Genomic DNA, 72,089 nt, shown 5'->3' with positions numbered 1-72,089 from the left:
GAGCTAGTTCAAATATTAGAATCATCTACAGTGCTTTGTACATGCATCTCATTAGCTTGCTAAGTCAGAAATCAACTGAGAATTTATCTTTTAATTAGAAGGCTAGACTAAGAGATGTCTGTTCATTTCCTAGAACTACTCTCTGTAGTGGCTTTGCCTGAGTAATTGCATTTTCTCTATTTTTCTTTTCTAGGTGTGAAATGTGAGCAATAATTACTTCCTGCACTGCAAAGCTATTGAGAAGTTTCAAGGCATACAGTTCTGGGTGACGAGAAGCAAAACTGAATGAGTAGAAGAAATGTGATCAGAAAAACAATAAGAGCACGCCTTGATCTGTTTGAAGGAAAAGGAAGAGAGGTACGTAGATTTTGAAGTTTTTTAAAAAAGTAATTAAAATAATTTATATTTGCATCTGAATTGTTTCTAGTCTACATTTTTTCAGGTAATGTTGAGAGGAAAAAAGTTGGTACTGATCTGTATTTATATTTAAAAAGAGAAAACCTTTCACTTTCAAAGTATATTGTAATTCACATTTTCTCTTCTCGGATAAATATGCCTGCTAAAGATAAATGGACCCATTATAGGAATCAGAGTGGAAAACTAAGGTTGTGCTATGTTAATGCATGCTAATGTACATATGTGCTATCATGTAAACTTCCTTGAGAAACAGAATTCCCTATTCATAGAATTTATCTTCTGTTTGTTTTTCTGTCCCTTCTTTTTATCACCAGATCAGAGAGGAGTATGACTTGATGAGTCAGGTGAAGTTAGGACCTATCAAGATGGTGTACTGAAAGGCGTATTTAGGAGCTGTAAGAAGCTGGACTTAATCTTACAGGTTTCCAAGTATCCTTGCTGAGCTTCTGAGTATTCCTAATTTATATAGATATCAGAGGAAACAGAGCATATTAACAATATAAGCTAAATGATGCGCAGATTTTTAAGTCTTTCAGAGAACAAGCAGCTCATGCTGTAAAGTTCTTAGATCTTCTATTGAAGACAGATATTTAAAAGCATTGATTAACGAGAAAATAATAATTGCTCTAGATGAAAACATGAAATATTTAACACCATCCAGGCAGATCACACTCAATGTATTTCTTGTAAACAAAACAATCACATTTTGAAAGTAAATAGAAGCATTCTCTCAGGCAAAGCCATAGAAGTAACCGAATAAATACAGCATAAGAAATAAGCAATTGATTTTTCAAACTATATTTTGTAACATTTTAGACCCATATTCCATTAGGAGAATGATAAACATTCTTTGAAGGTACTACTATACCTTCATTACAGTTGTAATGTATTACATTTTATAAAATATAGTATCTTTTTACCCTTTGATTTTAGTCCACAAAGAGTTTCATAGAAATATAGTGATAGAAAATGACTCAACTACTTTTCTTTGTATAATTCTAATATTGCCTAGAACTGGATAGAAAATAATACTTTATTTCTTGGGTGATTTTGGCACTTAAAAGTGTGCTTTTTTTTCCAGTAATCAAAAAAAAAAAAAAAAAGATTTTTGCAGTGTGAAATTCCAGAATACTTATATGTGGAAATATCGAAGTTAACTTTTAGAAAACATTGGCATATTTATTTTTGGGATACTAAAAATAAGTTATGTAAACTATTTTATTTGGGTATTGAACAGAGTTTTCCTGCCTGTTGCTCATTTTTGCCCCCCTCCCCCCCCCTTTTTTTTTTCCAAGACAAATGTAGCAAAATGTAAAACCAGATGTTCTACTGCCATTTTGTTGCATAAAAATACAACTAACTGAAGTTTTTATAGCAAATCTTTTGCTTTTCTAGGAAACTGAAAATACCAAAAGAAGCCTTGTCCAGTCATTATGACATGAGATTCTGGTAGACTTATTGATGACATCTGCTGAGAAACGTGTATTTATTCTTTTAAAGCCTCTGTCAAGAGACAGAAGAAAATATATTATAGAATTCCATATCATGGATATATTTGGTCAGCAAATTCAAAACTTTACTTCAGAAATGATATATGTGTGCTTGCACACATATTCAGTATAAGCATTGAGCTTTCAAAAGACTTCAAATGAATTTCCAAATCCAATGAAAATTTTGTCTGATATTCAACATGCTTAAAAATTGTGAAGGTTTAAAAAAAAGAAAAGAACTAATTAAAAACTTTTACCAAAAGGCTGTTTTAGAAGAGAACTTTGGCAATCTAAAGATGGTATTAGTAAGTAAATTCACATATCAGCATTCTGCAATAGCTAAGCAGAGGAAAAATAAAGATAAAATTATATCCAATGTGAGTGTAAAGTAGCAACCAGATTGTGAGCTGACATCACAGAGATACATAAAAAAGGCCTAAACATTCTGAATTTAATTCCAGCTATCACAAATTAGGCTATGCCAGAGTTGTACCAAGAGAGAGAAAAATATTTTTTCTACACCCCGCCTTTTATTTCGAAGATTCTGCAATCTAAGTCCCAGATAAACAATATAAATATAATAAACCTAAATATTCAGTCCTCAAGTTGTGTTCACTCTTTTTTTATTTTTTTTATTTGCATTATAAACATGGTGACTTGCTGTGCTTGATGGAAGAAATGTATAATAAAGTGTTGAATTAAGAGTAAGAAGAAATTTGCATGAATAGCAGAAGGAAAAAAGATGCTGAGATGACAGGTAGCTGTTCCATATGCACTAGGATTAGGTATCGTCAATTCTACTTGTGTCCACTCATTAATGGAATTAAAACAAGAAGCAATGGAAGAGAACGTTGGGCACAACTTGAAACAAACTGATGTATCTGTACTATCTTTATTTTCTGATAAGGACTGGAAAAACAAGATATGGCCATAAATCACACCTGAGTGATTACAGAATATATACTTCAAAGTGTGCAGGAACTAAAAATACTTTATAGTGACACCAGAACATGTCACAGTGCATGAAAGGGACAAATGTAGACCTAGCCTCCTGAATAGAAACTAATCATATGGAGAGCAGATAAAAGAAATAAGATCTATAACTAATTTCAACATGAGGAATGATCTTTCTAGTTCAGTTATCTGAATGCACAAGAATGCACACCTACTTATTGACAGCTGTGATGCAGTGTGTTTCTTGTGGTGTTTTTGACAGTTGTGGAGGATTTTTAACTGTGGTCTATATATGCTTTTCTGAATATATATAGGTATGTCTATACACATGTTTTCTTGAAGACTCTGTATCAACTGTAATAGTATTTTGCATACATTTAGAGGAAATAAACATTCCCATGCTGTAATTAATATTATTGGACAAAGCAGAAGGCTCTAATAACAGCAGAAAAGGCCTGTGTGATGAGATCCTCCTAAAAAGAGATAATCATTGCAGAGTTTAAAAGCTATATTAACATTGTAATTAAACCTTCAAATGGGGATGCTTTTCTAACTAAAGACAGTTAATTAAAATAATCATATGGTAATATCTCTTTAAACTTTTGAAAGATTCCAAAAGGTAGGTGTGAGAAAGAATCAATACGAGACAAAAAATTTCTCATAGTATTTACAATAGGTGGTAGCATTGGCTGAGCAATGTGTAAAACCAGTTATGTTTTCCTTATTCTTATCTGCCAAGTGGTTGACTGAACATGAGCTTCATACTCTCATATGGATGGATGCGATAGAAAGGAATACTGACTCATTCCTCTTTTCTTTTTCCTTTTATAAGAATGGCTGTTTAAAATAACAGAGAGTAAAATCTTGAGAAACTAACACGAAGTTTGACAAAGGGGCCTAGTATTGAAGATCAATCTATCTCGTGAAAAATACTGGGTGGATCTTGATGGTTGGGAGTTGAACTTTTAGTCCCAAACCTATACATGGCATGCCTGCAAACATGCAGATTGAATATACATTTGATGTAGCTGAAGTGAAAAACAATAGAACTTTTTGTAGTTCCAGGCTGCAATTATTTTGTTTTCCCTTCCTTTCTGTGCATATGGTTGCTTGTTCTAGCTATGCCATTTAATTTTGCTGTGATAGGAAACAGAAGAAAAACCACTCGCATCTTGAGTCATGATTTCAGCTGGAAAGCAGACACCAACAGCTCTTAGACTACTGTGAGACATCCTCCTTGCCTGAGTAATGCCCGACTGTGACAGAGCTCCTTCTTGACTTTGTGTCAATGCAACATTCAAGCCTAAGCTTCCAGCTGTTTGCTCTCAATGGAGTTGTGGAGGGTCTTATGTAAGCAGACTTTCTTGCTTAGCTATTAAATTGACACCTTCTGTAATAAATATTCCTGAACACTGATAGGCATAGGCTATCAGCCAACTCTCCAGGAAGCTTGTTTCAGTGTTTGACCACTCTCATGGTAAAGAATTTTTTCCTATTGTCCAGACTGAAACTTCTCTGGCACAGCTTTGTGCCATTCCTGTGTGTCCTGTCACTGGTTACCAGGGAGCAGAGACCATCACCTCCCTCTCCACTTCCCCTCCTCAGAAAGCTGTAGAGAGCAATGAGGTCACCTCTCAGCCTTCTTTTCTCCAGACTAGACAACCCAAGTGTCCTCAGCCTCTCCACACAGGACATGCCTTCCAGATATGTAGAATAACTTTTTAGGATAGAACATTTAGGCAATAGTAAAAAATAAATTTTTAGGTGTTGTTTGAAATTCACTTTGGCAGAAACATTTAACCTTTTAAAAATGATAGTGTTCCAAAACAGCTGTGAGGAAGTCCTAATTGAAAATTTCAAGATAGAAAACTATTTCTTTTCTGAGATTGACATTTTTCCTTTGGAAAATTGGCATCTAATCTTGTGTATGTGTGTGGTTGTGTGTGAGCATGCTCATGTGTGCATATACATCCTTACTTTTTGAAATATGAAATAAGAAGAAATGAGAAAAGACCTTTAAGCAACAAAACACAGAAATACAAAGCAAATTAAGTAATCCAGACATTTTCTGAAAAATGCTTTCTATACTTGTAGTATTCTGAAATCTAGATATTGATCCCAGTTATTCCCAAATGTACTTCTAGACTAATTTCACTAACACTGGAGCTCTTCTGTCTTTATTTTTAATGAGAATGGGACCAAATTTTGTCTCTATACTATTTATCCAAAGTTAGTCATTTCTAGAACTAAAGATGTGTGACATTTAGCACTACTCAGAAATTACCGTGAGGTGGTTTCTGAGCATCTTTATCATTATTCATTGGTATTTGTCTTTTGCATTTTCTTGCATTCAGCATGTTTTTATGTTTCTAGTTTCCTGACTACTTGTGAAATTTTAATTGAATATATTATCCAGCATTCATCAATTTGTTAATCCCATGTCCTGTTGTTATTGGAAATGAGCAATCTCTAATGCCACCTTCTTGCATATTCATATAGGTTATATTTGTAATCGAGGTCAGAATTTACACAAACAGCTACTGTCAGGAAGTAAATTTTTAAATACTAATGAATGTAATATAGTCTGAATACTGATACACTGGAACAAAACTGAATGCCTTCACTTCTGTAGTTTCCCTTCATTTCTCTAATGTTAATATCATTATATTCCTGCCAGCTTGTTTTATGAAGGAATTGAAGTTGAAAAAAAAAACACAAACACAACAACGCCGAAACAGTGCATTAGCTAACTTTACTGCCTGGACACATGGTAATTCATAGGATCATTAGGAATAACACATTAGCCTCAATGATGTTTTCTGAAGGCTTATATGGATTTCATCTCTTGTTCCATGTTAAAAATACACATATTGTTTCATGTCACCTTACAGACTACGCTGAGTCTACAAGTAACTCATTTACCCAAGTTTTATTCATCTGGAAACCTACACAGAGCAGCTGCACACCATAAGCAGATCATTTCTGTCAGAAGTTTCTTGATTTGTCCATCAGCATGTCCCCTTCCATTAGCAAAGGCTGTTCATCCACTTTGAAACCAGGGAGTCTGACTGTGCTCATAACTATCCATAAGGTGTTTCCATAATGAGATTTATTTGTATGAATAGATATTCATAGGGAATATTAGGTTACCACATAGCAGTCATTCCAAAGAAACAATGTCAGGATTGAGTAGTTTAATAGTATTCACTACCCTATCCATTAGATTGGGCAGCAACTTTGCTGTTTGTCTGACTGACTGGTATTGCCATTGAGATAACCGAGCTCCCTGGAGCAGTTTGGCCATGGCAGCACAGGCTAGATGAGCTCTGTAAAATTCTGTGTTACTGAAGTTTTTTTATGGATAGTTCAGATACTTTTCTGCTACACTGAGATCTGTAGTGCCAATACATCCTAGGTGTAACAGTTTGAAACCCTAAAAATGGGTTCTAATATCTAAGGAGGAAATATGTGAAGTAGTTAAACAAGAATGCAATTTATATAAAGAACCAATGTGGGAAAGAGAAAAAAAATGGAGACTGGGGACAGGTAAGAAAGAGCCAGGGAGGGACAGTTCCCACCATAGACCATTATTCCCTTGGACTAATCCGTAAATTTATTCCTATATGGTCTTCAGTTGTCAACTTATGTTTATTAGCAGCAAGGTATATATGTGCATATTTCTTTCTGACAAAGACAGTGTGAGATGTCATCAGTTTTGGCTATTCTTTCTTACATCTCTCTCCCTGGCTTTGACTTGCTATACAGTATTTTTTATATACAAACACTTATATGTGTGTATGTATATACTGTGGTATGTAACACTGCAGGTAGCAGTACTTAGAGAACAGATCTGGTGGCGAACTGATGCAGGGTGTTGTGGGAGTTGCAAGGTTGACTGATTTGCATCATGGACTTCTTAAAACAGCTTCACTACCATGAAAAGCCAGATGGAACTGCAGTCCAGTTCTGAGTATCTCATCACGAGCTGGTCCACAGAGCTAACTTAGTAGCCCAGTTGTGGCAAATAAGGCCAGGTGAACAGAATACAGGTAAGATGGAAAACAGAAAAAAACAAAACAAAACTATTGTTTGTAACTAATTAAATTGATGAATATCTGTCATTAGGTTTAAACCTACAATAAATATGTAATTCTGCCAATGCATTTATGAATTTGAAACTGCAATTTCAGTAAATGCAATACTTTCCTTAGTAGTTCTTAGCATTTCTTCTATAGAAACATGAAACTTGTGCTCATGCTCATGGGGTATGAACTAGAGAGTGATGTGAGGTATAAACTCTTCTGGTTTATGAAACATTTCAGATTGTTTCCCTGAGATGTTTTCTTCATGAATTATTTACCAAAAGCTGAGAGATGATACCAGGTATTCTCCCTGATAGCTGGCATCCCATTTGAAAAGACTTTTCCAAAAAAATCCCTGATTGTTTTTAGTGTATGTTGAAAATTAGTATGCTGAAGTTTGGCTAATAGAATATAAATAAAATAATGAAACATTTAGATTTTAAGTTGAGCGTGTAATTTAAGTTTTTCTTCCATTTTGAATTCACTAGATGAGCTAATATCTGTGTATACACAGAAGTATCAATTAGATCTAAAGAACTACATAAGTGGATGTTGACTGTGAAGATCAAAATAATTATTAGGCAGGACAACACTTTTCAGTGATTCATTGCACTTCTGAAATCTGTGGACAGCTTTCTATTAACTTTAATGGAACTTGAATCAGGCCCTTGTAATGTTAACTAAAAAGCCTATTATTCACTATTTGGAACTCCCAAGAAACCTATGTTCTTCACCAGCTGTTTCACTGATCACTTGACTGCACAGAGGTGTTTTCACACTGCTTGTGTATTAAAGAATTGCACAAACTTTTGAGGTGGCCATATTAAGAAAGTGAGGAATAATAGCACGTCATGTAACAATTTCAGTTCATCCACAGAAATGTAGATTGTAATGTTTATTCGAAACCACCCACATCTTGCATAATGTCCTTGTGATTAGAGTGTTAACTTAGGAAGCAGAACCTGGCTTCTTAATCAGTCCTTCATCCTGCAAGGTTTCGATTCATCATTGAACAGGACTGAGGGCCACAGTGTTTATATGTGTGTATGAGAAGGAGTGTCTCTATTTCTCCAGCTGAACTGGAGATTTGCACCCTACCAGTAGACATGCAGAGATCACTGGACTGTACAGTACAAAATGAATACCATTTTTAGCAGATTGTTTCCCTGAACAAGTGTAGGAGCAATTCTCATGCAAAGTACCTATTAATTTCCCCTTTCTCTGACTTTATGGGAAGCCTGGACATCTACTTCAGGCAGCCCAGTTTGATGTTCTGGTGCTAGATACCTGACCTCTAGATGCTGTCATGACTAAATAAGATTTTTTGGTCTTGCTTTAGTTCATTTTAAGACACTTCTCATTTTAGCAGCTATCAAATCTTACTGCTCCTGAAGGTAGATATGAATATTGGATTAATGTCTTTTAACATGTTTCTATGTCAATAAATCTGAATAGAAATGCACAGTCTGACACAGGGTTCCATTCTGCCATTTGTTTTTTATTTGCATTATCAAACACTGGTTGTCACCATCTTAGTTGAGGCATGCTTACATCTATTTAGCATCTATATAATGACAAATAAATACGTAGGCCGTTGTAAACAGTTTCTTATTTCTCACTTAAATTTAGATTGTCTAATGAACAAAACCTTGGAGTTTTATATGTCACATTAGTTTGATTAGTTTGATAAGTTAGATGATTAGTTTGATTAGTGTTTTTTTTTTTTTTTTTTCTTTTTTAAAGGACTGGCTCCAGTTTCAAAGTTCAAAGTGTAAAAAGAAATTGCCCTGGGGAAAGTTGCTTCCAGTTTGTGAGATTATAGTTGTTCAGTAATTATTATAACTCGTTAACCTGTTTTGAAAACATTTGGTCTCCTATTGCTCACTTGGTGTAAGTAGCTATAAAGTCTTCTTCCAGTAACAATATTTTGAGCTAATAATTTTCTTGGATTCAGTAGAGGATCATGTCAAAGCTTTCATAACAATTAATATTACATCCCAAGCTTATGCGTATACATGTATTGGGATTTTGGCATTGCTAATGGCTGCATTTCTTTCATGACAGTTGTAATTAATGGGTACAAACTGAATTTGTGAGAGAATGAAAGTTGAAACTTCAGCTAAATGAGTTCTAATAGGCCTAAGCAGAACAACATGAAAATATTCTACAATGTAATTAAGAATTACAGTTGCTTGGCTGGTTCTAGGTGATTGTTTTTTCCCCAGGCTGAAGTATGCAAAGCTTTCTCATTTTCAAAGAAAATTATATTTGAGAACTCCTTTTCTCACTACTGTTTAACTTTTTATTTCAAGACATTGGCCGTTTCTTCCCAAATATCTACTACCCATAAGATTAACATTTTGTAAGGTTTCCTAGCTTTTTTTTTTTTTTTTTCCAAAATGTTACTGAACCAAAGTGGTTCTGAAATACTTTGTAAAAGATGAGAGGAAATATAGTATTCCTACTTGAAATGCAGTAAGATTCCTAACAAGATTCAGTAAATGCTTTATTGGAGTTCCTTAAAAACAAAACATTTTTTTTCTGGGTTGAAGAGCATATGAAATAGACTCTATGGCACTTGTTTTATTTGTTCAAATAGCTTTCTCTTTTATGATACAAGAAATGTTCTTCATTGCTTGAGTAGAATGATGGTGGAATATAATATAAATGAGAAAAGGTAATATATAATATATATTACATCAGATGTGTTCCAGAATGCGCATGACTGGGTTTGAGTCTTTCCAACTAATGAAACTTGATGTGCATTACAAGTACATTACTCTCTGAAGCTCTTTATTTCATTGTCTAAAAGTCAGAGGAGTTAATTCCAAATGCCCAGTGAATAAAAGTAAACAGAAGTTATCTGCTCAAATGGTCACTGAAGTTAATTCTTGTCATTACTGGTTGGTCATGAACCCAGTAATGAAATTTCAGTCTTAATACCCAGTAGAATTGTCAGTGACCCGTAGCTTGTGAACTTATTTATGACCATGTTTACCAGTAATTATTTAGATCTACACTGCAAATGTATAAGTAACCATTTTGCAGAAATGTGGTAAAGACAGCTTCCACTGCAGTTTTGGCATGCCCACAAGACTGAGTTTCTTCTGGTTACATGGTACTTGTAATGGTATATTTAATTACAGCTTTAAAAACCTTGAAAATTTTGGAACAGTAAAATATTATGAACCAGGCAAGTGTCAGTAGGCATTCATACTGTGATTGCTTTTCTGGTGCGAAACTTGTTGGGTCTGAAGGTTTCTGGGATTAATTTATAATTTTATCAGGTTATTCTTTGAAGCTTTTCACCACCTTACACTGCCTGTAGTTTGAAAAGTGGACAATTAGAATAGAATCATTCAGTTGGAAGAGATCTTCAAAGATCATCTTTTCCAACTGCCTGACCACTTAAGGGCTAACCAAAAGTTAAAACATATTAACAAGGGTGTTATCCAAATTCCTCTTGAATATTGACAATCATGGGGCATCAACCACCTCCGTAGAAATCTTGTTTCAGTGTTTACCTCTCTCACAGTAAAGATTTTTTTTTTTCTAATGTCCAGTCTGAAATTACTCTGGCACAGCTTTTTGCCATTCTTGTGTCCTGTCATTGGTTACCAGGAAGAAGAGATTGGTATTTCCTTCTCCGCTTCCCCTCCTCAGGAAGTTGTGGATAGCAATGAGATCACCTCTCAGCCTTCTTTTCTCCAGACCAGACTAGACAACCCAAGTATCCTCAGCCTCTCCTCATAGGACATGACTTCATGCCCTTTTACCAGCTTTATTGCCTTCCTCTGGATGCTTTCAAGGACCCTAACATCCCTTCTGTGTTGTGGAGAGCAGAAATGCATGCAATATTCAAGGTGTAGCCACACCAATGCTAAATATGGCAGGAGAATTGCCTCTTTTACCTGGCTGGCTATGCTGGTTTAATGCTTCTTAAAATACAGATTGACCTCTTGGCTGCTGTACACTGCTTATTCATGTTGAGCCTGTTGTCAACCAGCACCCCCAGATCCCTTTCTGTTACTCTCTAGCTGCTTGTCTGTACCTGTGTCCAGCATTATTCCATCCCAGGTACAGAACCTGGCATTTTTCTTTGTTGGACTTCATGCCATTGTTAATTGCCCAGTGCTCAAGTCTACCTAGATCCTTCTGCAAGCCTCTTGTCTATTCAGGGAGTCAATGGCACCTCCCAGTTTAGTATCATCAGCAAACTTTCTGAGGATGCCCTCCACTCCTGCATCCAGGTCATTGATGAAAATGTCAAACAGGAGCGGACCTAGTACTGAGGCCTGCGGAACCCCACTGGTGACTGTCAGGCAAATCATGTCTGACCAATCTATTAGCCTTCTATGATGGAGTGACTACATCAATTGTAAAGGGAAGAGCAACTGATGTCATCTACCTTGACTTCTGTAAGGCCTTTGACATAGTCCTACACAATGATCTTGTCTCTAAATTGGAGAGCAATGGATTTGATAGATGGACTATTCAGTGGATAAAGAATTGTCTGGATGGCCTCATCCAGGGAGTTGTAGTCAACAGCACTATGTCTAGGTGGAGTTCAATGATGAGTGGTGTTCTTCAGGGGTCTGTATTGGGACCAGTACTGTTTTTGTAATATATAAATATAAATATATATATATATAATATTTTATAATAATATATATCTTTATTAATTACATAGATAGTGGGATTTAGGGTACTCTCAGCAAGTCTGTGGATGACACCAAGCTGAGTGGTGCAGCTGATATCACAGAAGGAAGGGATGCTATCCAGAGGGACAGGGACCTGGACAGGCTTGAGAAGTGGGCCCATGCAAACCTCATGAAGTTCAACAAGGCCAAGTGCAAGGTGCTGTACCTGGGTTGGGGCAATCCCAAACACCAGTACACACTAGGGGTTTGAGAGTGGTAATGTGGAGAAGGGCTTGGGGGTACCGGTCAATGAAAAATTGGATATGAGCCAGCAGTGCACACTTCAGCCCAGAAAGCCAATTATATCCTGGGCCGAAACAAAAGAAGTGTAAACAGCGAGTTGAGGGAGGTGAAATATCTACCCTTTTGAGACCCTACCTTGTGTACTGTATCTAGCTCAGGTGTCCCTGCCGGTGGCAGGGGGGTTCGAACTAAGTGGTTTGTAAGGTCCCTTCCAACACAAATTATTCTATGACTCTGTGAGTGACTGGATGGTATCATATTCCTTCCTACTCCATAACGTAGTCATATCTGTGCTTTATACTGTACAACCAGCAGAGACCACTTCCATTACACAGTTTAAAGATGAACTTGTTCATCATGTTCTCTAAAAATATTCAGATTCCTTTGAAAGTTGACAATGACCAATGGAGATATTTAGTGATTTTATTTATTTATTTATTTTAAATTTAAGGATATTTGGGCCCAAACTGTCCATTGCTAAGATGCACCTTCCTGAAAAATCTTTTTATTTTTTCATACATAGACAGTTATACAAGTGTGTGGAGTTGAAACCATAAATCTTATTTTGTTCCATATGTTTCAGGTGATCAACATTTTTCCCTCAAGGGTAAGGCACTTACCAGTATTCTGGGGGACGATGGTGTTTGTGTAAGGGATTCTTGTAGTTGAGCCTTAACTGGTAAACAGTTTAGATTAACCTGCATGGGCAAGTTAGTTTTCTCCTGTGTCAAACTGAGAAGACAGCTCAAGGAGGCAGGTATTAGCTAATGACCATGACCTACCTTTAGCCAATGGCACATTAAATCCTGCTCTTGGAAGAAGATGAGAAAGGGCAGAGAAAATATATCTCCCATGAATATATATATATATATATACATGTTAAGTTTGGAAAGATATAATTTGAATACAGCATGAAATGTTTAAACTGCTTTCAGAATGAAAATAAAAATAACTATGCTTGCAGAAAAAAAAAAAGAGGATTTGTGGGAACAATGTAGAAACAGGTATTTAGAACTATGATTAGAAATTTTTGTGGTTTGTCACAATTATGGAAAGAAGGGAAAGGATATGAAAGGGAAAGGAATTAAGTTCTGAGACTAGAAGACTTGTAATGAATGTGGGTAGGATCCAGAATTATTCATGTATATTTCTGTCCCCTGTGTTATTCTGCATCGAGTTCTACAATTGCCTGTGTTTTATTGTCTCTCTCTAATGTTTTGTACTTTCTGTGTTGAGATACTGTAGTGTGTTCATGTGTGATCCCCACTTTTTGGGAATCACCTTCATTTCTTCCCCTGCACTCTCCCCTAGAGGTTTATGTTTCCCTCTGCTGCCTCAGCATACCTAGGTCTTGGAAGAACCTTTCATTACGTTGAAATAAAAGTGACTTCCTCCTTTTTTTTTTTTAATAAGTGAATTTGTTGCATTCTTGTCTTTCTATAGGTATATGGCTCAGCCTTTCTATTGCAATTCCATTGGTGCTTAAACCATCCAGAACACTAGTGCTGTCATGGTACTATCCTCCTGTCTCCCTGCCATTTATTCTTACCTTTTGTCTTCGAGATCCCATAAGCTAGGACTGATGAATGAGCTTGTTCAGGGAGTAACCCGCCTAAATATAAATGCCACAGAAATGTGATTAGCACCTGGCAAGCTCCATGCAATATTTTTGCATGATTACTTGGCCACCAATAGTTAGCTCATTGGGTTAAGTTTGAGTCAACATGTCATTTAGGTTGTTGTAAAAGATGTTGGTAGTTTTGCTTAATATAGGCTTCTGATCCAAGAATGGTTTATTTTTGCCAATATAAATCTAGACATCAGAAAAGAGCTTCAGATAATAAGGAAAAACCTGATGTGCCAGTAGTCCCAGAATGCTGATGAACTGATGGAGAAAAGGAGATGAATTCAGGATAGCTGGGGTACGTTTCGTGTTGTGAAACATGCCTGGCAATAGTAAAAAGGAAGAAGAAAAGGAGAAAAACTGTTAGGCTTTTTGTTCATTTTGTTTGTTTTGAAGTGACTGCACTGTAGTACAACTGTGAAAATTTGAAGGCATGCCTTTGCTTTCACTTATGGACATCTATACAAATTCATGGCCCCGAAAGCATTCCAGCACAGTGATTCTGTGAAAAACAAGGCATATTTTATTAGAATTAACTTTATATAACTGCAGGAACATCTCAACAGCAGACTTTTGTGTTAACAGCATTGTTTATGTGAGGACATACCCTACAAGAAGCCATTATCTTTCCTTAAACAATCAACTTAAACAAACAAACAAAAACAGTGATCTGAATACTAATGTGCAGCTAGGCTCATCTGATTATAAATGGTCTCATGTCAAAACATGAAGTTCACAGAAACTCAGACTTATGAAAATCAGTAAATGATGTACTGAGAGGCTTCAAGGCAGTGATCAATTAATAAAAAGTTGCCATTTTAATTAATACTAAATTACTATAAAGATCTAACATATAGAAAATATTACAAGATAGGTAATGATTTGTGTAGATTCAGACTGGGTAGAAGGGATTGTATTTGGCTGGGACTAATGCATATCAGTCATTTCTGTCTGCGGAGAAAGCTTAGATGAACTTGGCTGGACTTAACGGTTCTACTGACAGGTGATAAAAGCTCATGATAAAAAGAGACAAAAAAAAGACATATGAAATAAAGGACACAGAGTTTGGAAATTATCTCAGGAATTTATCACACCCAAGATTAATGCAAGACCTTGCTTATCACAGTTAGTTTGGTAATAAGCTTCCAAATTTTCAGCGCAATTTGACATGTCTCACTTCTGATAGGTTTCTTTAACTGTTATTCTTTCTTCAAGAGCATTTGTAAAAGGATGCTTAGAAGAGTGTACCTTCATCCTATTTGTCCAGTTTCCAATTTTCAGCACAGGGGACCTTGAGATGTTTTTCATTTCTCAGTGATTTTTTCCCCATGAATTTTCCTGTAGACTTCATTCAGATATCCAGCACACATAACCTTTGGCAACAAGTCTCCCAGTCTTCCTCTCTTTAATTTCTTCCTTGAATTTCTAATTATTATTAATATTTTTATTCTTATTTTTATTTGTATCTGATTCCTTCATTCTATTCTTCAAAGTTTTGGCATTGTAAAACACAGAGAAAAATTAATACCTACTCAGTCAGTTCATGACACTCAGATACTCTACTCTGTACTCTATTCATTCTTTACAATAATTAATCTCTTTTCCAGACTGAAAAGTTCCAGTCCACTTAGTTATTTGTTATAAAGAAGCTGAACTACATCACTGAGCTTTGTTAGCTGAACCTTTTACATATCTGCCATCACACAGAATGTCTTTGTCAGTCATGTCAGAGGTATTTTAATCCGTGTACAAATTCTGACAAACTTTTAATGAAAACCACATTTTTTTGCTCAAGCTGTGTTGACCTACTGATATTCTGAAATACTGAAGAATTCTTCCTTCAAGAAACCACAAAACATCATTTGGGGAAGTTAAAGTATAAAGTTCTTCTCTAAATTAATCAGAGACTCTACCTGAATGAATATAATCATATACCAAATTTGTTAATTTTTAAAAGGAAAATTTTTTCTTCAGCTCCAGATTCTTCCAACCACCATTTGTAGTCCTGATTAAAATATTATCCTACAGTGATTTAAATTAGGTGCACCCCATTGACTTCAATGTATTGTAGTAGGCCCACTGATTTCAAATTATACAAAGATCTGGGCTTTTATTCAAAATACATGCCACAAATCTGATATTTTAAAAGGCACAATATTTAAAATACACAACAGGAATTAGTGTTGTTATGTTTAGTAAACATTAAACATATTTATGTTTAGTGTTTTAAATGTGTAAATCAACCAATGCTTGAGTAAGTGTTGCAACACTTCATTATGATGTTCGTTTTTTTTTTTTTTTTTTTTTTTTTTTGTGGACATGTTTGTTCTGACGATATGACCAGTTCATGCAGACTTCTGATTTGTAATGGTAATTTAATGTATGTGTTATACTAAAAATATTCAGTACAGATGAATTAACAGATATTAAAAATTTAACCAATTTCTAAAAGAGGAAATGTTACCTTTTGTAAAGAATCAGTTTTAACACAGCAAAATACAGAGTGTGGAAAGGATAACTTAACACTGGAGGATAGGAAAAAGTTTTATTAAAGTCATTAAAGTTCCATCTCCTCTTACTGCAGTAGAAAGAATCAAAACCACAACCTCCTTTTGTCTAGAAAAAAAAAAAAGTAAAGAAAGACTGAAAACCATGCTTGGATCTATGGAATAGAGGGTTGATGGACAGGTAAAAGAGGAGCTGGAAAGCTAAAAGAAAAGAATATATTAAGTACTGAGAGACTTCAGGGAAGAGTGTGAAGGACATACTGAGGAGGAAATGTTCCTGTGCCAATATTTTGTGATTGTAACAAAAATAGATATCTGACTTTTAATAAAGAAAAACTCACCAAAATTAGTTTGTTTTCCTTATATGTTTGAAAGGTGTAATTATATATTTCTATTTCCTGAGTTTTCTTAGATTTGCCTGCCTGTGGAGGAAGTAACCATTGTATAAGCCAGAATGGCATATAATGAGTAACATAACCTTAGGAATTTGTAATCTTCAAATCCCTAAAAGAAATTATGTAAAATGCCTGAGATTTCCAAAAGAGAAGGAAGGAACATGCTCAATTTACAAGTGTGGATTTTTTTTTTCACCTTGTTCTCTCTGGAAGGTTGCTTTTCCATAGTATTCAGCATGCTGAACAGCTCATTTATTCATTTATTTTCACTAATTAATGACTTTTTTTTTTTAAACCTATGACTTACATAACACATTTTCTTACAAGCAAACCCATTTTAAATGATTTAACATCTGCAAAATAAAGCAGATCAAATTTATTAAGCCTGTGAAGGGAAGCACTTGTAGGTACATTTTTGTGAGCAGCACAGACAAGCTGATTGTTTGACAGGCTCATCTAATATACCACTGTAACCTGTGCTAGGGTACTCATTCCGGAATAAAGTGAACTAAAGTGGAAATGTCAAGATAGGTTTATATGAGTAAAAAGGAGATCACTTCTTCATAACATGTTTTTCTTTAATTTCATCACAATAACTCTTTTCTTTAGTGTGAGTTCATAAATACTTTGCACTATATAATAGAGTATGTGACGGGTCCTATTCAAACACATCTGGAAGCTTTATTATTATTATTATTATTATTATTGCCCAAGCTTGATTCTGGATTCAGAATAGTCACTGCAGCCACTGGTATCATGCCAGACTGAACGTGAAGAAACTGAGTGAGATTTAGTTCGTGATTTTGTAAGGGAGTAAGTCCAGTGCTCTCAGAAAGTACACAAAATTTACCTTTGAAAGGAGGGAAGAAAGGAAGGACACAAAGTAGGAAGTTATACAGCTAAAATTGGCTAATGATAGGAGATAGCAAATCTCCAGCCTTTATCAAATGGGTTAAACCTCTTTCCTAATAGTACTTAGGGCTTTAAAGTGACCCCTCTGTCTTAAGAGCAAAATTTTGAATGCACTGAGTGGGAGGACTGTGTTTAAAGTCAAGGAGCTACTTGACAACCTGATGAAATTCTGCCAAGTCTTTATTATTGAGTCCTGAGCATAGATGAAAGAGAAGTATTGTTTCCTTTGCAGGAATGGATTTGGAGGATTTAGTTTATACTGCATTAAAAACATTTTTAACCCCTGTTCTTTCCCTTCTGCCCCTCCACCCTGATATGTAAAAGCAAGAAAAATCAAAGATATATTTTCACCTTAAGCATTTTCAAAACTTCTACAATTATAGAGTTCAACCAATTGAACTCCGATGGTTGATTTCTTTTGAAAGAGAAGTCACAATTCCAGAAGCTTTTTCAAAAATGACAAACTAAGATTATTATTATTATTATTTTTTGTAGGTCATAGTGGAACAATAAGTGGAATAAAAAAGAAAATCCCAAGAATGCCAGATGTAAGGGATAAAAAAAATGTGGAAACGTGTTTATTGTGGTAAAGACTGTTGTTATGTCAATTTGCAGTAGATGGTGCTGATGGGCTGGAAGGCATAAATTAATGCTGTAGGGCCATATTCTGATGAGGCTGCTTTATGGAAGTGCATATATAAATAAGGTTTTATTTGGTGCAACTATTAATACATTCTATTTACTGTTCACACATTATCATTAATATATTTGGTATTTGGATTTTAGCTGATTCAGCTGGTATTAAAGCGGATGTCATACTACTCATCCTATCCTGAAAGATAAGGGAAGAACGCAGGGGAAGATATCAGTGGGAAAATTATTAATATTATGAACAATAACAAATGGAAACAGGAAAAGAGTCTTTTATACATGGAAGAAGCATGCTGTAGATTTGATGAGAAAACTGAAAAGCATGTTGATAGTAGCAATAGCTCTGTTGGTGCTGTGTGTATGCTTATTGCTGTTCTTTGGAGCATGCAGTTGATTTGGTCTGATAGGAAAAGATCTCTTCCATGTTTACTATGCTATAAAAAGGCTGAAAAAATACTGCTGAGGTAGCTAGTTAGCAATAGCATTAGTGGGTATCTGCTACAGTCCCATCATATTAGTTGCATCTTCTTTCCTCAGAAGATAAAGAGGGAAAAAATTATTTCCAAAATCTAATCATTAGGCTGGAGCCTTATATTTACAGCTCAGTGAAACGACATCCAATCTAAATGCAGAAATTGCTTCCTGAAACATGCAAAAAAAGAAAGCAATTAGTAAAATGTGCCTTAGCAACTATGAATACATATATAGTATTTGTTCTGATAGATAATGAATATAAGTTACTGCATAAGTAAGAAAATTACAACATCAGGTTTCAAACATTAATCTTTCAAACACAGATCTTAATCTTAAAGTTCTAGGATGGGGTTTTCATCTGTGCAACTTTTTGCACTTTAGGTAAGGCACTTTAGGTAAAGTTTTCCACTACTTTGCATGAACTCTGACAAGCAATCACCCAGGCGTTACTTAGGTGGGAATTGAAATATACAAATGATTACTCTTTTTCCCACTGCTCATCGGTCAGATTTTGACCAAAATGTGATAAGGTTTTATTTCAAGTGACTTAGTGTGTTACTTCAGACTTTGTTTTGTTTTGTTTTGTTTTGTTTTGTTTTCCTTGAAGGAAGCAATGTCCAAATATGCAGACTGGACTAGGGCTCTGTAGATCTGCTCCTCACCTGCTGGGACATTTCTCTAAATCCCCAATCTCTCTGCACTTCACCTTTGCTAACTGTTCTAGTGTTGATGACAGTCATTCTGTTATTTTGTAAGGAGTTTCAAATCTATGCATGAAAAGCACTAAATACATCTGTGATAGCAGTAAAGATCTATTGTTAGATTCACTTACTGCCTTACTAAGACACCCATATGCCTTAGGTACGTGCATATTTGCCAAACAGTACCTTAACTATTAAGGACTATAAAGCTGAATGTCTCCTGTATATTATATGAATATATTATATTATATTATACTTCATCAACACTTTCCTTCGGAGAGTGATAACGGCTATTAACTTTGTGTGTGAATGTCATTTAAATTTTGCATTCCTTTCCCTCCTCCCAGTGATCAGCAGTAAATTAAAGTACTTCCCAGCTTGTTTTTACAGATGAAGAGAGAATTAAAAGTGGTGCATGAGGGAGTTTTTATTCCTTAAGACCCCATATAAAACAATTTAGGTTGAATGAACTTTCTAAAAGAAAAGTAACAGAACATTTAAAATTTATTCCTCCACAACTCTCTTATAGTTTCTTAAGCTGTTTTTAGAAGTATGTTATTACTTTTGTACACATATGAGAATAACTGGTTCAAAAATACTTAGATTTTGCTTTTCCCTCTACTCAGTTAGCTGTATTATATTTTAATTAATTAAATGCAGTGGCAGCCACTGAGCCTGTGTGTGATACTGAGTCTTTGTCAGCAGTTTACTTATGGCTTTCCTGTTTAATTAAGTGGGAAGCAATGAGTGGTTCATGCACTGTTATGTATGGTATGTAGGACAAACTACACCTGCCACTCTGAATAAAATCTTCGTAATGCACATGATGAAAGTGCACATGCATAAAGCATATGTGTATATGCATAGATATTGTGAAGAGTTAATTCCTTGACAAGGTATTTGTAGCTCTTCTTACTTTTTGAACACTCTAACTCCTTATCTTGCATTTTCTTCAGTTTATTTACAGAATTTTAGTCTGCTTGCTGTGGTTTAAGAATCTCCTGAGCAAGCAGACTGAAAATTCAGTAAACAAGCTGAAGAAAACTTGAGATAAGGAGCTGAAATATCCAAAAGAAACAAGAGCCTTAGAGCTCAGAAGGCAGAACTAAACTTTCAACATCATGGATTTTACGCAGTGTGCAAAACATTTCTCCTTATACTGTAAACAAGTTATACTACTCAGCTGTTATTTTCTTAACCTTTATTTTAACAAAATAACAATGCTAAAATGTTGGTATCCACAAAGTGTTGACCTCCTCACTGGACATCACTCATTGTATGCTGTATATACATTTTCACTTTACATATCATATTTTCTGCCATTAAGTTTACCATTGTAAGCTACAGCATTTTACTATTTCTGTTGCATTTCAGGGCCTACAGCTCAGTTTACTTTTGTCCTGAAAAACAAATAAAAGTGATAACATAATGCATTGGTATTTTGTGGTTCAATGTCCAATTTCAGATTTCTATTACCTTCTCTTCCTGAAGAGAAGCAAAAGTGTTTTTTCTCCCTGTTCTCCCAACATGTTCCCCCCCCCCCCAAAAAAAAGGCTGAAGCTCTTCTGTAAAAGTAAACAACTAACAACAAAATGGTTTGTTTTGTATATGTGCTGCTAAGCATATACATCAATGTACATCCTCAAGTCCAGCATTGGTCAAGGCCTGAAATGGCTTCTGAATAATGCATTTATCTCTCCGGGTACACCATTTTACTTTCAGATCAGAAGAAGCAACGTGAACTTATCACACTGCCCCTTCCTTCACATTCGTTTTGCTGCTTGACATGTCCCTAGGCAGATTGTGTGAGACAGACCTTTCCTCTGTAAGATCCTGCCATTTTCGGCAGCCTTCTGACATACTGTCTCTTCATTGTCTGCACTTAATTCTGGATCTCAGCTGAACCCTGAATTTTGTTATTACCTTCCTCATCCTGTTCTCACCCAGTTCTGTAATGTTACCTTGTGTAATAAAATAGTCTCAGTTGTGAAAAAGGATGGTGTGTGAGGGAGCAGAAATAGATTTTCCTTTAAATCTTTTCATAACTCACTTGCATAAGAGCTTGGGGGAAGAGGTGCAAACACGTGCCCTGTGGGTGATATTCAAGCCTCCAGGCTGGAATAATAAGGACATTTAGACAGCCTGCTTGACAGACTGGTTCCACAAGTCTGCTTGAAGGTAAGTAAAGCTTTTGAATCAACCTACATTTTTTTTTCTCCCTGATTGCCCTCAGTATTTAAATATTTAATGTTGACCACTCTGTCCTGCATTCTTTCCCCAGGTTTTGTCTGAGCACTCTGTCCTTGTGTCCTTCGGCACTGAAAATGAATGTGTGCAGAAGGCTTTGCCTTGACCTTCTTGATAATTTTTACACTTCTAAACAAACAAACAAACAAACAAAACCCAACTTCTTATTTAACGTTATACACGTTTCTGCACAGCTTTTAGCCCTAGTGATAAAAAGCAGGGGGGTTGAAACTAAGTGATCTTTAAAGGTCCCTTCCAACCCAAAACATTCTCTGATTCTATGACTGTGAAAGTCAAAAGGAACAAAGACTCCCAAGTATATTGGAGTTCAAGAAAGGATTAAACAAATTTTGGGAGGATTGGTAGATAGGAAACAAAATTATCTAAGTATAGATTCTGATTCAGAAAATACTAAGACCTTGATTGATCACTAGAACAGAGGTACTCCAAGGGCAGTTCACTATGTGATATCCACTGCTACCTTTTTGATTTGATAGCTTAATAGAAAATATTATATTTTTCATGATGAAATGTTTGCTTAAGCCTATCCAACTGAAGTTATCCTTCCTGCGTAAAGAAAGTGTGAAACTTAATTTATAAAGATGATGTAGTAACCAGAGGTTTAACAATTTTAGGCCATATTTCAAGCATTTTACATTACTATTCAAACTATCAGTGCCACTTGTTTTGCTTAAGGTATTGAAACTCAGTTGAATAAAATTTAAAACTGAACAGGCTGTTCATAGGTGTAGACATATATTTGGGGCTATAAAGGCCACATAAATGGATACATTGTGCATATAAAAATAGACTTGTTTTCCCATTACTCATTATAAGCCAGTGCTGTCTAATGGGAATAAACCCGGTTAGCAAACTGCTTTTTCAGCATTTACCTTCACAGCTGAATCCAGCTGTAACAATAAGATAAATCATACACAAACATGTTCAGATAGCAAAATTACAGGCAAATTAGTTTTGTTCTCCTTTAAAATTGTATATCACATTTGTAAAACCTTTCATCTACTTCGTAATGTTCTGTTGTGACTCCTTTTGTTATAAATTACTGCAACCTAAGTGGCTTGCTAGCAAAAAGTACACATAGAGGACATTTCTCCTCTGGAAATTGAATTAGCAATTGGACCTTGTTTTATTTGTCTTTCTTTTTTATAACAAGTTTTTAGTATGGTCATCTAATTAAACCTAGGGATCATGACCTACATAATTACTTGTATTTTCAAAACAGTAGCAGAAAAATTCAAACTCAATCTATTATTTGTATAATGTGTATAAAAATGGAGTTTTAAAATGTGCTTACAAGGATAACTGAAAAAAAAATCTTAAAATATTTTGAAAATGAGGTAATAGTTCATGAAAACTTTCTATTTATGAAAACTATACTATAGTGTATAAAAGTCATGTCATTCTTACTGAAGACCTTTGATTAATTTTAGGCTTCTAATTATTGAGTATATACATTTGAAATAAAATCCTAAGGTATTTTTGAGACACAGACGCTTATATACCTGAAGGATAATTTATGGGCTAATTAGAAGACCAGAGGCATCACCACTATCTCCACTACCTTGGTAGTGGAGAGACATGGAGAGACACTTAGACAAGGAAAGGCATGAAACAGATACCCTACCCTTCAACAGGTTCCCTACCCTTAAAACTCATGTGGCTCGTGTTACAATTATTGCAATAAATGTCCCACTTGCTCTCTAAACAGGGTCACCGTCATACTGGGAAAATCTTTCCCTGCTAGGAACAGTCTGTGCTATTCCCTGAACCACACTTTGGAATTTTTTTGAAGATTGCTATTTTTTGTCCATATGAGCAGTAGGAACAGCCTGTCCTATGGCCTGTGTCTGACACTCAATCAATTTTTAATGGAGCTGCTGTCTAAAAAACCACCCTAGCTCTTTGGCCATAAAATATAGTTGTGAAATTAGAAACCTTCTACTCTGAGTGTTTGGCATTCCTGGAAGACAAAGACTCCTGGAAGACTTGTACATTTTGTCTACTGATTCTTAATGTAAAGGATAAATAAATAAGCTGTCCCCAAAGTGCAAAAAAACTTGTTTCCCCTTGCTGTCTGAGAATAACTTAAAGTCTGGCAACATCCAATTTTTCTTGTACACCCACTGACTGCTTAGACTGTAACTTATGCATTATTTTTAAATGCTGACCCAGTCTTAGATGTACACACTGAGAAAGATCCTTTCCCCTCTGCCATATGAATTACCTGCTGTTCAACAAAGACCATAATCTTGCAGGACAGGATGACATTCTTGACCTGATGTTTTGAGACCCCTCTGAAACTGAAAAGGCCCAGAATACATGTTATTTACACCCTGGGGAGCATCTAAAAGTAAAAGAAATTAATTGCACAGTATATGTTCTGGCCACTACCAGGATGGGCTTCTAAATGACAGTAATTCTGGACTGTGAACTTAACTAAGTCCAGACAGTGTCAGGGTATCAGTCATACCTTTTCTTTCTGTATATGCTGAGACCTGGCTTAGGTGTCTAACTAACCTAACCTACTGAACCAGCTTTTAGATGTTGTATTTAAGCATGGACAATTCTTCCCATTCAAGTGCTTTAGCGATTTAGATGGTCATTTAGATCACCAAATCTTCTATTCCTGAAAGCTGTTACATAGCATTATCCATGGGAACATTTGGACCTTCTGCTAAATATTAAAGGTTTACTCATATTTTAATATTTCATATCTCTTTAAGATTGTTCACAATACTAAAATCTAGTCTTCTACTTAATTCTCTCAGGCCTGAGTCATTCTTATACACAGAGCTACTGCAAACTGGAAACAGCCACTGTCAGCAAAAACAATATATCTGAAATTTTACAAAGCTTCACAAGTCTTAACAGCTTAACAGACTACTACAGAACAGAGGTTTAAAGTTTACTGAAGTTCAGTTGATTAGAGTCATATGCCAATCTTAGCTGAAAAGCAAAGGAAAGGGACATTTATAAATGTTTGGAAGGTCTTTCAAGTAGTTGGTGAGCACAGCTCCCTTGAAGATATCCCTGTCTTTGTCATATTGGGACAGATCTGTAAGTAATTTAATATAGCACAGATCCGTCTTTTTCAAAAGTACATCTGGGCTTGCAAAAGCTAAGACTCTCACTCTGTAAATTTCAGAGCACAGCAGGGGCTCATTTCGTATCCATAAAATACTGCGGAGTTAAAGTTATTGCTTAACAATCATACATTTTTTGACTAGAGTGGTATGAATCTTTTGGCTTGAGGTAGCAAATTTGTCTGGAATATATTTAGCAAAACCTCAGGGAAAACTGACCAGTTGGGAAAGATATCTTGATTTAAGTAGAGCAATAGACCTTTCTGGAGCTATGAAATATCACAAGTCCAGATAAAATTCATAGCAGCCAGGGACAAGTGTACAGGAAAGAGGCATTTCTCAAAACTCCCAAGTAAGTAGGAAAGTTCTCAGGGTCAAATGCAAGAATTTCACTACTTCCAACCACTATTCAATCACAAGTTGTATTTATATATTTAAATAAAACAGCTGGCTTAAGTATTCTTTCCTCTGTGGATGGAAAGGTGCAAACCAACAGAGGAAAAACTTTCATAGTGACACGCTGGTTTTTATCCAGCTCAGGATATCTAGCTGAATGTGGGGGCTGCAGCAGGAGAAAAAAGAGCAAATGAAGCTTTGCTTTAAAATTATTGAAAAATATTACTTCACTACAGGGAGATTTTAGATATGGGAATATAGGTCATGGAAAGCCTAACAGGTATTTTACAGCAATTTACAATACTGCCACTGACCAATAAAGTGCAAATGTAAGGGGAAAGCTTGTTCCCTCTGAACTTTATAAAATTTTCCCTGTAATAGACAGATTGCTTGGAAACTTGCAAAGATTTTGCCTGAGGAAGGCCCTAGATGATTTTTTTTTTCCTATCGTGGAACCAGTTTTTAAAAGATTTCAAAATATTACCCTTAAAATACTGAATATTTAAATAGTGAATGAAGATAACATTGAATCATAGAATGGTTTAGATTGGAAGGGAACTTAAACATCATCTAGTTCCAAACCACTGCTGTGTGCAGGGACACCTTCCACTAGGTCAGGTTTCTCAAAGCCCCATCCAGCTGAGCCTTAAACTTCTCCAGGGATGGGGCATTCACAGATTCTCTGGGCAACCAGTTCCAGTGCCCCACCATCTTCGTAGTAAAGAATTTCTTTCTTGTATAGATATAATCTAAATTTATGCTTTTTTAGTTTAGAGACATTACTCCTTGTCCTATCACTACACTCCCTGACAAAGAGTCCCTCTCCTGCTTTCTTGTAGGCCCTCTTTAGGTACTGGAAGGCTGCAAGGAAGTCTTCCCAGAGCCTTCTCTTCTCCAGACTGAACAATCCCAGCTCCCTCAGCCTGTCTTCATAGGGGAGTTGCTCCAGCCCTTTGATAATTTTCTTTGCACAAGGCCATGTAGATGATATCAGTTGCTCTTCCCTTATCCACCAGTGCTGTAACCCTGTTGTAGAAGGCCTTGGGTAGAAGTTACAGATTGTGAAATGAAAATATAAAACTATGACTACATGATTTAGTTTGTTACACTGGGCATCCTTTACGGAGGTTGAAATAGGAATCAGAACTCTGTTAGTGACTGCTTAGTTCTTGCACAAAAAGAAGAATGTGTTGGCTGCTCAGAACTTGAGGGCTTTAAGAGACTACCTCAGAGGATTCTGCTGCAAATGGCAGCTAGTGCAAACACTAATCAGCTGTTTTTATTTTCGTTCCAAGAGTTCCTGTTTTTGTGTATCTTCTGTAGGATTTAAAAGGTGTTGTAAATACTATTGCTTAGTGTTAGATTAACCTGCGATTAATACTGTTCATGCTAGGAAAATGTGTTTCTTTTCCTGAGGGTGTATCTTTAAACACTTGTGTTATTGTATGCAGCTCAAAGTGACAAAAATAGTGCGAGTCATAGGGAAGAAAAAAAAACAAAACAACAAAACAAAAACCTGAGTTTATTCTGTAAAGTGTTTTGTCCTCCTCTCCTTTAATAATGTTGAAAACATAAATGTATATTGTTTAATTTTGCTTTTAAAGATATAGTTGGGGAGAGAACTGAACTAATTTTGGAAATAGAAGAAATGAGAAAATTGTGATGTTTAGGTGATGGAATTGTGCAGTGCGTCCCTCTGTTGGAAAATAAATAAGTCCAAATAAGCCAGATTTAGTAAATAAAGACAAGTGTTATACACAAATTTCAGCTGAGGTTGCAAACAGAATTTGCTGCATTAAGCTACAGTTATAAAACTAACCATCAACTGTCCTGTCAGAATTTAATGAAAGTGTCTTAAATTCTTGATTATGGAGTCAAAAACTCTTACATATTTGTTTTAGTACTGTGTCTAGTATTCTTGCATATACATTATTTTCCTATTTTCTTGACTATACAATAATAATATTTTTTTTTTAAGGCAGCAACTGGAATTAGGAGCAATAGCTAGTTCCCTCAGGCAGAGATAGTACATCTTCCAGTTCCTGGCAGCCTGAACTCACTATCAAAGGCTAATCACCTTGCTATTCTTCCATCAATGTGCTTTTTAAAAGTAAAAGTTATTATGACTAGTGAGCTTTGCATTGAATAGCATCCTATCACTAAGAAAGAGGTGAGGGTATTTTGTACCATGCTGGTCACTCCAGATAAGGATTCAGAATCAAAGGACATTGAATTCCCTTTGCTGATGGAAGGTGATTTTGGGCATCGTCTAAAGCTGATCATGGGAACTCACAAGCTCTACAAGGCAACACCTGGTAAGGCTTTGGTGTCTCTAGTGCAAACAGCACTGCAGAGAAGGCTTTCTGGGTCATTTTCTTGGATATATGCAATCTGTCAGATTCCCATGAAGATAGAATAGGGATGGTCTGGATCCTGCCATAGTATTGTTAGCAAATAAATGATTCTGAAAGAATGAGATACATGGAGTGAGAGCTACCTTATTTGTCTAAAATTTAAAAATCTATGATTTGAACAAATTGTCATTTTATCTTCCAAAGAACACATTACCTCTGCTGTGTGAAATGCCCATATGATCTGCACTGTCAGATTTTATTATTATTGTGACAGATACAGTAGCATATAAATTTTAAACTAATGAAAAAAAATGTCATCTATCTTTTAGAGCTAAGTGTTCAAAGTGCATCAGCTATTCAATTTGATAGATCATACTTCAGAGAGTTTGAGAAGAATTGCATATTAAAATTACAGTGAATGAAAACCTCACTTTTATCCCACTCCACATTTTATAAACTAATTCCAAAGAACTCATGAGAGATCTACTTCCAAAAATATTTCTTTATGGAAAATAGCTGGGAAAAAAAGTAAATAAAATATTTCTCTATTAAGATAAATTTGATTGAATAGAAAATAAAAGAAGGTATTAAAACTCACCAGTGCTGATTTTCTGCTTATTATGGTCTCCTGAAAGTAGGAAAAAGGGAAGGAACAGTTGCAGTTTATTGCTTTCATACTGTTCTGTAGGTGAATAGTACCAACTTTTATGATTCTCTAATAAAGGAATGCACAGTTGGGTTTTACGGAATAAAGCAGTTGATAATAGTCCATCAAAATATTTTAATGGAGACAACTTTCGGGAAAAAAAAAAAAAAGATAAAAAGCTTTGTAGATTCCAAATACAATGAAATGTTACCTTTTCTTTTTTATTTAAAGTTTAAACAAACAACAAAAAAATCTTCTCCTTCAAGGAAAAAAAAAAAACACATCTAGAAAGCTGAAACCCAAGGTAATTTCAGTTTAAAGACATATGAACACAACCACAAGCATGCATTTATACATGAAATTTCCTAGACTGCTTCTTTAGCATGTTCATTAGCATGAGTTTTTCTTGTGTTACAGATGTTTCATTTAAACACTCCAATCAGTATTTAAAATGTCAACTGATGCCCATTATTGCTGAAGGTAAAACTATCACATTTCTCTTTCCTTTTTTTTTGTGTGACTTGTTACTCTTATCCTCTGTCTTCATGCTTGATATGTATTTCTGGAAACTTGTTGGCAAAATGTGAAGTTTATAAAAAGGATGTAAATAATCCTTAAAGTTGATGATGATCAAATTGAAATTGACTAAGGTATAACTGGAATGAAAGCTAAATATGGTGTTGTTATGATCTATTTTTAAGGACTCTGGAATACATTGGATGTTTATATGATTGGACTAGCCTGTTCCTCACATTCTGAGAGCCAAAATTTGAGAAATCCACAGTTACATTCAGCTTCATTTAGCTGACATTTTCTGTTTAAAGATTACTTTTTGGGAAGAGGAAGTGAAACAGAAACACTGACAAAAAATCCACTCGTAGTAACTTGTAAGGCTCATCCTGTTAGTGGAAGGACTTATTCACGCAATGCAGGTGGGGAAAGCAAACTTGTTACATAAATTCTCAATTTCTTTCTAATCAAGGTCCAATACTACTTTGGGAACTAGTACTGAATAAGTCAACTTCATAGAGGGGAAGCTACATGAAAGCAAAATACAAGATTTTTCACTCTAATAGGTAATAAGTTCTAGTGTGAAGTAACCTGTCAGTCTGTAAAATCGATGATATTTTAAAAATCATCCTTTTGTCTAATTAAATATGGAAATGATCTTTAGAAAAAGTGAACACTTCACAGTTCTGAGCTTATGTTCTTTATTTCCTGCAGATTCAAACTTTTCTAGGAGATATAACTAAGTCACATGTGAATTACCGTGTATCTTTAACATAAAACATAGAACAAATGATAATTAAGGAAAAGGTCAGTGAACTTTATTTCATGTTTCCTACACTTCTATCTTCTGTTATTTAAAATAAACTGTATTATTTTTGTGCTACAATAACTTCTTGCTCTGGGGTGACAAAAAATAACAGCTGAGATTTTATTTACTTTGATTCCATAATAGTTTAGTTCAATTTCTTACATTAAAAAGTCTCCCAGGAATACAGTGGTAACTCTACTACCAGATATTAAAACAGTTCTTTTTTGGGGGTGGGAGTTTTGCATGGCAATAAAGGGATTGACTTGATTCCAGCCTCATTCCATAACTACTTGACCCGTACATTACATTGGAAAAAAGTCTAGTTTTTCTAAGACTGAATTACAAATGTAAAGCTATAAATGAAATACTTTACTTTGTTTCTTCTGAAGAATTAATTAAGATGTTTTGGAGCAGAGTAAAAATACTGTATATTTTCTAATGGGAAAATAAGAAAAATATGAAGCCTTCTCTATTTACTTAAGGCCACATCAGACTTCTGTATATATGACTTCAGCCACCATTTATTAATTTATATTTTGTTCATCAAAATTATTATTATTATATTTTTGAAACATAGGAAATACCTAATCCTTATGAATGTATTGGATTAAAAATCTTCAGTATAAGACATTTGATTTCTACATAAATATTTTTACTGTATGAAGTCAAGCTACTTATTATATTTGCTCTTATTCACTTTTGATCTTTGATTTTTCTGCCTTATGCTGTAGGTCATGTTATGAGATTAGGAATACAGCCATTCTGCTACTGAATACTAACCGACAAAAGTTGTTTTCATGACCTTTTTTTGAAGATTGCTACATCTATATTTTTATTTTTCTGTCTTCCACTTTGTCTTGAATTTTCAAAATACTCCTTATCAGCTCCTTATCAGAAAAGTTTCAAAACCTGTATTACCTGCATTCAAAACCTGCATAAAACCACTGTACAGCTAACATGTTATAGAATACTAATTCAGGAAATTAAATTCAAAAACAGAAACAAAAGAAAGTTAATATATTTTAAGTGTAACATTAACAGGAAAGTGAACAGTATTCCAAATGACCAAAACAAATTTTTTGAAGATTTCAGAGGTCCTTCTCAAAACCTTATTCCTTCAAAGTCAAGTATGAATGTACTAGATAAGCTTGAATTCTGGATGGACTTCAAATGATCCTTGGGAGCAAGATGCTTTGGTAGCTCCAGATTTCAGCTGAAAGATATATTTGTACATGTGCACCCATTACTTTATGTTTTTTTGTCAGAACTAGAAAGCAGATAATTTTGTTTTAAAGCACTAGCATCCCAAACTACTTTTTTTTTTTCTTAATCAGAACATCACACTTCAGAGAGCAATGTATTCTTTCTGCCTGAGCAAAGCAAATATACAAAAAATTACAGATGCTACTATCTTAATGTGTATGAACAGCCTAGAATCAGTATTATTATGTGTGTACTTAAAGATGAGCCTTACTATTTATCTTTGCAGGATGGAGAGACCAACATTGTGTCTAGCTTTAATGATGTTGTTAAAATGACAGTTAAACAAATTATTAAGAATTACAGAAGCAACTTAAATTCTCTAACCAGAGAAGAGGATATAGTAGCACTGATATTTTCTCTGGCTTTAGAAGCAATGAATCAGTGTAATAAGGAAAACAGCTCTTTCTGTACTCTTCCAGTTTATAACACAAAGGTTTGCTCTGAAGTTTTTTAAAAAAAAAAAAAAACACACAAAAAAAAACCCCACAACTCTGAAGGGTTTTCCATGGATTTAAAAACGTAATTTATTTGAATTTATGAAAAAGATATTTTATGTTATTTTCTGCTTTTTGCTAACTCTATAATTTGAGATTAACATTAAATTCAATTATATTTCTCTTTTCCTTCTCCTGAACATTTTTATTTTACTTTGAAATATGCTACAATTTGACATGGATATAATACATTAGACAATGATAAGTACAGAGGCTTATGGAAATGTTTTTTGCAGTAACTATTTAAAGCACTGTATTCTATTGTATTATAACAAATGAGCAATAGGTTCTCAATATACTTCATTATAAGTACTACAGCTACTTTAAAAGAAAAGTAAAGCTTAACAAAGAATTCATTTGGTACAATGTCCAATTTGACAAGTGCATGAAATGCACTAGCTGGTGTTCATTTTAACTAATCTTATACACAAAAATGAAAGTGAAATGGCTGAAGGTTCATTTTTGTTCTTTGTTTTAAGAAAGAAGGTAACTCAGAAAAGAGACAAGACCCCTTGTACAGTAAGAGAAACACAACTTGAAAGGAGGACTTTGCTGTGCTAGCAGATCTTGCATCACTGTTTTCCTGACCTGAACAGCCTCATTCAAATAGTCAGTGGAGATAGGATGCACTACTGGGGAATTTTGATAGACTGGGTTCTTTCTAATAATTTTTATTTTGAGTATACATTTGGAATATTTCTGCACTCATTTCTGTTTTATCCTCCATCACTATCTTGTTTGAAATGCTTTGCCCCAAATTTTTATGTTAATTGATCCCTTATTGGTCATAGTAGAGATTAATATTAGTGATTTTTACTATATGTGAAATACAGAACCTGCAGATTGCAGGCTCTGGACAATTTACTATAAATCCAGTACTTCAAAAATGGCTGAAAAAAACTTTTTGTTGTTGGTTGGTTGGTTTTTGTTTCTTGTTTCTTTGTTTAGTGGAAAATCTGTCACAAAAAGAAAGCCAAGATGAACCTTCATGTAATTCATGTAATTCTTTCTGAGAATTTTCAATTCTGTATGAGCAATGAGCAGAAGTATTTCACTGACTGAAATAATTCATTGTCTAAATACATTACTTCAAATACTAATAAAATACTGTATTATAGCAGATGCCAAAAATGTAAGCTGGGAACTTCTTATCAATTAAAATGTTTACAATGAGAGAAAAAATAAGTTGTAAACATATATTTGGCAAATCAATTGGGTAGGAAACAGAAGAAAGGATGCGTGCAGTCATCAGACCAAATAGCTGCAGTTTACCACCTAAAGATCCATTATAAATTAATTGTAGTGTGGGATGGTTGAACTATGAAACTCCTGGCTTCATGTGTTTTATTTGTCTTTGAATATACATGTCTCAGCAGGTAGCTACTTACACATATACTGCCATGCAGTGGGGTGATAAGGATCATAGGAGGCAAAATTCAAGCAGATTCATTAACATCATTTTATTATTAATCTAAAACTAATCCATTTGCAAATCACAAATGAACTCTGCCTGCAACCCCAGTTAAATGATGGTAAAATCAGTGTAATAAATAATTCACCTACACATGTTTTCTATTTTACAGGTAATTTCAAGATGCTTTGCAAAACATTTTTCTCAGAAAACAACTCAACAAACATTTGGGGGGTGAAGAAAATTAGATTTTTTCTGCCTCTCCAGCTGCAATGATACGTTTTTTTTCTCAGCAGTGTGAAAAAGAAAACTGCATTTACTGTATCTCTCAGATAGTTTACTTCATCAGATAATGAGAAACAAAGGTGAGTGCACAACTATGATGTTGAATCCTTTAAAGGCTCAATTCTCAACAATATTTCTGCAGAACTAAGATAGATGCATGTCATTAAGCATTTAAAATAAGGTTCTGATATGTAACGTATATGTTACAAATAGGCACTTTACTTGTAATTGTCACTTTTTAAAATAGGAGATTTTAGAGTAGCTATGAGCTAAATAGATCCTTTGCATTCACATGGCTTTGTGTTTCCCATGAAAACAAATAGTGTTAATGGAAGGTAGAGCATTAATTTCAAATTCAGGGGCTTTTGCTGGTTTGTGTCATAACCATAATATTATTTAAACCCAGGAAGGTTATACTTAATTATAGATACGGCAATATTTTTGACAGTTCACCCTCTTTAATGGATTACCTTTCCTCATTTAAATATAAGCAGTATGAATAATAATAACAAAAATGAATCTACAAATTTAACAAGCTTCTTTGTATATACTTAATAACTATCTTTGAAGAAGAATACACACCATGTTGATCTTTAAAAATTGACAATATTTATTAAACCACAAAAGAGCTTATGTAGCTTTGTGATTATGGACAGGAAAGAACATTAAAAAAGGCAAAGTTAGCAAAAAAAAGCTTTCAAGTAAGCAGAAATTACATGTCAGTCATAGACATTAAAGCTGGCTGTTTTTAAACTCCAACTGCTAAGCCCTGGGCATGAAACAAGAAAATGATGAGGTAGGCTGAAAGAAATGCACACAAATGCTAATGTTTAGAACCTTACCTAAAGTTGAAATACAAATGCTTGCTTTAAGGAAAAGGTTTCAAATAAAATAAAAGAATTTATCATATGAGTTTGTATGAATAGAAATATACTGAAATCTACACATGCAGAATCTGTTAAAAGAAGACTTTTCCCTTCTGTTGAGAAATATTCCTACTGTAATATTCCTACTGAAGTATTCCTATTCCTAGAGAAGACTGATATTTCATGTTTTCTGTTACCGAAGTACAAAAATAATCTTTTTCATGCTTTTTTATATTTAATTGGAATAAAACATATGGTTTGCTGAGTGTCACACTGTGATAGGTGTATGACAAGCTTTATATAGAGATCACAATCCCAAACCCAGTCGCTTACAATCTAAAAAATAAATGATATAATATAAAGCTTAAGTAAACAATGGAAAAGGGAAAGGGAAAACAAACAACTGTTCTGGACACTGTATGGTGGAAAAAGAAACTGTGTGAGAGCTAGATGACTGAATCTGAGCAAAGCACAGAGCTTATAGACAAACTAGCTGTCCATGTTTTTCAAGACAAAAAAAATCCTGTGTGTTCTATAAAACAAAACCCTCTTAACTAGCTCACGGAAAGCTACAATTAGCTTCTAGAATACACAGAATAGGAACAAGAAATTAATACGTGGAGAGGAATCCTCTTTCTAAAATAAACTTCCTTACTTTTCTCCTTTACTGTTTCTTTTATAGGCTTGTCCTCTCTGAAAAAATACTACATTTTTCTGGAACACATTCACTTGAGTGGCAGCAACCAGATACAGCAAAACAAAATTATCTCTTTGTCTGCTTTTCTATCTAACATGAAAAATAGAAAACATCTTGAAGAAGGAAAGGAGAGGATATTTTATCAATTTAATGTAGTATAATACCCTCTGTTATTGTGATAGTTGCTTACTTTTTTTTTTAATTTTTGGATTCTCTTCCACTTTAATATGTATATTATGATTTTTTTTGAAAGACGTCCCTTTTCAGATAATTTTCAGTCACCAGTGTTAGTCTATTTTATTTCCCCTTTCTTAGCATCATCTGCAATTTCTCTCCCCTTTTCATTCATATTAGCTGGAAATTTCAAATGCATAGACTTTCCCTTTCAGTAATTATTTTAAAAATTATTTTATATTACCAGTTATTTTATATTAACAGTTCCTTTAGAAAATGAGAAATAGATCACAAAATATTTTTTAAAAAATATAAGTATTCTTTTATTCCAAATTTATTCCAAATTTGGAGCAAGACTTATTGAGATACACATGATCCTTTTTTTTTTATTATTATTAATTTTATTAGATATATATTTTTTTAGTATTTATTACTCTTTTAAAATTTGTTTTGTACTTTCCTTTTGTTTTAGGAAACAGGGAATGTTTTACAGATTTAAAGTGTAAATAAATCGTATGGCAACTTAAAAAAAAAGAAGCATTTTTTACTATTTTAACATGACCAGGATCATCACACAAAATTGTTGTATTGCAATACTATCATAGGGAGTCATCTGCCATGTAGGTGAGTGATTTTAACAGTTAACAGAATGGACCAGAATATTTCTTCCAGGGTGAACAATGATGAAACTCATTTGGTTCAGGCAATCCCAAAATGTAATGCAGGTTCTTCTTAAAATCCGCAAGGACTTGAGATGTTGGATACATAAAATCTGCTTGTCAGTGGTTCCCCAGTTTCATTTTTACAATCATTTTCAAAATAAGTCCATAGCTGCCTTGGTTAAAAAGAATTTTTCTTATATTTCCTTCAATCTCATGCTTGTAAGACCACCTTAAATTAGGAGCTATGCTGGTGTAGTGTATTTTTTTGCAACTCAACATAATATATAAAATGGGGGTGGTATCTTATTAAAAGAGTAGGTTTATCAAAATAATTAGGTGTATGTTACAAGAGAATAAATTGTGATGTATAGGGTTTTAACAATATCTCAAGGGTGATGTGATTAATTTTTCCATCAAGTGAAGCTGAATTTTGAAAGAATATAGGATATTCCTTTCACAGTAACAATTCCTTCTCCCTTGTCCTCAAATGAACAGTTTCACTAAAGAAAGCAAGAAGTAGGTAAGTCATAAGAGCAAATGTATTCTCTTAGTGGTAATGAAAATGTGCAGACTGAGAATCAGTTCAGACTGTGAGTTAACACAGCCTCCACAGTCTGTCAGAAGAACTGTAAATCCTATACAGAAGATTTGTGACCAAATGAAATGGATTTTGGCTATGTTCCTGCCCTAGATGGGTACTGTGAAGATATCCATGAACTTCCTTTTATTCAATAGAAAATATACAGAAAGATGGAGAGTCAGCACCCTGCAAACTCTGTGGCATTTCAATGCCCCATTTTTGCTGGAGGGAAAATAGTTATTTTGTACTGATTTTTGTCAAAGTGCCAGTCAATTTTTGTACAATGATAGTAATATACCATGGTCTCTAGTTCTGACTGTGGAAATACAGACAATTTGAAAACATCCTACATATCTACATCCTTGGTTTGTCAAGTGATGATTTTGAGAGAGATTGAGCGAGCATGGTATTAAAAAATGCCATTTTGCTATCATAACAAAATTGGTAAATGATAGGAACCTGAGTGGCTCATATTGGCCAAGAATGTCATAAAAATGTTTTATGGCTAAAACTACATCATTTCACAAAAAAATGAGGAAGCTACAGGATTCAGTTTATAGGTACTATTTTCTCCCCTTTCTTTAGCTTTTAAGAAAATCACCAACTTCATCAAATGAGTCTTTTTCATACCATGCTCCTAGTCACAAATGTTTCCATTTAGATTAAACCTCAGTTAGGAGACCTCTTTGGTCCATATGGAATTGGCTTAATTAAGAGAGACTAGTATTTTGTACCAAGCTAATTAGTATCTTAGCAATTGATTCATCTTTAAGGTTGTGATAGTGTCTTAAAAATACTGTATCTGAGAGGGAGACAGCTGTTCACCAATATCTAACACATTCAACCTGAAAAGGAACCAGTCTAGTTCCAGCTCAGATTTGCCACTGCAGGAATTGGAAGTCTTCTTGTCACCCAAGTATTCCTAGTGTTTTTTCCTCTTCCTAATTAGTTTCCAGATCCAAAAAGAAAGTTACAGAAGTGCATGCATGCAGTCAGTAGAAAAGGGCCAGGAGAAGAGAAAGTCCTTTTCAGAAGCAAAGCATTGTCCTGCTGCCCCATGTGGGGTTGCTGTGTTGGCACCCACCTCCAGGAATGCCAGTGCTGAGGTGGATTCTGTTCCCTCCAGGACAGAGTGAAAGATGAAAGAGGTACTAAATAATACAAATAGGACCTCCATTACTCACCTTCTTTTATTGCTGTTCAGGTTGGACTATGTGGTTGGTCTCCTTACTATTACTTGATCCTTGATTCTCATATTTTCCTTGATTTTGGTTCTATTACCTTTTTACTACACTGCATGTATTATCAGTGGAACAGGATCTGACATTTATATTATACTTATGCAGTTCTGGTAGGGCTTCTGAATGAACAAGAGGACCCCTTGAACAGCTTGTAGGTTTACAAAAGCTATTGAGCCTTGAATTTGTTTGCTTTAGTTGAAGTCAGCCATTGTAGTATACTAGCTGAATTAGGTATGTAGTCCTCTAGCTTGTGACTTTTGAAATTGTTCTGAAATATGTTTTGAAATTGTTCTGAAATCACTGTTTCCAACAAAAGAGTTGCAGCTTCTCATCATCTCAACGCTCTTTCCTCTACTGGGGAAAACTTCCTTCTGTCTAGTGGAAGCCAAATGTCAAATCCTTGGGCGATAGAGTCCTTAACCAACAGTGGTATAAATTGCCTGCAATTGTTGCCTACATATATATTTTTACCTCTATAGATGGTACTTAGAAACAAATAAATCAACCCTCAAAACTCACTACAGCTTGTGAATACTTCAGTACAAATAATTCTGATCTTAATGACATGTCAATGCATTAGAGTATCTGTATCACATTAAGAGCTCTTTTGAGGTTCATGAATTATTCTAACAATGACCCTTTGTATTAATATACATAACATTTGTTAATATCTTAGCATTATGGTTAATACAGAGATGGCATTGCTAATACAATACAGGTCTCATTTCTTTCCATTTTCTGTCATGTTATTTGTAATTTCCTCTGGATTAAGCAGCACAAAAATTTGCAAATTATTATTTTTTTCCTCACTGTAGTGTATTATTGTGGAGGTACATTTCATTTTTACTCCAGGCTTCTTAATACAATCACTGTTTCTGAAAATGTTATTTTTATAAGTTAATAAGGAAATTATTACCTTAATCTTATGTAGTTTCTTTGGTGAAGTTAAGAGTGAAGAAAAACATTCAAGGAAGTGACAGGTTTTATATTTTGTATGTTTCCTCAGTCCGAGCTCCTGCTGCTGCATAGCTTGGAACATTTTGCTTGAAATATATTTGTGTTATTTTTCTTAGTGTTTTATTTCACTTCGAATAAATCATACATCTGCTTTCAGATTTACCAAGATTAAAAGTACATCTAAATTAATGTCAACTTTAGATACCTATTATAATGCCAGTAGCCTGCAATGTATTATATTAATGTCAAATATATCTAGTAGAGTAGAAAGGCGAGTCTAGGAATAGGGAATTTTAGTGATCTGTTTCCTTTGCTGTAACTTCTTGCATGACAATAAACAAACTTCTGCTGGTCTGCATTGTCTGAAATGTGTAAGTGCCAAATTCCCATTGAAATCAGTTATATATAGATAAACAGATTTAAAAGATGTGACTCAGTTTCCTAACAGTAAGATGGGGTATTCAGAGAGGAGGTATCTTTACATATAGTCGTAACCAAACAGAAAAAGAGCCCAGACCCTACTAGATGTACAACCATAATGATTTCAATATGATTTTAAAGAAAATATATACCTCTGTGGTAAGGAGATCACTTTTTGAGAAAGATGGCTTTGGTCTTTTAAAGTTTACAGTAAACGTATCTAGAAATAATCAGCAAGTACCCTTGAAAATACCAACTCTAAGTAACAAAGTCTGTGAACATAATGGAAGGAGTTATTTGAATGAGGGCTGCAGTAATTGTAGTATAAGGTATCACACAGCATCTCAGAAAGTGGATTGCCTTCTAAGAATTAGATCTTGAGGAAGAGAGCTTGGTTCACAGAAAAAAATGCTGAGTCGTGTGATCAAAAGAAGAGTGTAATGGGAAAGAGAGATGAAAATTGCTCTAAAGCAATAGAAGATTAAGTTGGTATATGTTAACACAGAGAATTACTGTTCAAAGAAAAATGTTGGGAAAGCCTACCAAACACTGCAGTGTCTTTCAAAACTTTCCTGAAGTGAAAAATCACTTGGCTCTGAGAGTAGATGTTGACAAGAACTGTTTGAATTGAACAAAGTAGATCCTGGATTGAGTAAAGGAGACAGGTTTATTCAGCAGATCTGATTAACAAATCCATGTAGACACCAAGTGGAACATCAGCCAGCAATGTATCCTTGGAACAGAGAAGGCCAACAACCTCCTGGGCTGAACAGGAAGGAGTGTTTCCAGCTGGTCAAGAGACACAGCCTCTATGAAGGATTCTGTGATTATTCTGTGATCTGTGATTCCATGGCTAAACTCTTCCAGTGTTTGAATTAGTTTAGAAGAAAGGGAAGCAAAGAACAATAAATTCTATATTACAAGCATAATTAATTTAAAATACAAGATACACACTACTTTGAGTATACTATTGAACTACTCAACTTGATCTGATACCTGGAAAAGAGTGCAAGACTTTGACAGACCCTCATGATTCTTATTTATAAAAAAATCTGGGGATATCTTTTTGCTCATTCTCATTCAGTCTGTTCTCAGAAAATATTGCCATGCATCATTCTGAAGAGGTTACATATACTTCAGAAAACTTTCTGTCAAATTAATGAACTGAACTTAGATACAAAATAGAAAAAGTGGAACAAATAATTACTGGTGTATCTCTGAGAAAGTGCTGGAGAATAATGTGAAGGTGGTCTAGGCATGTTAAATTTTCCTAAAATGTTAGATTACGTTTGGATGATCACATCTGAATCTGCTAGAATTAGTAGATTATAAACAATCTTTGAACTCAGAGTGGTTTGATGTTCATGCAGAGGGAATAAATGATTGATTTAAATTGAGAACAGATTTTTAGATAGGACTGTGTATTATCATCAGCTCATTTACCTATTATCTGGAGAAAAAGTAAACAGCAAACAAACAAAAAATAATAAAAAAAAACAACAACAAAAAACCCAGAGTATCTCCTCTCAAAATACAAGAGTTGCTGGTAGAAAATTTGAAAACAATGTGTATGCCCAGAGATAAGAAGTCACTCATCAAAGCATTGCTTATGATGTAGAGCAATGGTGTAATTTTAGAAGGACTAAAGAAAAAAAAATATTAGGGGGAATGGGAGGGGAAGCAGTACACCTTGACTGAGAGGGAGTAAAAAGAATGATGACAGTTAAGTCTACCCAAATGACAAAATTATTGTTACATAAATATGAAGATAAATTGAAACGTAGTGATCCCTTAAAACAGGTGAATGCTGTCTTTTTAAGGGATATTTAATAGGTATCTGAGAGTATATAATAGACCTGGAATTGCAATTGGCACTTATGGGAAGCTTGGTCACATTTGTAAAAACAAAGGTTTTTAAAGCATCCCGGTCTTTGCTTTATATACATAGGTCTGAGATCCATCTCAGGCTGTGTTCCACAACTGCTAAAGCTAAAAATGTAATCTCTTTTTTCATTCTGGGATCATTTCACCTGCTTTGTTTTCATTCCACAATGCCCTCATTTTTCCTGGGTGTAAAGTGTGTGGTATGCAGTTGCTTGCTAGCTTGGATCCCTTCTACTGGGCCCTTAACAGATCGGGTCTGTAGAAGAGCCTAAACTGCATAAGACAAAATACACACACACAGAGATACTGCAATTCTAGAGTATCAGGCTTTGTGAACAGCACCTACTGATCTGTTTCTTTTTCTCCTCCTCATTCACTACAGAACATAGCGAAAATTAGGAATAAGATCTTTTAACATAAAAATAGTCTACCGTATCTAGCTTCTGTCTCCTTTCCACATTAAAATATACCTGCATTGCGTAGGGGAGTGCTAGGAAATAGGGTGATATTAACTAGTCCAAGACTGAACTGGTGACCAGTATTGAAGGCCACTGCAAGAGCTTGCTATTCTTTCTGTATCCTTCTCTTGTGTCCATGTGAGGTGTTCATCTTCATGCAAGGCTTTTTCTAACTTTGATACTTTGACTTACCAAGGTCAGGCTTTTAGTGAGGTTATTACCCAATTTTGTGTTGCATATATATATATTTTTTAATTAATTTACATTATTTATGGGTTTAAAAAAAAAAAAAGAAAAACAAAAAGGTAATCTCCACAGACTCATCCTGAACAATGCTAATTCTTGATTATTTAGCATTGGAAATTTCACTTTTAGCAGTTAGAGAAGTCTGAAAGATTTTTGGGTTGGAGGGGAGATAGAGGGATTGTTGTTCACTTTTTACACTGGGGATCCAGTCCTGTGATTTTCATTTATTTATTTATTTATTCATTCTTTCTTGTAGAGAAAAGTATATTGCTTTGCCTAGAATATCCAATTCATATATTCTGTTCGGTTAGAATTTATAATACTCTCACACTCTTGGCTGGGGCAGGATATAAACCTGCAGTGTGCCTTGCATTACAGCCATGAAAATCTTGCCAAGTTAGGCTGAATTATCAATATAGGAGTGCTACAATTTGACTTTGCATAGTTGCCTGTATGAAGGATACTAGAAGGCCACCAGCAGCCTCACAGAACTTGCTTCATTGAGCAAAAGCGCTGAACTAAAGCTGCAGTGAACCCTTCTACCTCTAGAAACTGGAACAAATCACAAATTCTGAGCTTCGACATCTTTTAATAGCACATTAAGTTAGCAGTATGTAAAAAGGTACTAAATGAAGAGGTTAGATTGGGAGACAGTAATATTTCATGTAGTTATATTCTTAGTTATTGCAGTCAGTACTTCAGTTAGTCTAGTCTGATTTTCTTCACTTTTGAATGCTTACATTTTGAATATGTGCTCTCCATTTCTAATCTAAAAAGAGAAAAACAAGATAACTTTCTACCTTTTAATTAAAATATCAAAACCAAGGCACACAACACACAGACTATCACCCACCATTTGTATATAAATTAAATCCCAAAGGAGAAATTTATGGAAAATTATAAATGACATGCCAGGAAAGATTTGTTATGGACACTCACATGGGCTCAAAACCATAAAAAAGAAGAACTCATCAACTCTAGCTATGACAAGGTGATTGTCTTAATGAATGACTAAATGGCCTGCATTGAAGAAGACAAAAAAATTACATCAGTTTCTTAATGTTGTTATGTCATAATTAGGAATTATGTAGCAAAGAGTAGCAAGATTAAACACTGATGGGCTTAGTGGACTTAATCCATTAGAACTCATGCTGATAAAAATTCTTCTAGCATCAATTATGGTCCAGATTTTCACAGGTGTTAGTGAGATCCCTATGTGAGATTTTGGAATGCTTCTGATATGTAATTCATGGTGCCTCAGGTATTTCTGGAAATCCATTCCCTTTCTGGAGACTGGATCACAGGGGGTTGATTTGCTTTGGTTTTTCTTACAGAATCATAATATAGGCCTAAATGCATCCTCTAGATAAGACCATGGACAAAACAAGCTCTAGGTTTGATATTCTAGCTCACAGTGGTGATAGTTTAGCAGAGGCTTTGGTACAGTGAGCAAAAACTGCATCCTGGCAGTTTTTAATTGTACTTCAATGAGAAGTGTATACACTCCTAGGAGTGTAACAAAGATATAATATTCTAGATTTTTTATCTGAAAGTGGATTCTTTTTCCTTTGTTCTCTTCTTAGTTAGTCTGTTTCTTCTAGATTTTGTTTATATTAATAAATTGTACCTGGCTCCTTTTTGCCCTACTTAGGCATAGTTGGTAACGTTCCTTTGTTTTTAATGTTAGACATAGATATTTCTTTTCTCATCTTATTACTTATCATTCATATTTAATGCCGCACACAGAATTATCTTTTAGACTCTTTTTACCTTTTGATTTCTTATATTTAATGACACACCCAATTGTTTGATATCCTTTTTTTCCCTAGGAACCTGTCACTGCTCTCTATTTAGCTGCTTTGAACTAGCTTTCATCTTCCAGCATTTAAATCATCTAAGTTCTCATGTATCTTACTGCATTGTTCCTCATTATTTACTCCTTTTGACTATAATGCCATTCTCTTCAAACTAGTGTTACTTTTTACTTTGTTTCCTGCTCTTTGTTTTTAATTTTCCAAGTCAAATTTACGCTTATTACATGACTCCCACACCTTAGGTATTGCCATTAACCTCAGATGTGAGACTTTATCAACGGGGTTTTCAGAAGTTTGTCTGAAGTGTCTTACCTACAGTAGCTCGTTTGTCGACTGCAACTGAGGAGAGTTATTGAATGACAGAAGGCTCCTCTCCCTGGAAGCTAAGTGCCCAACCTTCTGAGTCTTTTGTTTGAATGTAGGTCTCCAACATGGCAGACTACAATAGGAACACTTGACAAAAGGATTGATTTTACATCCAACGCTGGAAGAATGCATATAATTTCCATGTATTACATGGTGTATATACTACATAATTTGAAACATTTTTCTCTAACTACATTCAATAGCTTGTTTGAAGCCTCTGCTGACTATATTGAATATATTCTATTATAAAAAATGGCATTAGTTTTAAACTCCCAACACTGGCAGTCATTACTACTGATTTTTACCAGATATTATTGATTGATCACCTGCCAACCAAAATCCACATCATAAATGCAATGAAGTCTATGGAGAGAGCCTTACTGGAAATGGATGAGTTTATTCTGATGATGCTTCAATAGAGGACTTTGCTTAATCTGCATTTACATTTAAAAATACTTTCAGTGCTGATGACTCATAAGGAAAAGAGTCGGTGCATAAGGAAACAATATAATAACTTCAAGAAAGTCAGTGATGCATTTTAATCCTGAATATTGCGGCAAACTATTTCTTCTTTGATGAATGGTGAAAGTAGGATGATGAAACCTCTACATTGGGAAGGAGGTAAATAATAGGTGATAGGATAAAAGCATAAACAAAAACCCAAACGTGAAAAAAATCATGTGGCTGAGAACATCTGTCTTATCCTTAACCTGTTTAAATTAGAAGACAGTACATTTAAACTGGACTTTAATCCTCACTGTCATCACATCTCAGTGGCAAGAAAAATGCTAAAAAAATCCCCACAACTCATACCTCAGTGTTCATAGCTATATTGAACAACAGGGACCAAGTCAGGACTCTTTGGAAACAATGGTCAGAGGGCAGTTATTCTACCTCTGTCTCCAGCACCTTTCTTTAATGGTATCAGTTGCTTGCTATCACCTGAGACTATGTTTATCACCGATAACTTTAATGACACCTTCTGTTGCTCCTTGCTGCAAATTGTGTTAATAGAAAATAAATTAAATCAATTAAAACTACTGTCTTCACAGCTGACTTTAATTCAAAGAAGCTTTGAATCAAGACATAATCAAACTTTTAGCCCTGAGGCTTCATAATCATTTTAGACTGATCAAAGGGGGAAGTTCTGTGTTATGTTTAATCTAATTTAATTGAGGATTGCTACTTACACAGGTGGTTCTGCTGTCCTTCCTGTCATTTCTCCTCATATGATCCTACCCTTCTTATTTCTTTGTGTTTTTGTTTGGCTCATCTTTATGATCCAGCTCTTTCTTCAGCTGCTTACTTGTTACTTCTGGTACTAAGCAGACATTGGAAATATACGCATGAGAACAGAGTAGAAGATCATGATGGTCCACTTTTGAATTAGATGAAGGATGCACACTGGTCAATTTTTCTTCTCATACACGTTTTTATTCCATTTTTTGACATGTAGATTGGTCATATAATACAGCAAATTTATTTCTTTATTTTTTACTGTGATTCATACCATAGCTCAAAATCCGCAGAGCTGATGCAATTGAATAGCTAGGGAACTCTGGTGAGTGGATGAGGGTAATTACAGACAGAATTACCCTTTCTAATGGCTCTCTGGTTTAGATGGAAACTGGCTGTGAAGTTATTGAAAAATTCCAAATTCAGGTTCCTCTAATGAGTATATTTCACACTACCTTTCAAAACTCAGAGAAATAGGTGGCATAGAAACCATAGTCTTGTACTGAAAAAATCTTTTTGTCCTAGAAAGTTCAATACTAGCTCTCTTTCTGATATCAGCGTCTTAGATGATTTGGAGATATATCCAGGATAAACAATATCACTATATTGTTTCACTATATTGTACTCAGAAATGAAAATATAACTGCTGCAGGGCAGACAGCAAACATTGAATCTGTTCCTTGCAATGACTCAGCTGACTCCAAAGATGAATTACTACAGTTAGCACTAGATTAAGTTGACCTTGCCAGGTGTTTGTCTAACATAGCAGGATACAATAGTTGGGTATTATTTGGGCTACATGGGTGAGGGTCCCTGTTTTTAGTTTTAACTCGGAGAAGAATGCTCAAGCTATACATGGCAAGAAGAGAGGGAGGGTGAGCAAGAGAGAGAAAAATACGGCATTCTGAGTATAAATATGTGTTGCAGAGTTCTGTGACAATGAGATGTATTGACAGAAGTCAGTTAAATTTATTCAGTAGAATATACATCACAAACACAGTTGTGCAGACTGTCTTTGCTCATCAGTATCATTTCTGTCCTATAGGTCCTGAATAGAAATCCATTTCCTGAAAATCCCATCTCTGCATTGCTAAAGACTTCTTCTTTCTACACACTTTTAGCCAAAACACCAAAATTACTTTGAATATAATTGACACTACAAACTTTTATGGCACTACATTTCTTAACTGGTTTAACTGTCTAAAAACAAAAACCATAGGAGATAAGCAATAAAACTGCAAAAGGTTTTGTTAAGAGAGCTCTTGGACCAGCAGAATAAAATGTGATGTTATTTGCCTTCCTCCAAAATTAAAAGAGTAAATCTACTAAGTAAAATCAGCAGAGAAATCACCAAAACTACAAGCAGTTTTAGCAATATTCATTGATGAAACGATCAACATTTATTTGAATTTAGTCTTTATTCAGCGTCATCAGAAAAGTTCCAAACTGTGTTGAAACTGAACAGATATTAAATAAAGATGTCTATAAAGTATAAAGACTAGGAAATTGCTTAAATGGGACCTCACTGGCCCCCATAATTGATGTGAGTGTTTGTTTCAGGAGTTTTTTGTTTGTTTGTTTTTCTGCATTAGTGGACTCATCATCCCTCGTGTAGAGATGCTTAAAACTTACACCTCTGAAGAGCTATACTTATCAATAATAGGGTTTAGGGTTTATCATTTGTTGGGTATACGCCTTGACTAGTTAAAGGTAATATGAGCATCAACACAGATTCCTTATAGATCATTTCCACTGATGTTGCTCAATGAATACTTGGAAATAGATGCAGGGCTTTGTTATAATCCTCTCAAATATCTACCAGTACGAACATCCACCACCATGGAAAAAAATTCTAAAAATGTAGGAGCTTTCTGTTCATATCTATCCGTTTCCTCAAGGGTTGGATATAATCTGCCTTAGTAATATCCGTCCACCTTATATTAATAAAAACTTGGCTATATTAATAATCATCTCATCTTTCTCCCTCCCTTTTCTACATATATATATGTGTGCATTACATGTGCATATAAGAACACACAGAAACATATATTCGTGTGTTACATACACAAACATCCTTACAATAGGTACACATATATTTACATAATTTACTTTGATGATGAAGATAGAGCTATAAAAATATAAAACATTTATAATTGCAAATCACCAATGTACTTGACTCAGTAAGTTTTCATGAATTAAAGTTTACTAAAACTACCTTTCAATAGAGCTCTTAATCAAAAGGCTCTTTCCCAGATACTAGAGAGATGAGTTGCTTAATAATTCAGTGGACCCAGAATAAATGGGTTCAAATCCCACTCTGTGGTAAAGTTTCATTAATTTGTTTCTGCTTATATTGAGCTCAAAGTACCTGAAGTTCTTGTAACATAATGGCACACTGACAGGGAAGGGATGGTGCAGGAAGAAAAGGAAATTACATTATTATTTTTAGGAAGTTTCATCATTCCCACTGGAGCTGAAGCACATTATAATTGTATTCAAATGCATGTAACAACGTAATTCATTTTTCAGTGCATTAATAACCTGAAAGTATCAATAAGCCTCATAGTAACAGGTTAAAATTCATTGCACTTCTTATCATCAAATGAAAATTACATCAACTTTCAGCAGATATACAATTTCTTTGATGCTTCATACCTATTACATTGTTCGTATTGTGTTACATATAGTAACTTAACACAGTATGACTCTTCAAACTGGATATGGCTCATGTTTGAAATATTGACTGGCAGAATAAATGGGATGACATGGATAGAATGAAGGACATTGATTCTGTTTGGTTTTGAACTCCTGAACTCCTTTACATTTTTGTCTGTAAGTAAAATGCTAAAGACAAAATTGTATTTCTTTGACATCACTTGATTGAAGGTTTTAAGAAAATTAGTGTAATTATAAACTATGTATTTAATTTGAAAGAAAGAATTAATTGCATTTTGAGTTCTCAATTCACCTGAAATTTGGTGCTAATAGTGATGCTGACAGGCAGGGTCCAGGAACCAATGCTTATGCTATAAAACATTTTCATGCTGTAGGCATTCTCTTTCTTGAAGATTTCTTTAGGAAGCTTTTATAGAAGCTGATAAAGCACCAGATGTCTGAAGTGTTCAAATACCATTCTGAGAAGAGGTGCGCAGTGCCCTGATAAACATTTTGAATTGTAAAGCCTTATATCAAAATATCTTGCTACTACTTACAACCGTCGTAATTCTACATTTTATTACATTGTCCTGGAACAGTACATCTAACTTTGATATTTGTATGTTTATAACTGTCATCAAATTGTTTTCTTATATGACCAAATAGGCACTTGGAAGAGAAGAAAAACCCAGAAACAAAATAAAAATTTGAAAGCTACAATTGAATTTATTAAGTAATATCATCTCTAAAGCATTCTTGTTTTATTATGTTACTTGAGATATTAAGTACAAAATAATATCAAATAAAATTGAATCCATATTACATTGTTTTTGTTTTGTTTTCATATACTCTGTATATGTTTATTGAATAAAAGTGTTTATAAAACCCTATGGCTTGCAAAAGTCTGGGGGAAGCAGAGGATGATTATCATACCTAGTGAATTCTTTCACTGGAACTCAGAATATAAGTGGAATTTTCTTAATATATAAATAGCAAACATTGATTTTTTTTTCTTTCTTTCTTCTTGTTCAGTCTCCAGTACGTTGAACTATAATCTCTGACACCGACTTCCACACTGTCTGCTCCATAGTCTATACTGCTCTTCAGGCAGATGGACTGTCACTAGCAGGATTTTTGAGTATGACACTTTGTTTTTCAAATGCATTTCATATGCTGCCTTTGTTGAGAAGGAAGGCAAAACTAATCGTGGCTGATAGTAGCTAAAGAGCATATGGAAAAAAATGTAAAACATGCAATAATGGCAAAGAATATATCTTTTAAATGTTATATACATGAAACAAGTAACATGGCCAAATTGTATAAATAGACTTACTAAGATAGTATCAGAATTAGAAATACCAAATGTCATCTTTGAGAATTCAGGGACTAGACTGGGTCATTTGTAGTATTAGTTTTTTCAAGTCTCTTAAGTAAGTACCAGTATGAGATCAGAGAAATACTTCAATAAATCCTTTAGCACCTTGAGAAAAATTACAGGCGGCAAAAGTTCATAAGCAAGAAGTCATATTAAATTAACCTCCCATCAAAGAAAATTCCACAATTTGGTACAGAAGGTAGGATTAATGCAGTGGACATAATGGGCACTGCTTAACTCTTCTATTTCAAGTTCTAACCTATTAAATCAAGGGTGAATGTGAAATATTTTTCAAGAAATCATAATAAACCTTATATGTTTAGCAGTGAATAGAAGGAGTGCTTGAAACAAAACAAGTGAAGAATAATAATTAATGATATTATCTTTGGTTGGGATTAATCTCTAATTAATATTGTTCAAATCACATTTAATATCATCATGAATACACCAGAAGAGTATAACAGAAGCAGAGCAGAGTAAATTATGTAAGGTGAACTTTACCTTTTAGGGAACATAACTTTGAATTTCTCCATCCTGATATCATACAGAGAATTTTTTATTTGTTTCTGTCACACTGCATGGAAAAGATTTGGCTCTCTGTTATACCAGATTTGAGGAGGAAAATATGTGAAAGTGCTTTCACTCAGGGTAGTTCTGACTGTATTTCTCATCTTACCAAAAGGAGACAGAGATTTACAGTATAGTGATTGACTGGAAAACTACAAGTACTGAGGTTTGGAAGAAAAAATAAAAAATTAAAAAAGTTAAATATACATTATCTTTGCCAAAGGAAAGTTCAAGGGATTATAATGACAGGTCTATGAATATTTGAAGGTGTAATGCCAAGCAGGGTCATATAAAAAGAGGAGAGAGTAGGCTTATTAAAAATTACTGACCAAATCAATAAAATAATATAATATTTTCCCAAGAGGAATTTAGCATACTAAAGCCAATAGTGGAGAAAAGATAGTAAATGTAATATAGAGACCTATTCTGTACTGGCAGAGAGTTAGACTAATGATACAGTATATCTTTTCCAGTTTTAGATTTTATGTTTCTGCGATCCTTTATGGACTAAGAGAGATTGGGCTAAATATCTTCCTCCTGAGACTACTTGAAAGATTAAAGCGAGAGTTCAGGAAATTCCTCAGAGTCAGAAAAATTTACAAGATACGAAAGCCTGTGTCCACTACTATTGGTATAATTTCTCACTATGAAAAGACTAAGCAGTGATTAATAATGTTTCTGGCTCATAAAATGTATTCCACATATACATTTACATATGTATATTTTTATTCCTTTTCCTGTTGTATATATATCTCACTTTTTTTTTTTTTTTTTTTTTTTGTCTATACTATCTGTAATCAGAAAGAAAACCCCAGACTGGAAGCTGGAGGGAGTTTTAGCTTCCTCTCTGATTGCCAAAGTCCAAGTGTGTCAGGGACACCTTCCACTAGATCAGGTTGCTCAGACCCCCATTCAGCCTGGCCTTGAACACCTCCAGGGATGGAGCATCCACCACTACTCTAGGCAACCTGTTCCAGTGCCTCACCACCCTCACAGCAAAGAATTTCTTCCTTATATCTAACCTAAATGTAATCCCTTTTAGTTTAAAGCCATAACCACTTGTCTTATCACTAAACTCCCTGACAAAGAATCCCTCTCCAACTTTCTTGTCAGCCCCTTTTAGGTACTGGAAGGCTGCAATAAAGTATCCCCAGAGCCTTCTCTTCTCTAGACTGCACAACCCCAACTTTCTCAGCCGGTCTTCATAGGAGAGGTGCTCCAGCCATCTGATATTCATGGCCCTGTTCTGAACTCACTCCAACAGGTCTGTGTCCTTCTTATGCTGGGGGCCCCAGAGCTGAATGCAGTACTGTGGATGAGGTCTCATGGGAGTGGAGTAGAGGGGGGAGAATCAGCTTTGACATGCTAGTTACACATCTTTTGATGCAGCCCAAGATAAAGTTGGTTTTCTGGGCTGAAAACACACATTGCCAGCTCATGTTGAGTTTTTCATCAACCAACACCCCCAAGTCTTTCTCCACATGACTGCTCTCAATCTATTCCTGTCAAGCTGTACCATTCATCCCCAAGTCTGTACTGCTGTTTAGGATTTCCCCGACCCAGGTGCAGCACCTTGCACTTGTCCTTGAACTTCATGAGGTTGGCATGGGCCCACTTCTCAAGCCTGTCCAGTTCCCTCTGAATGGCATTCCTTTTCTCCAGTATGCCAACTGCATCACACAGCTTGTTGTCATCGATAAACTTGCTGAGGGTGCATTCAATCGCATTGTATATGCCATTAATAAAGATATTAAACAGTACCAGTCCCAATACCGGCCATGAGGGACACTACTCATCACTGAATTCCACCTGGACATCAAGCAGTTGACTGCAACTCTTCGAGTGTTTGTCTTTAGTGAAGCCCTGTTGGCTGTCGTGATGTCTTCCATATACCTTAGCATAGTTTCCAGGAGAATCTGCTCCATGATCTTGCTGGGAAAAGAGGTTTAACTGACTAACCTGTAGTTCCCCAGGTCTCCTTTTTTCCCTTTTTAAACATTGGGGTTATGTTTCCCTTTTTCCAGTCAGCAGGAACTGTACCAGTCTGCCACAACTTCTTAAATATGATGGAGAGTTGCTTAGCAACTTCATTCACCAGTTCTCACAGGTCCCTCAGATGCATTTCATCAGGCCCAATGGACTTGTGCACCTTCAGGTTCCTTAGATGGTCTCAAACCTGATCTTCTCCTACAGTGGACAGTTCTTCATTCTCTCAATCCCTGCCTTTGTGTTCTGCAAATGGGGGGGCAGTGTGGCTAGAACACTTGCCAGTGAAGACTGAGGCAAAAAAGTGGTCAAGTATCTCAACCTTCCCCATATCCCGGGTAACCAGCTTTCCCATTTCTTCTGGAGAAAGCCCACGTTTTCCCTAGCCTTCTTTTTATCACTGACATACTTATAGAAGCCTTTGTTTTTGCCCTTGACATCCCAGGCTGGATTTAATTCTATCAGGAGTTTAGCTTTCCTAAGCTGATTCTTGGCTGCTTGAACAATTTCTCTGAATTCATCCCAGGTTACTTGCCCTTGAGTCCATCCTCTGCAGGCTTCTTTTTTTGTGTTTGCATTTATCATGGAGGTATTCCTATCAGAGAACTTTATCAGCAATGAACTAAAAAAACTACAAAGGTAGTAACACTTTCAAAAGGCCAGTTAACAAAATGTGAAAAAATGTGTGTTCTTCGCTTCATTTTTTTAATTGCTTTCAGATACCTTGATAATGTTCTACATATACTCGCTTCCTAACGAAAATGAACAGAAATTTCAATTTATAAAGAAATAAACTGCTTCCAGAATATGTTCAAAATTTTGTGAATAAACTTCAGAGTTCCAAAGGAATAAATAAATAAACAGGTGTGGCAATTAAATGGCAAATAGTGTGTTTGCAATTTAATTAGTCAAGATTCATAAGATATCAGGCCAAAAGTATGAAAATATTCCTTTCTTTATTGAGGATCCACTGACAGATGTATCATCCCAACTTAGTGCTTCATTACAGGCAAGAAATATTATCAATATCCACCAGAGCTACGCTTTCAAAGCAATGAAGCACCTTATCAGAAGAAAACTGATGCAAGAGCACTCTGCTGACCAGAAGACTAATGCAGATGAGTCCCTGGCTTCATCAATGATGCACTTATTCACTGTGGCCAGAGAGGCTGACATTAGCATAATGAACTTACCTTCAGCCATCAGCTTTCATGTTGGTGTCTGCCTGCTGACTAATTGGTACTCAGCAGAGGTCATCAGCAGTTCTGCCACGGTCATCAGAAGCTCAGATTCGTTTCTGTAATTAGTAGTATCCACACTGTTGACACAACTGAACCAGCACCCAAACAAGGCTAATTCATAAAATATTTTTGCTTGGCTTTAGCAGTCTTCTTTTGGCTAGCAAAATGCCAGTGTCATAACAACAGTTCACACTGCTCCTTGGAGCTACCTCAGGTGCCAGTTATATCATATCCCCTTCACTCTCTATAAGTTAGGGAGACAGTTCATGTTAGTCTATCTAGTCTTCTTCTTGAACCATCGGAGAAAGTATGTTGCCTCTCAGAAATAATTCATCAACACTAGTGTAAGAGTCTAAGAAAAAATGAGTTGCCCCTTGGGAGATGCTTCTCTCTTTCTTTTGACTAAAGAGTAAGAAAGCCTAAATAACTTAGAGATGAGGCTACTCCCCCAAATATTTAGATATGACTGTAAGGTCAAGAGCAACCATCATCAACATAAAACTGAACTAATAATAAAATATGTAGGTGCTGCCTGACTCTTGAGTTAACAAGTACCTGTCTGCAGTGCTCGTCATTGAAAATTTGTCAGGTCTTAGGGAATGATGTGGCTAAGTACCTTGTACAGGTTAAGCATCACATAAATTCTGGGACTATACTATTCATTAGGTATGCTTTGCACTTTGCATAGGCATCAATACTGTTATACAATAAATTGCTTTTTAGGCAATAAGTTCTGCGCTGTAAGAGTCACTAAGACATCCTTTATTTTCCTATCTCAAACAAAATCTGTCTCTCTGTCTACCAATCTAGATACTGTTACTCTGCTGACACATGAACAAAATAAGTTAACTGGAGACAGAAAAAAAGTAAGAATATGGTCTTAATAATTTTTGCTAGTACCTGCCTATAAAATTGAGTCAAGTCATTGGTCAAGTTCAAAAATATTATGCTGAACATTTGATTTTTCCTTACAGCGTGCAAACACAGGGAGGGTTTCATCTGCTGCACATTGCTGTGGTGAGATCTTTGTACATTGAACAGGGTCCTGTATGAGTAACACCATGAGAACAGAGAGCATTTATGCTGCTGCTTAAGGTATGTTGGACTAACTGGTAAAGGAAGAAAGAAAGATATTCACATTTCCATAGTACAGTGAGATTCACTCAAGTTTCACGACCAAGATGTATGTAGTTAAAAGGAATTTCTGTAATAAATTATCTTGTTCATATAAAGATTGAAATGAATTGAAATGAAATGAAATGAAATAAAATTTTCTAAAGAAGCAAAAATAATTACCAGAATTCAGGATAACAAGGATTGATCTGGTGACGTTTTGTAAAAAGATTGGAAGGACAGCATAGCCTAGTATGAACAATGGAGTAAGGAAATTATGTTGTAGGCACATTTCTTAGGAAAACACATGTTATTCTTCTCCAGAACAGCTCCAGCAGAAAACAGCATTCTGCATTTTCAGTATAACTACAGATTTGGAAGGATTTTCTGTATCCAACTACACCATCGTTTTTCTATCTATTCTAACCTTAGACTGTAGGGAAGACTCCATTGTGACTCCTATGATCAGGGTCTACATACAACAAAATTGACCTTTAATTACATTAAATGTGAAGTGTGAAAGAGCTTAACATGGAGGAAAACTAATCTGGAAATTTCCATGTCTACATGAAAAGACCAGGCTCAGAGCAGAGCATAAACTCTGCAGAAGAATACAGAGTGATATGCTGCAAAACATCAAATACCACATTGAGCATGTACAGTATAATGAGAGGAATTAGGTCAGGAGAAGTGGGGGCAGGTAATTAATTTTTTATCTCAGTGCAGATTGGTGAGACTGTATTTGAGTGCTTTACACTATTTTGGGTTCCATAATACTAAAAAAAAAAATAAAAAAGATGTTGAATTGGAAAGAATCGAAAAAAAGGATAACAAAAATGATTAAAAAAAGGGTTATTAAGAGAATTTGCAAACCCTCAGGAAAAAATGACTAAGGCACAACATGAAAGCTAAGTCCAAATACCTGCAAGGGATTAACAAAACAAAACAAAAAAAAGTGACTAGGGGGTAGAAAATGGAGAGAAACTATTTCAGCAAACAGTTCAGGTGCAAGAAAAACTATTAACTCAAATTAACTTTGTGAAAAGGAGAAGAAAAAAGGTGTCTGTGTGCAATTTAGGGTCCTGCAGTATCATGCAAGTCAGTTCCTTGACTTTCTGAGTAGGGAAACCTGAAGTGCATACAGTATCAAAGGATGTGTGCATAAAAATAGTTATTTGTCAGTGGAAAGGAAGTATCTGTCAGTGCAAGTAAGGGCCTAGTTTTCTTCTGCCTCTCAAACTCTGAATATGGGCTAAAAAATTCTGATGCTTTTTACTTTTTCTTTTTTTCCAAAGGGTTGATTCTAGCATACTTGTATCCCAAGTACTCTGAATATTTCTGAACTGTATTTCAATGTCAGTCTAGTTAATAACTAACTATTGAGTCTTCTTTTCCAGTATTTCTAAAAAAGAATGCTAAGTTCAGGTAGAAACAGATCTAGGTCTGTGCACTTAAACCTATGCATACATCCTGAGTTATCATATGCCAGGCATATTACATACAGATGGGCAAAGAACTACTACAGAAAGAAAACCAGAAAACAGGAATTTAGGCTACTCTAATGACGTGAGTCAATCTTTGGCTAGGTCCTCTATATGTATTGCATTTGCCCAAGTGTGTTGAGAAAAAATGTTCTTTTTTCATAGGATTAACGTATACATATTTATTTATTTATTTATTTTTCCCCAGTGGATATGTATAAGACAGCTCAACAAGTCTCAAAGCAAGCTGTTCCTTCATGAAGCTCTAAGAATGTCTGAATTTTCCTATTCTGTGTTTACCAGAAGTCTAAATTTGGAAACCCATCTTATTATCTGCACTTGAGAACATATACATTGCTAAAATACTCCAGAAGTGTGTGGTTTACTAGACTAATAAGAGAGATCTTTGGGGATCTTTGGTCTGAGGTTTTTGTCTGTTTATCTGTTTTTCATTTTGCATTTAATTTAAATTTTGATCTTTTTCCCTGTTATCATTAAAGAGTTGTGATATAACATGGCTTCAAGGCTGAACAGCTGAAATCACAATAAATAACTTTTAATTTCTCAGAAAAATATACAAATTGAAACACAAAAAAATACAATGAAAAGGCGTCGATCTATATGTAATTAGAATGTGCAAATTGCTATCCCATGAGTAAGAATAGGTTAGAAGCTGGCTCCTGATCTCCTAAGTGGTGAAAGAAATTGAGCTGTATATTTTCTCTGGATCAAAATGGGCACTGTGTGGCTTAATTGCCAGACACTACTTAAAAATTGTGAGGGCTAATTATCAATTTCAGTCTTCTGCAATACGTGCAAAATTATATGCAGCAGCTATATGAATACATTGCAGATCTGCCAAATGGTGAGAGTAGTACACTTTTAGTAGCTGAAAATATGCTGCTGGCACTAAGCAGATAATATTTATAACAATAAAATGAAATATATATTCCAGTTTTAAATTTAGCTGTGTTTATTAAGGATGAAAGAATTTCTGTGAAATTCTGTGAAAAGGATGAAAGAACTCCCTGCTCTGGAGTGTACATTTAAATTCCATATCACATCACCTCCAGCTAATTGTTAAACTGGGTCAGAGAATTCTGATCCATTGTGTTAACTCTTCATTGAGAATTTGATACCTTCCTGAATCACATACCCAACCTCAGTTCAGGAATGAATGTACTAATTAATTTGAGCAGTTCCAATTAAGTGATAATCATTTTGCAATAAGATTATTTATGGTTGATATGGGCTTTTCCTGGACCTTGCTATATTTTCCTTTCCTTAATGAAAGGGGGAAAAAAAAATGAAACCTTGTATCTTTCTAAAATATATGTCTGAGGAAGAACAATCAAGTGTAATTTTTTTTAGCTTTCCTAGCACTTATAGAAATTTGTCTATGTGAAATGAGTCCAATGGCTTTAAGCCAACAGACACATCTGGATAAACCTTTTGTGCGCTAGTATAAGACTGCCACAGAACAGATACAAATCTCTGTTCACCTAGAAAAGCCCACAGAATTGAATGCTCTGTGCTGCAGTTGTTCTGTTACTTTCATTTATCATTTCAAGCTGTGTTATTTTGATGGCTTTTCAGTTGCAGGACTGGCAGTGCTGATGCAGAGATAATGAAATACTGAAAGCATCAAACAACAGGGATGTCTGTAACTGGTAATGGGCATCCTTCCTCAGTTTATTAACTCCAGCTGTGCTGTTTGACAGTTTTTGTGAGGAGGTGCGGCACAATGTGAGAATACTGAACAGAGAATAAGGAAGCTAGTGTCAAGAAGTAAACTGCATCACACACTATCCCTACAAGTAGACTTGCAGAATGAGGAAATCATCATCGTCTTTTCAAAACTGCAATCTCCATCTTCAGCTGGCCATAAAGTGGCCGATTTAGAGACCTTCAGTGCAAGTCTCAAAGTACAGAACTTCTATCAAAGTTATTTTCTGGTATGAAATGCATTGCCAACACCTTGCATACAGTTCTTAAAGAAGATACATGAAAGTATCTAGTCTTTGTTAATAAGATTAGGTGGGACTTAAGATCAGATAGGTAAATGATAGCACTACCTCTGAGGGACTCATAACAAAATACTTGGGATGCATTTGTTATTATTAAAACTTTGTCCAGAATTAGATGCAGAGTTTATTATATAAAGCGGTGAGCACCGAGAAGAACTGTTGATATTTTTTTTCCTTTTTTTTTTTTTTCTTTCTTTGGTTTCTAAATATATGAAGGTGAATATGCTTTCAGCTGTTACTACAGGTCCATAACTATAAGTCTGTGTGTGAGGAAATAATTGAATGAACTATGTCAATATTTATCTACTTTTCATAATAAAAACTTAATTAATAAATAAGTGTTCTAATAAATTGGTTGTGATCGGCGTCTCTTCTGCGTCAGTCTCCTGCCACAAAGGTTTACAGCCCCATGGTAAACAGCTTCAGGCAGCTGAAGCCTCCCACCATTTTTAGTAGGTGCAGCTAAAGCAGACAGCACCCATCAGGAAGTGTTCTCCATTCCCAAGGTTGGTAGTTATATTTAGTGTAAAGGCTCCAATCAACTCATAAAAAGTCCTCTTGTTATCAAAGGGTGCTTGGTACCTTCTGTCTTCACCAGAAATTGGTGGTGGTGCTGGTGGTAATGGAGAGGGTAAGGAAGAAAACAAAACTATTTTGAATAGATGAAGAAGATACTTTTTTTTTTTTTAATTGACCATTTATATAAATAGTTACAAAAATATCAAATGTTCTGAGTATAGTGTTGCTGTTGCCACTCTTACCTGAAGAACCTTTGACGTTAAGGTCAGTGTAACTGATAGACTGGAATCTGCAGGTGCCACAGTACAAGGCTGTTTTCACTCCTACCCTGGGGTTTTCTGTCAGCAGCTCTCCCTACCAGAGAGGTTAGTCCCAGCTTTGTGGACTAACATTTCACTTTCAAGTGAGAGGCTTGAAATGTTCTGTTATTACTACAGCTTGTCAGAAAATAGGGAGGTGCCCAATAGCCTGGTCATAAACACAAGCAATGGGTACAGGTAAAAATTAGTAGAGAGGGAATCATGTTCAGAATAACATTCAAGTAGCATTGTCAAACCTGATAGAAACAGTAAAATAGCACAGATTAGTAAAACATGCAGTTTGACTATGCCATAGCTGAAATGGAATTTCAAAATTAGATCTGTTGGCTGTTTTTGTAGACTTCCATTTACAGCCTAATGATTGCCTCTATAAAACTGTATGTGTGTGTATGTGTATATAGAATATATGCATGTCTGTATAACCACTTGATAATAAAAATATGTATGAGTTACTGGATATAGATAGAGAGGATGGCAGAAACATCAGTGTACGTCCTTATCTCTTTGGCAAGGAGTAAGAGGGAGTGTGGTAGCAAGCCGACTCTAAGACCCCAGGATACAGAAGCCTTACTCTTAGATGGTGACTGCTGCTGAATTGTAGGCACTAACTGCCAGGATCATTCTAACTTAGCACACAGACTACGTTTTCTTGGAAAGTCAAACAGGGACAGTATGTTAGCAAGTCATGCCTTTTAATCTTCTGGAAGGCTTACACTCTGTTGTTGCAGGAAAAAAAAAAAGGAAAAAAAAAGAAAAAAAATGAAAAAAAGTTTTTTCCTGACATTAAGCAAGATCACAGGTTAGAGTTGATTAGTCCTTTACGTCTTCCTTGATTTGCTGGGAGGCTTGAGGGAGCCATGAGTCAAAGTGCTGGTAAGCTGGATGTATGCCTACTGCCTAATGGCAGTTCTACTTTGTTAAAAGGATGCTACTGGCTAATCTCAGTGTTTCTTTCCAGTACTGGGATTGACATTTGGGAAAGGTATTATTAAAAAATAATCTATCTGCCTATGGTATTGGTAACATCTGGGAATAAAGTGGCAGTAAGTGCCTCAAGAAATTCTATAACTGTGTAACAAGGAGTATTGTAAATGTGATCATAATCTTTCTATTCTGTTCATTCCTGATAGATTGCTTTTTTGATGCATCCTAAATTTCAATGAAAATGACTAGCTAAAGACTGGGCTTCAGTCTGTGTCATAAGTGGACCCTGATGCTAAAAATAGGTGAAAACCAGATGCTTGGAAAATCATCTGGCACCAAAATTTAACTCTGGGTACAATTTAGTTCAAGACTGATGTGTATAAACATATCTGTTAAAGCAGCACAGGATCGTATCACAAAAGCACAGCATATAAAAGCTGAGCTTTTTTTTTTTTGCCTTTTTTTTTTTTTTTTCTTTTCCCCGTTTCTCCTATTGGTTTGAGAAACTTGAGTTTTTTGGCTGTTTTTCTTTGGACTTCGTAGTGTCAGAAAAAATGTTTTCATTTTCACTGGTGTCATTGACACCTTGACAAGTCTGGAGCCACAAGGCATGAATGGCAGTACAGTCCTTGATGCTCCACTCAGGAGACGCACTTCTGAGCTGGCCTGAGAGGATACTTTATGCCATGCATCTGTCTGAGGCACCAGGTAGCCCTGGGCATTCCTCCTGAGGCTGGCAGCACAGAGGTGAATTCAGCCTATGATTTGTGAAAGACAGTCACCCATAGATAACAGATATGCTCCAGCTTATATCTGGACCTCATTCAGGTGGTCAATTAGTCCCTTCTGTGTTTAAAAGTCTTTTCAGTAGATTGAACCTCTCTACATCCCCAAATCACTTAAGATCGGCCTAACTCTGCTCTGATAGAAATGGTTTTGATCTTACCCTCAACCCAATATCTCCTCTAGTATCTCCTTCTCAGTCATTTTTATGGATATGCTCTTTACTCTTGTGTATATGCACAGGACATATTTTCTAGAAGGTTTTATCACTCTCCCATTTTTTGTCTGATATCAGTTTAATCTTTTTGATCCACATCATTACAATATTCTGCAAAAGAAATAACAATACACTGACTGTTTTGAAGCTGCCCACTTTGAACATAGAAAAACTAAATGCCTGAGTCTGATAGAGAAGAGAAAAAAGTTCTGCAGAAATGAAATGAAAAACTTTTCTTAACTACCCACACAATAGCTTACTCAAGCCAGTGATATCGTTTCTTTCTTTCATCGCCTCCAAATGCTTGTACAAAGGAGAAAAAAAGGAAAGCTAAAAAATATATTGCATACTCCCGCACCACTTGCAAAAAACAAGTCTTGATTCAAAACCTGGCAAACCTTTTAAGGAATCTTTTGTTGTTTAAGACACTCATACATCAAGTGGCATATCACCCTATTCTTCAGCAATCACTTTCTCACCTCAAAGCTATTATTTTGACTATGAAAAATGTATATATTTGTCTTTTAACTGGTGTATGATAAAGAGTGGCAAGTAGTCTTTTACCACTGTAAATCCACCAAACCAAAGCACATTGTACTTGTCCTTGAAAAGTCAGTACATACAACTGGGCTCACTAGGGCCATAATGACACACCACACTTTTCAATGTTCTTCCTAGACTTATATAAGTCTTTGAAAATGCTTACAGTGAATTACTTTGACTTCCAGTGCTGTGGAGATTAGCTGTGTCATAGAGGAAAACACCTTGCTTGAAATCAGAACTAATCCTTAATAACTAAACAAGCAATTTTTTTTTTCTTCACTAAGGAGGAGATACTTTGAAAGGATTGTTAGACCTTATTTCCAGCATCTCTATCCAGATTGTCAATTAAATGCACCTTAGTCGATCAAGACAGAAAAGAAGAAACAATTCAAAGAAAAACTATTTGATTTAACAGTCCTGGCATTCAGAGAGCTAAGCCTGTTTACACCAGTTAAGTCCTCATCCTAAACAGATGAAGATATAAATGCAAAATCCTTTAAGTAATGTGAGGTTTTTGCATCCCCCCCCCTTTTTTTTTTTTTTTTTTCCCTGAAAGAAACATGTTATGCTACTGAGTAAAATATTTTTCAGCATTCCTTCTATTTACGTTGACCCAGTTCTGGGTATTTAAGGTGGTTGCTATAAGCTTTTCAATTCCAGCTTTGCAAAAAGGATCTTTCCAGATAGCAAAGAAATCAAGACTTTTCTCCAATATTAACAGCTTAACTTTTCCATACTAGTTCCAATTATTGTTTGTTTATTTATTTATTTATTTATTTATTTTCTGATTGGTAGTTCTATTTATCTATCAATGTTGAAATGAAACGATGAATAATTTGGTAACCATAAAGGAAGCTAAAATATACACTGGTTTTTTTCATCAGGGAAAACACACATTTGTATTTCTCTAAATAGGAGACATGAGTACTGTGTTAACATAAATACTTTTAGCATTGTAGACAGTGGTCAGACCTGTCTTATATCCTTTTGTAATCAAAGGAAATTGGAACTGCAGTAATTGACTGCATCTGTTGTCTAAAAATTACATCAATAATTCTGATTCAATTAAAACAAACCCTACTGACTGAACTACCTTTAGCAGTTGTACATACTTAATGTGTATGGATAGTTAATATTTGGATGAACTGTATCTGGGTGCTTGCTGGAATCATTTAGTTATTTGTTTACATACTTACCTGACAGTTAATGGTTGAGTTTGATGTAAGCTTTCTATTTTGAAGTTGTAGCCATTTTACAAATGAGGAACATTTTCTGACAGCACTTTTCATGAAACTAACTACTCTTTGTAAATCATTGAAACCTATGCTGCTTCTGACTGACAAGAGAGTGACTTGCCTAGAAATTTATCATAACTTTAATAGGAAAAACAGCTCATAGACTACACTTTTGGAGAGACCTGTGAAATTCTCTATACAGAAGTAAATAGCATTTGGATAGTATGAAAACTCTATCAGTTTGGAGTAACAGCAACAATAAAAATATTCTTCATTCATCTAACTGGGAAACAGACAGCTAAAAATGCAAAAATCTAGCCAGGTAGGGAACTGTGTTAGAGACATTGTCTGTCTCCTCCTACCAGGTTCTAATGGGCATACCCTATTTTCCTGGGTAATTATTGCTAATTATATTGAAAATATTTATCGAACTTCTAATTATCTTGGTCTCCAGGCAGTATGGATATGCAAAGGATGGGTGAGGAATTTTAACTACTCAGTTTATTTCTGCAAATGTAACTTATAACCATGAAGCTGAACCCAATACTATTGTTTTTAAGGAATAATATTAATGAGGAAAATAAAAAGATGAGACAGGCCAAATAAAATGGACAAGGGAAAAAATTAAAACTAAACCAAATAAGACTCAGAGCCAAAACAAACAAACAAACAAACAAAAAACCACAACAAAACAAAAAAAATCAAACAACAAGAAGAAACCACCTCTGAAGCATTGAAAAAGACAGCAAAAAGAAACAGACACAATAAAAATAGTAAAATGAGAAAAGTCTTAGATAAATGTACAAAGGCAGATGTGTTCCCTGTGCTGAAAAAATTCAATGAAGAACTGTAGGTGAATAATTGGATTTAGTGTCTCCTGTAGTTTTTCCTGTGAGAACTGTACAGGAAGAAAACCCATCTTTAATAAAGGTATTTCTTGAAATGAAGTTTTTGTCAGCACATGTCAACTCTGGATTATGTAACTATGTCTCTACCACATAATTCCTATGCAGAAAATTCCTACCAGAAACATGTGCTCTCACTGTTTGAAGAACTGATTGAATCTATCCTCAGCTCAATTTTCTAAGACTTGAAGTCATGTATGTAATATCTATGTGAGAGAGATCTATGAGAATGTAAATTTCCTTGAAATTTCTGAAGGTGCTGGCCAATAGTAACAAAATTCAACATAGAAACGGTTGTCCAGCTGCCTTGGAGGAACCCTGAAAGTGGTGGGAAGCCCTACTTTTCCCAATCAGATCTGTGTACTCCATGACAAACTACACAAATCACTGACTACACAGAGTTCTGGTATACCAGTATCCCTATTTATATGTGCTTGCACAGAGGAGAAAAAGGATATTTTTTCTTGTATGTGGTAGGTAGGGTAATTCATGAATGAACTAAAAACAACCATTACCTCTCATGCTTCAATAGGTAAGCCAACTAATCGTTGCCACAGGTTAGGATTAAACATGTATTTTCTTCTGTTGCTACCTCAAGTCATCTGAGATGCTTAAGGCAATTTTTTCCTTAAAGCCCAAATTCCCAAAGGTGAGTATCAATGCAATTTACACATTTACACTCCCGAATGGCTTTTACAAAGTAGAAATAAATGTGAGGTACTTTTTTTTTTTTTTTTCTAAATTATCTTCTGGAACATCTAAAATGGGCCACTAGTTGAAATGCTATACTGAATGAGATGGACCAAGGTTTGAATGCAAGGTCATTTCCTTTGTGACTTTCTTTCTATTACTTTAACACGGTCTGGAAATCTGACAAGACAACTAGTGGGAAGAAATTAAATAACAAATAGAGAACTTTCAAAACAATCTGTTCATGCCGTAACAGTACTAACAGCAGCAAGGACCTTTACTTCTAAGTATTTATTAGATCATGAAACATTATTTTGAGTAATGAACTTTTTGAAATGCATTAATCACCCCATATGAGACATTCAATACTTTTCAAATATGATGATCAGCATTCCTGCCCCTCTGAATTGCCCTTTTATATCACAGTACTTAGTAATCATTAAATAGTATTTTGTTTCTTTTTTTACACATAGACAAAAGGAAACAGAAATAACTTTTTATTTTTTTTTTTACCATTTTTTCACCATTTTACCAAATACTAAGTGCAGCAGTACTTAACATTAGTTCTAGTACACCAGTAGGGTGTACTAACCTTCATACCAAGCAACATTTTATTGAATTGAAGTATAATTTATGTTCTGTATACTTCTGCTCTTATTTTTAACAAGTATCATGGAAATGACAGAAAGTCTCAGGCTAAGAAAGCTGCCACTTATCTCAAAACTAACTACAGAAATAGCAGTATTGTATGCAGTATGTATACGTATGCCCAGAAGAACAGTAGGCATCATGGATAAGAAACAGTGATCTGATTAACACTGGGGTTGAAGGTATTTTAACCAATTTTCCCTGTCTTTTACCAGATGTGTCTAGCATATTCCCAGTGATTAACTTCATTGTCTCTCTGGCTTTTTGATCCTGTGTGAAAGATGTAAGGAACAGGAAAGAAGTTGTGGCACTCTGCCTATATGTTGTCCTCTGCAGGTCTAAATTGGTCCCCATTCATCGTATAAGCAAACATTTGGACACTCATCCATTACTTGACCCAAAGGACTGAGTTTCCTTACTCTCCATCTCCAGTTCTGGCATTTTTTTGTTCACACTGGGGCTATGTTTATGTTTTTCAAGGTCTTGTATTTGTGAATCCAGCTAGGAAAGTGAAATTAGTGTTGGTTTCAAACTTGAATAAAGACCAACAAAAGTCTGGAACTCGACAAATCTCAGAGGCTCTCAAGGCTCTAAATATTTGCATGCAATACTGTCACACTGAATGACAAACATGCTCACAAAACTAGTGTTGCTTCACAAATACTCTGTCAATCTGAAGCTGCCAATATAATTAAAAATATTAACATTTACACATAATTATCCCACTGCAATTATAGACTTTATCTATAACTTTTTTTTTTAATTGCTTTTGTAAAGATTAAACAAATATCTATGGATCAACTGTAAGTTAAACTGACTGTTTGAGAACAAATTCCAGTCCATGATTTTCCATAATCAGAGAAAACATTGCTTTTTCACATGTACTTGGTTTCTGAAATCTGCTTATGGACCTTGTAATGACAGGGATTGTGTCATTAGACTTTGATTTTATTTTATTTTTTTTAAACACGAGGTAAAAACACTTGCTATCAAGAGTGGCATGAAACAGAGGAAGGGATTTGTAAACAATTTTATTTCTCCTCATATCCACTCAAGAAAGTGAACTGTAGTTGGACTGCAGACAAAAATACTTGAGTCCTTTCCTGAAAGCAGAGAACAAAAGCAGCTCCAGGAACATCATACCAAAATGAGGGCCACTTAACTTTACCCAGCTACTCCCCATCAACTGGATTAATCGGAGAAGAAAACTGGATGCTTTCATGAAACTGTCCCCAGTTATGTGAGAAAATGTTTATAGTATCCCAAGAAAATAACTGGTAAACTGCAAAACTTTTATATAGTGTATTAGATGTTTAGTTTAAGCGATTTTAATATCACAGCCTTGCATACTCATAAGACAAATAAGCATACCTGTTACTTTGCTTTTAATTGCCAGTATCCATTCATTAATTCAGTCTTGTAGACCCTTCAAGGCCCAGTTTTGAGCAATAAACCAAGGGGAGTGCAGGATGAATTTAATATCAATAAAAATGTTGGAGGTCTGACAGGCAACCACCACTTCAGAGGACTATATGAGAAAGAAAATTTTGTTATGGCTTGGTTCATGGACCTCAGATTCAAAATACAAAGGGCAAACAGAGCCAGCCCAGTAGGTTCCCAGGGCATATGCAGATGACCAGGGGTAGCAAAGACTAACTGACACAATGCCCAAGTACCCTCAGCAGTGTTGCAAAGGCCAGGCAGTGTACTATAGCTCAGTGATAAGAGCAGCACAAGAACAGCAGTTCAGAGATGGAGAGTTTCCTGTGGGAAAACCTGAATTATTTTAGCAGTGTCAGGAATTTTTTTTTTCTGGCTAGAGAAAGATTTATCCATAGAAGAGTAATGCAGATAGTCACTGGATGCCTTTGAACAACAGCACTGTGTCTGCAATAAAACACTTTTTGGTGTTTTTTAGAACAAACCTGATTCATATAGTTGCATCATATCTGTGCTGCTTACCACCCACTTCCTAATGCCACCCAGATTTATGGGTGACCACTGGGCTATTTGTCTCACCATAGGAAATGTGGACAAGCTGATGTTTAGAACAAGAAACAAGAAATTCTTCATGTGGGAATATTGGCTTGGAAGAGCTACAATAAAAACAGCATTGGGAAAGGTCACAAAACAGAGAAGTTGGCAGATTATAAGATTTTTAAGAGCTAATAGGAAATATATACTTCATAAACATTACACATACATGTGACCTGCATACAAGTTTTGTCTTCTGTTGCTTTTCTGTATTTGTGTGTGTGTGTGTGCAGAACACAGCTGTTAGTCACCTGTCCACTAGATTAGGAGGATACCAATTTTCAGTGTTGTCTGGGTATGCGGAAGACAGTAAGAAGTGGGTAAGACCATAACGTACTGATGAAGAGAAATAAATGAAGTTCTCTGAGATAAATTTCATCATATTGCTCCTCTGTAAGTTTAATTTTTCATATTCTTGACAGGAATCCCTTATTCTAACAAGAGTATTAAAGGTTCAATTACTTTAAAAACAAACAAACAAAAAACAACACAAAAACAAACAAAACAAAACAAAACAAAAACTCAACAGCACCCAGACAGTCAGATTCTCTAGTGAATCTTTTTTAGTACAGATTAGCAGATATATTTCCTTCAGAGTTGAATTTTTTGCTGGAAGTAATTGTGTAACGTAGAGATTTGCATATCTGCTTTCCTTCTTCTACTTTAGAAGAGGAGAATAGCATCTCAAAGAAAACAAAACTACATGCCTCTTCTCTGTAAGTCTCTAGATGCAGTATATCCTTAACAGTTCACCCAAACATCTGTCTTCTACAAGAAAATATATTTATTACAGTCTAAAGAATTAAAAAATGTTTTTTAATATATTCTTTTGCTCTCTGACTCAGCTGAGATACTTTGGATAGACAGTATTGCTATACTGATGCTTCCAACGTTTATGTAAATTCAGTCAAGAGTCATGGTTTACCACAACGTAATAAAGTTAATAAGACATGCTAGTTGGATGTAACAGATCCGTGTGTTCTCTTTCAAGCTGCAATAACTAGGAGGTAAAATACACTGACTTAAACTTCTTTCATTAGCTGTTTATGACATGTGTGGTTATCCAGGATTAACTCAGGTCATTAAACTATATTAACTTAATGTTGTGTTCGAGCCCTGAAAAACAGTCCTTTTCAATCTATTGTTGTAGTTCACTATGTGCTAAACTTGAAGAACTCCTCAGAAGATTTTAAGGAGTAACTGAAAACAGGTGCACTTGGCACTTTCATGTCTCTTGGCAACAAAATCTCTTCAGAACAGGATTCAATTTTACTACTATTTGTTAAAAGTAGAATAAATAAATAAATAAATAATGCAGAATATCAAAAGAATGTTGAGACAGGGCCAAAGCTGAAAATGATTGCTTTCTCATGCTTAACCATGACTACAGGCTTGGTCAGTTTAGGATCAAATTAAATGTGAATAAATGTAAAAAACAAGAGATAAAAGTATTGCAAGAAATCTGTGAGCGACCTTATTTGGTAGAGGAAAGATTGTGATCTGAACTAAGATGTTGTTCAAAGAACATTTTGAGTTCACCTACTTACTCTGTTTTAACTAGTCATTAAAGAACAAAATGTTTTCAGATGTTAATATGATCTGTTTGTAATCATGCTGTATAACAGAGAAAATCTAACGCTTCGTACAGAGCAGAGTCAAATGAAGTTCAAATATTTACTGTTTGCAAGAAAAACGTTAGCAGAAATTAAGCCATGTTGTTCCTAGGACAAAGACAAATCCAAAAAGGGTTTTAATTGCTGAATTGAATTAAAAGCTATTATTACATTTTTTTTTGTAATAAACAGAAAACATTTTCAGTAAGAAGCAGGTAAATTTCAGCATTGTTTTTTTCAATTATTTTTTGCCGAGGCATATGACACATCTGTGTTCCATTAACATTATTTACAGGAAAAACAAATTTTACTTTTTTTTCTTTACCTTCCACCCCATCCCCAAATTGGCTTCACCTTCCAAATGTGCTGCGGGTCAAAGGGCAGTGAAGACTGCTCAGCACCTTGCCTGTACATTCAGCTCCTATAGTATTTCTTTTCTAGCCATCAGTACATTTGGCTAAGAGATAATTTAGCTAGGAAAGCCAGTGTTCATGGCAGGGCTGATCTGTCAGAACAGGCATGCAAGAGAGCTGATTGCACAGGCTTCCTTGTGCCAGTTTTGTTCCTGAAGCCAGTTCTTCACTGTCTCCGTTGGAGTGCTGCATGAAACACAGTCTGCATGTGTATGAGAAGGAGTTCACTTAGAAAGACCTCATACTCTGTGCACAAAGCTGACATATAGGCCTGGGGGTCAGAGGGCATGTTACAAGGATTTCTGCAAGGTGTACAACTTGTCATATGAAATAAAACTTCCTGCTTTCTAATGTCTAACAAAGTTCTCCCTGTAAACACACGTAGAACAGCCAGGCCAATATGGAAAAATGTCTCTACTGTTAAAAAATAGCTTTTTATTCTTTTTAATTTGTTATAATAATATATATATATATATGCATATACATATATTAGCTGTTTGAATAGCACTCTTTAAAAAAACAATAAAAGAAAATAATCAATAATCTTGAAATGCAACTCCTTTTCCAAGTTACCAGATTATATAAAGTGCCAAATCAAATTGTTTTGGGATCCCTTCACAATCTTAAATAGTCTTATTAAAGTAATATACAAATGTTTTGGGAAGAAAGGGAGGAAAATAACTTATTTTATTCATGTATTCTCTTTCCAGAGCTCAAAAAGACACTAACTTTATTTGGTGATGGGGAAGAATGATGCAGAAAGACTTAGGAAAACAGGATTTTCAACCATTTGGTAAGCTCTCACTGCTTATTGTGTCTCAGTCTTTTTTTCCACTTAATTTAGTTTTTCCCTCATGGCTGTAAATGAACAAGTGAGTTGGTGGTCAAGTCTTCCTTAAATTTAGTTATTATTATAGGATACTAAAATTTTAGCACTTTTGTGTCATTAGCTGAAGAGAATAGGATTTTTGAGCTCCTGCATGTAAAGAGTGGTTTCTTTCTGGCTTCCTTAAGTGAAACTCTCTCCAGATGTCCTTAACTTGGCTGCTTGCAAACACAACCCAGCAAAAAATCGAGGCTGCCTGCCTGCCCATGGAGTGAATGGCACATAGTTACTTTATCAAAAACCCAGACATGAGCACAACAATACAAATAGAGTACAGTAACTACTTTCCAGACCTTTTTTCCCCATGGGCAAACTCATGTATTTAGCAGAATGTATCCCCTTTTCAGGTGGCTTTGCTCTTGTGGGATAGGTATGCCTTACAACTCTGTGCCTGAAAAAGTGAATTCTGCCCATTGCTATGAAACTCAAGGTTTAGTTCTGTTTTATTCATAACACTTTCACCAGTGTATCAGCAAAACACAGCTAAAATCTCGATGAAAAGTATTTTTTCTTTCAATGTACTACTTCCAAATCAAGAGATAATGGTGTTTTTATCAGGGAGCAAATGGGGTCTCCACAACAGGGGCAAGCTGGGAGTCAAAGGAGACAGCAAGGTATGCAGGGGCACCGTCCCAACCATGAAGAGCAGATCAGATCAGCCAACAGTCCATTGATTGCCAGATGAGTCAGAAATGCTGAGGCAGGTTCAAGGTGAATCCAGGAAGTCAAATCTTCAAGGCAAGTATACAGTGCCAAAACACAGTATGCATACTTTGTAGCTCAACAAGGGCTGGGGCCTGTGCTCAGATACAACTACGAGATCACAAGGAGGAGGGTGCATGGGTGACGGTCCCCAGTGAGGTTGGTGAGGGTGATACTGGTGAACTCAGGGCCCTAAATTTTCTCTCCTGGAAAGCTCGGTAATTCTCGCACCAGTGTGTCACTCATCCCCATTCAACAACAAGTCGCTTCCTCTCCAGCATTTAGTTTCCACACATTTACCTGTTTTAAGCAAATCTCATTCACAAATAAATCTGTGGAGATGTTTCTAGTACTGCACAGTCACAGTCAGGAGTGCTTGAATGCATATTCACATCTGACCTCATTTTTTTGATTTAGTTTTCAGCTGTGCATTCCAAAAGAGTTTAAAACACACTGATCTTTTATTTTTAGTATTTCAATTACATAAATGCAGTGTCTGGAAGGCTGATAAGAACTGAAATAGATCTGAGTTTGTGGAGCCATGTCAATCCATGCATGAAGTTTTAGCATTTTGCAATGGATGCTGACGAGCACTTTAACTTGTCTGACAGTTTGAGAACTGTTTTAGAGAAGTGTATTAAATGAGTCATGTAAAATATACTATCTGGATAATCAATGGGACTGATCCTTCATATTAAAAACTTATATTTCTGCAGGATTTTTAATCTTTAAATGATCCACAGTCTTGTCTGTAAACCAGATTTTAAAGGAATTAAAACAAAATTAACTCAGATTTTTCTCTTGTTTCTTGCACTGCTTATTTACTTTGACATTCTCAACATTTTTCTATCACTGTACACTGTCTATGTTTCAATCTCACCTAACATGATCATATTTTTTTTTCTGCAAATCCCCTCATAATTTCACAAGTATATCAGAGGAATTAGTTTGTTTTTCCCAGTGCATATTTCTCTACACTTTTGTATCCTTCCTTGCAAGTTTGCCATCCCATTTCCTTTCAACAATAACAAAGGCTTATTATATCTATCAGTACCTATGAGACTGGCATTTCTTCTTTGAAAATATTTATCTATCACTTCAGTCAAAAGAGTGGTCCTAGCAGGCTGTAGCAGTGGTTGTAGTGGTCTGTAACAGTTACGTTATGATGATGGCTCCTGTTTAAAAGGAAGAACAAGATTGGGTACATACATATGTCATTTTGTCTCAAAAACTGCTAGGAAATGCTGTTGCTGAAGTCAACAGGAGAAGGTAGAACCATATTATTTGAAATTAGGCTTGTGAAATTATGGTTGTCTTTGGAGTTCTGGATGTGAGAACTTTACTTTGGGCTGTCGGTACAAACTCAGAAGGTTATCTGAGCTAAATGATATAAAACTAAAGGGTAAATGCTTCTGGTTGACATTCTTCCTGAGACGTTACTCACAGCATTTCATTTCCACAGAGGTCAATAAAAAAAGAAAGGGAGAATCAAGGACTCTGGTTAGTGTCTTACACTGGCCCAGATAGCCATAATCTGCATCAATTTGAAGCGGTCCCCAAGGGCGGAATTCTTAACACTGAATGAAAATCTCTGCATCTGAGCTAATGACCCTAGTGTCAAGTGTATGTTTAGCCAAATGAATCCCATAATGCATCCTATAAGTAGCTTAATGTAGTCAGATTGTAGACATAAAGCTGGGTAAAAATGAATCCTTCCTAAAAGACTGTTATGCCCGTCTGTGTATGATTAGAGTGCAAGACAAACTACACAGTTTTCCTTCCTCCTTGTAGATGGTAACCCCCTTGCCTACAGTTTACAGGATTTATCTGTACTAAGCAGACTCAAAGTTTTAAACAGGAGCAGCGAACTGAACTTAAATTTTTATTCTAGAGAAAACTTGTTTTTTTTTTTTCATATCTTCACATATATTCTGTATTAACTATCCAAACCTCCTATACAGGCACAAGCAAAGAAATAATACTTATTTATTTCAGGAGGAATTTTGCCTGAGTACACATTCATGACAAGGTTTGACTAAAGAAGCATATATTTAGAGAAATATAAAACTAAAGATATATTCATCAAATTTAGTTACAAATGTAAAATTTATGTAAGCAATGATAAATCACAATAAACAAGCTAATTTTAATAGGCATAGACAGACCGATATCTCTATCTCTTTCTGCTGTATATCTTAATGTACACAGTAACAGTCAGTGTGTTTACTCAGAACTTAAAACCATGAATGTGTCAGATTTATCAAATGTATGTACAAATTTAATGGTTTAAAAAAGGTTATCTAAGGCCTAACTTTTCTGGTTCGTGTTTCACATATAAAAAATTCTACTTTACTAAATATAGAAAGGTACATCATTGAAAACACTTATTCCTAAGCCTTGGAAGAAAAGATGATCTGCCTTTCATGCATCCTTCAGCAAAATGTTTCTCATAGGTATTGTCAAGATTATAAATGCAATTCTTGATTTCAAACCAGTTTGCCAGCAGGAAGCCTCACCATGAATGACATGTAGCAACACCTCCTGTGCCAGTTGGATCAGTAAGGTAGTAAGACAGTTAAAATAATAATAACTTAAAAAAAAAATAAATCAGCCAAAACTATTGACTGCTCCATGCATCTGCTGTCTTGAAGATCTCATATAATCAGTTTCCATCTAAGAGGGTCATGCTATGATGGAAATTTTGAACCTAATTGAAAGAAAAAACAAACTTTACTTATTTAGTCTACTTCCACATTTTTAACTATAAAGAATATATAAAAAATAACAAAAACACATTAATAAAATTTATTAACAAAATATGAAACAGAAAAAAAATAGGCTATAAGCCCTGAAATACAGTCTGCTCAATGAAGATCTGAATTTTCTCACATTTCTCCAATTACCCCTACTTTGCCAACATAAGGCAACGTAAAGCATACCTAG

The 72,089-nt window shown here is 35.1% G+C and overlaps 1 long non-coding RNA gene across 1 annotated transcript; it reads left to right on the top strand.

The window, feature by feature from the left end:
- The first annotated feature begins 31,946 nt into the window (after positions 1–31,946).
- Positions 31,947–57,794, top strand: LOC308193847. Its single transcript, XR_013950005.1, has 3 exons — positions 31,947–32,748; positions 53,068–53,188; positions 56,284–57,794. It is a non-coding gene; the product is annotated as an uncharacterized lncRNA (long non-coding RNA).
- Positions 57,795–72,089: the final 14,295 nt, after the last annotated feature.

Source organism: Anser brachyrhynchus (genome assembly GCF_964034855.1).
Source record: "Anser brachyrhynchus genome assembly, chromosome: 4".
Lineage (NCBI taxonomy): Eukaryota > Metazoa > Chordata > Aves > Anseriformes > Anatidae > Anser > Anser brachyrhynchus.
The sequence above is the reverse complement of the archived record's forward strand: the minus strand, read 5'-3'. Positions and strand labels throughout refer to the sequence as shown.